Source organism: Onychomys torridus, chromosome 9 (assembly GCF_903995425.1).
Source record: "Onychomys torridus chromosome 9, mOncTor1.1, whole genome shotgun sequence".
NCBI lineage: Eukaryota > Metazoa > Chordata > Mammalia > Rodentia > Cricetidae > Onychomys > Onychomys torridus.
In genome coordinates this window covers 66619585-66691673 of record NC_050451.1, presented here as the reverse complement: position 1 = coordinate 66691673, position 72089 = coordinate 66619585, and the positions used below count along the sequence as shown (strand labels likewise).

At 42.9% G+C, this 72089-nt stretch overlaps 1 protein-coding gene across 1 annotated transcript; it reads left to right on the top strand.

Annotated features, from left to right (window-relative positions):
- Positions 1–17839: 17839 nt before the first annotated feature.
- Positions 17840–47753, top strand: Tnfsf11 (TNF superfamily member 11). Its single transcript, XM_036198665.1, has 5 exons — positions 17840–18061; positions 25713–25880; positions 41979–42024; positions 42104–42202; positions 47332–47753. The coding sequence occupies exons 1-5, from the start codon at positions 17840–17842 to the stop codon at positions 47751–47753; spliced, it is 957 nt and encodes a 318-aa protein (XP_036054558.1).
- The last annotated feature ends 24336 nt before the right edge of the window (positions 47754–72089 follow it).

The window sequence follows — 72089 nt, the reverse complement described above, 5'->3', positions numbered from 1 at the left end:
CTAGGTGCTTATCTTGGTGAAGGTAGTGACTTGGGTGATATGTGGATTCTTTTGTCTTCCTCATCTTCTGGCCACCAAACCCAGTGAATTCTCTTTCTAAATGGCTCTGAGGCTCCTCATACTTCTGCCTTCCTCTCTGGTCCTTGCCTGGATTCAGCAGTGGCCATACAACTGACTTCTGTTTCATACTTGCTCTGTCCATCACCTATGATCTTCCTCCCCAAGCCTGTCCTCCATACTGCAGCCTGAACACCTTTTGAGTCACACAATGAAGCACAAAGAAGGAGCATTTGATGACTCCACATTGCCTCGGAAGAAAATTCAACTTTGTATCTGAAGAGACCAAGGCTCGTTTCCCCAGTGTCCTATGTTCTCACTCCATCCTCACACTCTGCTACAGCAACCCTAAACTTTCAATTCCTTGAATACATCCTGTTTTGTTTCCTGACCCCTCTATTTTCCCACTTTGCTTAAATAATCATTACTCATCCCACAAGTCTTGTTTAAATATGGCTTCCTCCAACAAGTCTTTTATGGTCAAGGTTAAAAACTCCTCTTATGTGCTCCCAAGACATTTTACTAATTATACTATATGGTAAGTGCTTATTTGCTTCTGTGTGTGACAGTATGTTAAAGTAGGAGGAGAGAGAGAGAGAGAGAGAGAGAGAGAGAGAGAGAGAGAGAGAGAGATTGTATTCCAAAGAACTGTATTAGCCAAAAGGGCACCAGGTAAGCAAAGCAAGCCTGACATAATTGGAAACAGCTTGAGAGGTGTTTTCAGAGAAACAGTTGTGGAGTGTGGGATTTGCTGTGATGACAAAGGGACTTGAATTTTGTGCCTTTTCTAAGAAGTCTAAAAGTTAGAAGCCATGGCCGTGGCTGTCTATCCGGTGGCAGAGCTGAGACAAAGTGGCACATTGTGAAAACACAGTTTGTTTTCACTGACAACAGGACCAAATCTATTCCAGGGACTAGATGTGGGTGACCAGAGAGGAGACAGTCTGAGGACAAACATCAAAAGGACCTGGTCCAAGAAGGCGCCTCATGAGGCAGGCTGGCTAGAAGAAAGAGATAACTGCAGAAACTAGTGGGTAGGGAGCCCTTTAAGTGCTCAGCTGGGGAAAGCATCTTCAGTGAGAAATTCCTAGAGGGAAGCCATCAAGGAGTCATGAACATGCCCCATGAAAGTGTTAGCACTGAACATTTTTACCAAACCCAGACAGCATCCACTCAGACCTTCACTTCAGCAGTCAAACAAGATCCCCTCCTATCCTCCATCCCTCCTCACTTAAATCATCCCTTCATCACTTCCTCTCATCATTCTGCCTCATGACATAACATTTCTAGACTGATGGCTCTAGACAAGGAAGGAAAAATATAAATTTATAAAAAATGTATATGTATATATATATATATATGTATATATATATATATATAAATTGCTTGTTTATTTTTGAGACAGCGGGCATATATTATGTAGTGTACATCATCCTTGAACTCATAGTTTTACCTCAGATTTCTGAGACCTGGGATTATGGGGATGTGCCACTATAAAAAGCTCTAGTTATTATTATTATTATTATTATTATTATTATTATTATTAAATATAATTTCTTCTATTAAGTATTGAACTATAAGTGTTCTCAGTACTAAAGTGACCTTGTCACTTAAATGTAAGCAAAGAAATTAGGAGAGAAACCTGCCTGACATTTCTAGCAATAAAGAAAAGAAAAAAACAGATAGTCACCCAGTGGTTTCAAGGTCTTCTTTTTTGTATTTTGGCAACTAAATTGTGATGTGGGTAAGTGTGGAATATGCTTGAAATTTTCTGACCTTTGAATCTATGAGTCAAAGTCTTCAACTGGTTTGGAAATTTCTCACGGTGAGTTCAGATGATTCTTATCCAGCCCCAGGCCTTCTGGAGCCCCAATTATACATACATTAGACTGTAGTTAGAGTTTTCCTGCCTGGCCCAGTCAGGACAAATCTCTCTTACCCGCCAGTCCCACAGTCGCTCAGACCCAACCAAGAAAGCACACAGAAACTTATATTGCTTACAAACTGTATGGCCTTGGCAGGCTGCTTGTTATCTGCCTTTTCTATCTTAAATTAACCCATTTCTGTTAGTCTATACTTTGCCACATGGCTTGTGGCTTACCGGTGTCTTTACATGTTGCTTTTCATGGCAGCGGCTGGCGGTATCTCCCCCCAGCCTTCTACTTCCCAGAATTCTCTTCTCTATTGTCCCGCCTATACTTCCTTGCCTGGCCACTGGCCAATCAGAACTTTATTTACACAGAGCAATATCCACAGCACTTCCCCTTTTCTTTTTTGTTAAAGGAAGGTTTTAACTTTTACATAGTAAAATTACATATAACAAAACAATTATCAAGCAAGACTTACAGTTACAATATTAAAGAAGATATCCTATCTATCTTATATAAAGTTTTATATCTAACTTATCTTTTATCATAACTAAGGAAATTATGACTATCTAGTCTTCAACCACATCAAAGACCTCAGAAGGATATAATATTACCTGAGAACTGGGAGAAGGATGCAAGCATTTTTCGGGAGTCTTGCAGGTAGACAGAGACAGCTGGCAGCCTGGACAGTCACCTAATGCTCCTTTGTAAAGTTGGGGCATTTGTCTTCAGCCCACAGGGCTAGAGTCTTTTGGTCACTTTTTTTAGTGTCCTGTAGAATGTCTGGCAGTTTTCTCTGCGAAGCAGGAACCTGAAGGACCATTTTGTCAAGCAATGTTCAGTGGTCACCTTTCTATGGGTCCTGTATGTCCAGTCGATCAAGCAGTCCCAGCAAGAACAGTTTCTTGCCCAAATGGCTATTTTTGTCAAGGTGAAGATAAATTCCATATGAAGTGTCTTCAATGCCCATCCTCCTCTCTGAAGTAAATCAGTGCTGCCAGGAGCATACATGTCTCACTGTCCAGAAAGTCTAAATTTTAAAAGTATTTTAAATTCCATATTCTGTAGGTCTTTGAAGTATTTGAAGATTACCTATCTATCTGAAATATCTCTATGTATATCTAGAAGACTTAACTAACATGGCTATGAGTATGATTATCATAGATGACTAATTATTAATCTATTTTTAATTATCCATTTCAATTTAAAATGAGCTATACAAACATAATACCTTAAACACAATTAGAAATATACACACAGTATAACAAAATTAACTAAGTTTGTATCAATAGACTAAAATCTAAACCAATGTAAAACATTTTAAACAAGTTGTTGCTCTTTAGAAGTAAGTTCCCTAATCTACCCTTTCATCCTATTATATCTATATCGTATTCCCCTTTCTTCTTTAGAAAGAGATCTCATTCATAATCAACTTGCTTTAAAGAAAAATATTGGTTTTTCTCTGTCCCACACCAGAGGGCTCTTCTGATTTGGGACACAAGAATCTCTTAACCTTTTCTTTTAGCAATATGTCTGGGTTTAGAGAAGGAGTGAGCCAATTCCATTTCCAAAGCCAGCTTGATAATTTTGGGAATGTGGGTGTAGTTTTTCTTACTACTTCCTGCTGGAGGGGGGCACTGTATCTTATGGGGACACAAAGAAAATTTTAGGATTATGGAGTAGTCTGTGAGGGTGAACCTCTGAGCCAGTTGCCTTGAAACCATTCTGGATGTTGGATCATCTGGGCCATGGTGTCATCAGAGACCTTTCAGGTGGTCTTGGATGATCAAACCTGATGTATCTTAATCTGGAACAAATCCACAGCCTCTGGCTTTCTGTGGAAACAAAAGCAGAGACTCTTTTCCAAAGCAACATATCCTTATATCCAAATTTTGAAGTCAAGGTACCTTTAAAATTTACATATTTATTTAACTCAACAGCCTTTACGATCAAATCTTTTTCTGCAGTTAAAAGTCCCAAAGACAAGACAAACCAGATTCTCTGTATAATATCCATCTTTGTAAGACTGAAATGCCACTGTGGCTGCTGGCTCCACCCACCTCAGTTTCCCAACATGGCGGTGGTACAGTTTACCGACAGCTCTGGGTCTGGAGCCATGTGTACCATCAACTATCAGAAGCAGTTCTATCAAAGCAGCGCATAGCCCAGAAACCTTTTTTCTTTCTTTCTTTTTTTTTTTTTTAAACTAGCAAAGGCTAAATCCACCACGCAGCAGAGTAAAGTGCCGCTTGTAGACTCCTCATTCCTGCCTCACTGCAGGTCAGACACACACACCAGGAACCCGCCATAGTAGCTCAAACCGGCAGGCTGTCGCTAACTTGAGAGAAACAATTAGGAAGCTGTTTTTAGCTCTGTTTTAGAATCTTTTTTCTCAGGTTTTAGGTGGAAATTCTTGCCAACACGTTGGGCACCATTTGTAGTTAGAGTTTTCCTGCCTGGCCCAGTCAGGACAAATCTCTCTTACCCGCCAGTCCCACAGTCACTCAGACCCAACCAAGAAAGCACACAGAAACTTATATTGCTTACAAACTGTATGGCCTTGGCAGGCTGCTTGTTATCTGCCTTTTCTCTTTTAAATTAACCCATTTCTGTTAGTCTATACTTTGCCACATGGCTTGTGGCTTACCGGTGTCTTTACATGTTGCTTTTCATGGCGGCGGCTGGCGGTGTCTCCCCCCAGCCTTCTACTTCCCAGAATTCTCTTCTCTCTTGTCCCGCCTATACTTCCTTGCCTGGCCACTGGCCAATCAGAACTTTATTTACACAGAGCGATATCCACAGCGTTAGACTATTTGCTTGTGTTCCATACATTGTTCTGTTTTTATTTCCTCTTCATCTGGTTCTATTTTCAAATCATATTTCTTCTATGTTTCTCACTCTTGAAGTTTTCTATTGAATTGGTTTTAGGTTAACAGAACCAGAACTTGTAGTTGTGCCCAGTAAATGCTTGTTGAATAAGCAAAGGTCAGAAGAACAAAGACATAGAGGTTTGACAAAAAAAAAGCATGGAGTATGAAGACATTACAAATTATTCTTTATGTTCTCAATCTAGAATTTTAAATGCAAGTTATGCAGTGGTAGAAGGTGAGACGAAGACACACTAATGACACTAGAGATGAAGGAGCAAGGAGCCGGGCCTCAAATATTAGTAACAGAGCCAGTTGCACATGATCAGTAGATGGACCCGGAAGATGGGTTCAGTGCGGGGAAAGCTGATAGAAGCAGAGCAACAAAGAAATTATTTTTGCACTACAGAGAGGAAAGGGCAAGAGGATTTAGAGGAAGAGAAAGGGGAGTCGGGGTTCTGGGAAAGTGTCATCACAGGTAATTTCTTTTCACATCTTTGTACTTGTGTCTTAAGTAACAGAAAATATGTGGTGATGGGACGCTTACCTACAGCTTCAGCATCTGATGAGACAGCATGGAAGAAGAAGAGCACAGACTATCTCCTAGACAAAACAGTCTGCAGCCATGAGGGGTCCTATCTATTAATAGTCTATGTAGGACCAGGAAGATGGCTGGCTCAGCAGGTGAAGACACTTGCCACCAAGCCTGACAACATGATGGATGTCCAGAACTCATGTGGTAGAAGTGATTCCTGCAAAGCTGTCCTCTGAGCTGCACACACGCATGTGTGTGCCTACATACGAACACACATATAAGGTAAAAAATAGACTGTATGAAGTCTGAAAAGGGAAGCAATCCATGTTTTGCTGAGAGCTGGCTCCATGTATCTTGAGAGATATGAGGAATCTACTGATTTCCCGGCACTGACAGAACCTCATTGGCTTATCTTAAGTTACTTTCTTTTTGAGGAAGCACCTTCTTTACCTTATTCATAACTGCCCACCATTGCCCAAGACGCTTCCAGTCACCCAACATAATCATTGCAATGGGCATTCACACCAGTGAACACTGGTAGAAAAGTCAAGTGTCCTTTAGCTGCTTCCCAGTTGCCATGAGGTGAACAGCCTCCCACACTATACTCTCCTATCACCATGGTTCTGAAAGCACGAATCATCATAAACATTCCTTTTAAGTTGTTTTTCTCAGAAAGTTGGTTCTGAGAAGTGGAGTCACGATCATGACTGAACTGGACCATGTAGTTCAAGTCTTCAGAACTAGTGTTTGGCAAATTTTGGAGATTGTGATCATGATGTTTCAGATGGGAATGAAGCTGTTATTGTGTATTGGATTCATGGACGTTCATGGTGTTTTCTGACAAATATCTCCTCTATAGTGTATCTGTTCACCGAGATTCTGTGGTAGAATCAGTTTCAAGAGGATGGATTAGCTACTTGAAAATTCCAAGGCAGCCCAAGATGGAGCACTGGGTATTGCTGGCTTCTTTTAGCCATGCTTCCAGTGAAGACGAGGAACAAAAAGTAGAGAGCAAACATTTGAAACCACTGTGAAGATTGATAGGAAAAGAAGCATGTGAAAGCTGTAGACAAGAGTAGTGTAATTATTAAGGAGATGACTCAATTAAAAAGAAATGTAATACAATTCACTGGGGCAACAGAAAAGAAATCTCAGGAATTCCCAAGACCCTACCCTTCCACATTGTAAAAGTGTAAACTCATTTGAAAGTTTTTCTCCCTTGAGAAGAGAGTCCAGTTGGGGCTGGGAGGCTGGGAGAGACCTGTGTTCTATAGGTCCAACTAACAAGTTATTTTCAGGGCTTTGTTTCACTTGGCTCAGTGACTGCAGCTGTAGAACCAGGGCCCTGTGTTTGCATCAGATGGCAGCAGATCTTTGCACCACCATCATCATCATCATCATCATCATCATCACCATCATCACCATCATCATTGTGCTAGTTGAACAAGCATATGGAATGTAAGAAATTACAGAGTCATAGAAACTTAAAGAACTCAAAGGAAAGTTTGGGGTATTAGAGCTTTATGCATTGCCCCCTTGATCTTCTTACAAGGAATTAGGCCCTGCTACATATAGTCTAAGAGTGAAGTTAAACATGCAATGTAGATGTGGGAGTCAGAGATGCTAGAAACAGAAATAAAGCCATAGGTGATAAGTACACCAAGACTTAGGAGAGAGGCTATATGGGCTGAAGTCAAGAAGGTGGTGGATTCAGAGCTGTCCCAGTCCTTTGAAGCTTATATCACACCAAGATGTGCCCTAGATGCCAGGCATGAGCTGCAGGAGTTTATGTTTGCCCTTCTGTGGTTTGGTCTTGCTGTGTTCCATGCCTTTTTTCTGTGTCCTCATCCTCCCTTCCAGAATGGGAAGGTGTACCATGTCTCACTACCACGTGCTAGAAGTATAAGTTTCATGTTTGCTTTTATAGAGGCTCATAGCTAAAAGTCTTGCTTGAGTCTCAGAGAGACTTCAAACTTGGAATTTTGAGAAATGCTAGAACTATTGACGCTTTGGGGATTCTTAGATAGGGACTAAATAAGATTTGCATTGTGGGATAAACATGAACCTAGAGAGATGTATTGGGGTTCTCTAGAGAAGCAGAATGGATAGCATGAATATATACTAAATGGGGATTTATCATTTAATATATGTATATGGTACACTTTGCATAATCCAACAATGGCTGTATTTACACTGGAGAAGCCAAGAAACCTATAGCTTTTGGGTCCACACAGCTGGATGCCTCAGAAGTCTGAGTGCAGGCTCCAGGATTCCTGGGGAGCCACTGGCCTTCAGTTTACTTGGAAGCCCGAAGAAACCAGCTTCTGCTATCAGTGAAGAAATGATTGGAAAAAGCATAGGGACAAATAGCCAAACTAGTGGAAACACATGAACTATGAACCAATAGCTGAGGGGCCCCCAACTGGGTCAGGCCCTCTGGATAAGTGAGACAATTGATTAGCTTGAACTGTTTAGGAGGCACCCAGGCAGTGGGACTAGGACCTGTTCTTACTGCATGAGCTGGCTGTTGCTCAGCATGGGAGGAGGAGACTGGACCTGCCTGGACTGAATCCACCAGGTTGAGCTGAATCCCCAGGGGATTCCTTCACCTGGAGGAGATGGGAATGGGGGGTGAGCTGGGGAGAGAGTGGAGGGGGCAGGAGGAGGGAGGACAGGGGAATCCATGGCTGATATGTACAATTAAATTAAATTATAAAATTAAAAAAAATAAAAGTAGTCAAGAAACTAAGGTCATCTATACTATGAATAATTCTAAAAAAATAATAAATTCAATAGAAAAAAAAAAGAAAGAAATGAAGCGGCAGTATGATGAACGAACCCTACAGCGAAAGGTGAAGGTATGAGGGCAAAGTGAGCCTTTCTCTCAGACCTCCTTGGGTCTGGGCTGCCCACCCACATTTTGGATGGACCTTCCACTTCAAATAACCTGATCAAGAAAACCCCTTGTAGGTGTGCCCAGCAGCTTATTTCAGCCCAGTCAAAGATGACAGTTAAGATCAACTGTCATCGGAGTCAGAGGCAGAATGTCTGGTTGGATCTGACATGCCCTCCCAAAGGTCCTGTGTGAAAGCCTCAGCTGTCAGCGGACAGGGCTTTGGGGAATCAACTGGATCATGAAAATTCTGACTTAACTGATGAATAGATTATCATTTGAGAGCACTGTTTGGTTGAGACTTAGGGGGTTGTGGCTAATAGGAGGAGGTGGGTCACCTGAGAGGTGCTTTTGAAGGGCACATTTTATCTCTGGACCCCTTTGTATTTGTTTGCTTCCTGGCTAATGTGAGGTGAGTAGCGTCCACATGTGTGTTCTTGCCCCCATGTTGTTCAGCCTCCCTCAGTGTTGGAGCCAAGGGACGGTGGATTAAAGCTCCTGATACTAGGAATCAAAGCAAGACTCCCCCATGCAAAATGGCCTTTAAAAGTATGAAGGGCCCCAAAGAAGAACCCAAGAAAACAAACAGAGCGATATCTACAGGAGAGGACAATCTACAATAATCAGGAAAATTCTTGAGATACAGGAAAGCATCACAAAAGACTGGAGAGACAGATGTGAAGAGAAACTCAGGTCTACATTTTCAAAACCAGCAGATGACTCAAGTAACGAAAAGGCAACAGCTGGGAACTTAAACCAAGATCTATTATAGAAGATCAAATGAAGGATGTACTCATGCAGGTATGGGCAATGATAAAGAAACGTTCTAACAATAAGAAGGGAAGGCTTGCTGTGACTCACAATGGGAGTTTCAGAGAACAGGACCGAGGAAATATCAACAAGCTAGGTTTTCATGAGGAAAACTGGACTGCACAGATTCAGAAATGACTAGGGAATAAAATACGAGATACTTCAACATCATCTGATTATTTTCAGAAAGAGCAATAATCTTTCTGATTTCAATATTCCTCAAACGTTTGTTTCCAAGGTCCAATACTTAAGATAGTATTGTTATGTCAACATAAAATGGAATTAATAGTAACTTAAAAGCTATCATGCAAGGTTGCTTGCTGCAGACCTAGTGGTGACATCATTATGGAGATTTCCATCACTGAGCATGGCTGTGCTTGATAGGTATTCTGTCACAGTGTGAGCAAAGGAACTAGTGCACCCTGTGTTTGATAACTTGCTATTACAAGCACATTCCTCTATGGACCGTCAACCTAAAACATTGTTTGGTTTCCCATTGACATAAATCAACATTACCTTGTCATATCATATTAATTTAGTTGTTGATTGAAGAAAATGTGATGAGAACAAGTTGTTTGTAAAGGGCAACGGGAATGCTGGGTAGACTATGTGGAAGGCTAGATATAAATGAGGGATTTGGGGCTGGAGAGATAGCTCAGGAGTTAAGAGCATCCACTGCTCTTCCAGAGGTCCTGAGTTCAATTCTCAGCAACCATATGGTGGCTCAGAACCTTCTTTAATGAGATCTGATGCCCTCTTCTGGTGTGTAGGCAAACATGCAGACAGACACTATATACATAGTAGATAGATAGATAGATAGATAGATAGATAGATAGATAGATAGATAGATAAAGATTTCTTGAGGTCTTCAGTGAGCAAAACCAGCCTGGGCCTGAGACTAGAAGGGGCAGAAATGCTCAGAGAGGGAACAAAGTGCCCAAGATGTGAAGGGTGAGGACACAGGAAAGGTGAGGTAAAGTAAGGACTAGTTTGCTTGGGCTGAACCAGCCTCAAGGGTAAGATACTTATTGTTTATCCTAGTACAGTACTTTAAAATTATTATTAGCATGAAAGATACATATTTATATGTATGTGTGTGTGTTGCAATACCCAAGATCATAAATCAGATGTACTTTGTTTCTAATTTAGCAAGTGCTGTCATTCCTTACTCTCTGGACATGTTCAGTCCCTTATAGAAGATGGAATAGTAGAATATACACTCTCTGTATACCTTCCTATAGTCTTTAAGTCACCTCTAGATCACTTATAGCATCACTTACATTACAATGCTCATACAGCACTTAACATAACTTTGCAAATGTTCATCATAGTACTTAAGGTGAAAAATCCAAGGTTTTCTTTTTGAACTTTCTAGATTTTTTTTCTTTGAACATTTTCCATTCATGATTGGTTGAAGGTAATGGTGTGAAACTCATGGTTACAGAAAGCCAACTGCATATCGCACCAAGTCCTATCAAGAAAAGCATGGTAAACCTGAGAGATATAACTGAAGACTTTAAAGAACTTTGGTAAGGGTTAAGCAAGTTAATAAGAAATAATAATGAAACCAGAAACAAGCAAAAATGAATCTTTCTTACACTGCAGGTGACAGATTAATGCTTTCCATGAAATGGCCATACCCTAAATCCTAAATTAACTAGTGAAGACTCTAGAGGGCAAAGGGGAATTATATATATACATATATATATATATATACATATATATATATATATATATATGTATATATATAATTTAGTTATATACAATTATATATAACTTTATATGTAATATAAATATATATATATAATACATATAATTATATATACTAAAGCTAAGGGTCTTGAGATCAGGGTACAAACCATATTGTCTGAGTGGATGCAGAGTTAGCAAGGAGCTTCTTATAAGAAGGGGACTGGTGGGTGGAAATCAGAGAGAATATGTCAGGACAGAAACAGAGGTCAGATATTGGACTGATGGGTTTTGAAGATGAAGAAGGGACCTGTGTGCTGAGAATGTAGCTGAAGGCTAGAAGCTAGAAAAACAAGAGGAAGGACTCTCCTCCAAAGACTCCAGCAAAACAAAACAAACAACCCTCAAAACCCCTGCAGGGACATTTTAGACTTTTGATCTCCGGAGCTGCAAGATAACACATTTCTTCATTATTTTTAAATATACTTCTCCATTATTTTACTGCCTCCACTGGGTGATGTTGGCCAGCCCTTGTGGAGCAGAGTCAGGTAGCACAGGCAATGGGAATCAGCATCCTGGGTGCAGAGAAGAGGAGAGAGGGAGAGAGGATGCATCTGCTGTGGAGAGAAGAGCGGAACAAATGAAAGAAAAGGAAAGAGCAATATTAGTGAATTATTATAATTATCCTTTTTAGACACAATTTCATATAGAAAAGGGTTGTGTTTTAATACATCTTAATCCACTTACTAGAGTTTAGGGAATTTTAATTTCTCTTTTTCAGTCGGAATTTACTATTTCATCATGAACAAACAAATAAACAGATGAATAGATACATAGGGCATTATGGAATGAGTTCCATGGTGTGATCTCATTATTATTGGTAGAGTAGCAAACAGACCACACAGTCTGTCATCTGGAGCCATCCAGCAAGACCTTAGTCATCAACAGAGTTCTAAGTCTCATTCTTTCTAATAATAATGTGAGTAAACTGAAAAATTTGATGCTCTGACTACAATTTCTTACTGACCTTGTCAAATATGAAGATGTACCATCATCTTTGAAAGCATTCAACTAAAGCCTTCTCTAGAGAGACACACCTCACAGGAGCATTCATGATTAATGACTCTCACATTCAGAGTCTGGAAAAGAAGTTTAATATTGGTATCGAAGTGAAGATCAGAGGAAAAATTGCAGTTTCCCTCCTTAATGTATTTAGGGGGAAATAAAGCGGGAAGGAAGAGAGGTGATTTTTGGATTTTCTAATCAGATGCAATTAGCAGGAGAACCCTTGCAATGCAGCCAAAATGCTCCATCTCTGAAGGAAAGAGCCAGCTTGGGTAGCAATTGAGTAGACAGAAGTATAGAAAAGGAAGACCAGTATCCCTGACTAACCAGTTCAGGGATATTTTGCTTCAACTGTACCGCGGGAGAACATTGGGGATAATCGTTTCTTTCAATACCACCAACTTTAGACTATAAAATACTCTTTTCTGAACAGAATGGATGCTGGTTAATTTTATGTGTCAATGTGGTGGGGCTTCAGGATGCTAAGACATATGGCTGCACAGATCTACGGATCGATGAGTGTGTTTCTGGAAGGAAGGAACACATGAATCGGGAGACTTTGTAAAGTGGATCATCCTTTACAAATAGACCATCCAATCTATTGGGAGCCCAAATAGACCAAAAGGGTGGTCTCCTTGCTTGGTCATGGTTGTTAGGGAAACAACCTTCTCCAGCCTTTGGTAGCACTAGTTCCTAGATTTTTAGGTTGGAATTTCTTATGTCTCTCTGCCTCTTAGACCTTAGAACTATACCATTGGCTATGAAGGCTGCTGTAAGCAATAAGTCAATGAAGAAAAATAAAAGGATAGATTGCACCTCAAAATGGCAAAAGCAGACTATATTGGTCTGAGAGGCTGGCAACCCCAAGCCCTGTGGCTCAATATCCAAAGGTACAGGAGAATATGCTAGGTCTGAAATAATAATAATAATAATAATAATAATAATAATAATAATGTTATTGTCATTATTATTATTATTTTATTTGCATGGAGAGTAAGGAGGGAAAAGGGCTTGGCTTCTCCTCCTCTTCCCCCTCCCCCTACTTCATTTTTTTGATAAACTGCAGAGTGGGGTATGAGTCAGATTGTTTGTATTTGCATCTCAGGCTCCAGGGTGTGTGAAGTGGGTGGCTGCTTTCTGGAATTCCATTGGTGGCAGGTTGGTTTCTTGAAGCCTTGGGCTTGTGGCTCTGGTTTTGAAGTGGGGGATTTCCTTTACTCCTGACCTTTTACAGATAAAGGATAGGAACCATCATTTTCTGTCTGGCTACTTCTTGCTGTCAGAGGGGGGTGTCATTTAGAAGTTTGGGGGTCTGGAGTGGCTCTGAGTATCCTTCCTGAAGGAAGGCACAAGTTTCTCTTTTGGCAATAGTTAGGAGGTCTATGGAACTAGATCAAAAGACCCTCTCAGCCTCCATGATCATTTCAATCATTGCCTTACAATAGCAAATTCTCCACCCCCTCTCAAAATTTTTAATGCAGAGATAATATATACAGATTAAAATTATCCAAACAGTGTGATGAAAAGATAGCTCAAAAGCTAGTGAATGTGGAGAAATCTATGAATTCTATGTGTAGAATGTGGATAAGAGATTATTTGAAATGATAACCTTTCTATGGCTGAACTCTATAGCATCACTAAGCCTTTCTGTCATCTTTGATTTATGGCCTCACCCGATCACCAGGGCCAGAAGCCTGCTAGCCTCTCACCTGTCACCTGATGCTCTTCTTTTATACACATCAAGTGATGTCTATCACCAAATAACAATAACCAGCATAGTACACGCTGTCTAGATCAACTATGTTAGGTCTCTCCATAATTCTATGGTGCTGATAATCCAACCTCCAAGCCTATCTTAACAACTAGTGTTCAAAAAGCTTAAGTGAATTACCCGTGTTGGATAGATAGAAAGGTTGGGAGCTGGACAAGCTATATCCAATCAGTGTGTTTAATGGTGCTTTTGAATGCCTTTTCTTGGACTACATGAACCTTTTCAGAGTTGTTTAACTCTCTGCTCTTCCCTTGATGGTTAGGGCCGTGTACTGTGTATAAAAGAGAAATCCAGATGAGCATCAGCATTCATTTCTCTCACTGCATCTTGACTATGGAGACAATGAACCCGGCTGCCTTGGATTCCCCTGTGTCTTCCCTGCCACAATGGACTGCATCTTCACACTGAGAGCTATACCTTAGACAGGTGCCTGTGCATCCTGCTAGTGCTCCTACAGTTTGTCATCTCTCAAATCCAACCTCAAATCAGTCCTGGAGTCATAGATTGAGATTCCAATCTGGTTCTCATATTTAAAACCAAGTGTTTCCTTACTTTAAACTGGTCACGTTTGGTGTTGCTGAAAATAGCACCCACTTTTGAGTACTTACTGACTTTGGTCACAGAAACTTTTCTTTAGTTGAAAACTGAATAGGGAGTGTGGTATATAAAAGATGGAACCTGGCTGTTTCAGACCGTAGCAGGCTTGTGAAAAATTAGCCTCTATGTTTGTGGTGGTCTGATGATGAACTTTGTCGTGTTGACTTGAAAGCAGGGTAGAAAATGCTTACGAAAGCTGGGTCCCTATCCCAGTTAACTAGGAGAAGCAGTCACCAGGGCCTAAGGGGAGTGACTGACAATCCTCGTTGTTAAAGAATGTGGAGGTGGGCTAGCCAGGGATTCCCAACAGTGGCCTATGGCTCAGTGTTTCTCAATTCTAACCTCCCCACTTGCTTGTGACTCATTTCCTTTTCCTGGATGACAGGTCTTTCTCTCCTGCTTTATAACCCTTGAATTTTAATACCTTCAAAAACTTCTTTTGGTTAAGTATTTATCATATTTACTGAAGCTAGCTGTACTGTGCATGGCTTTCCCAAAAGAAGTTTTCATCTAAGAGAGCAATGTTTCTCTAAGGGTAGTCTTCACATTTTGACAGGATCACATCTGTCTTTATGGTAATGCTATGACTGTGGTTTTTATTTATTTATGTGTTTGTTCAGTTTTTCCTATGGAGACATTAACACTGATGGACAAAATGGTCCGGCCTTATCACAAAGCCAGGAAAGCCAGCATGAAAGCTGTAAAGAAAAACAAAAGAACATACAAAAGAACATCCTTGACAGAGGCTGCAGGGATGGCTTACTATGGACACTTGCTGCTCTTGCAGAGGACCTGGGTTCAGTTCCCAGGTCCCAAATGGTGGTTCACTAGCATCAGCAACTCCACTTCCAGGGGATCTCATGCCCATTTCTGACTAGAGGGCACCAGGCATGCACACGGTACACATACATACATGCAGGTGAAAATCCATACACACAAATGGAATGAGTAAGTCTAAAATCAAAAGAATGTCCTTGGTAGGCCAGTAAAAACTGTGTTATAGCCTGAAACTTGGATGCAGAGTTTTAAAAATTATATCCTGTGGGCAAAATGGGAAGTATGCATTGGAGCCCTTCTGCTATAGAATGAGGTGGTTGACTTGCTGAAGTGCTGATGCCTGGGTTGCAAGCCAATCACAATATAGGTAAACTTGGCTGTTCTAGAAAATGCACAAGATGTGCTTATCAATTTGAGAACAATTGTCAGCATTTGTTGCTAATTGATACAACTCAAGCTCTCAAGAGAACAAAAGATAGAGCTTCGAGAAACTTCTGCCACAATGATCTACTTTTCCAACCACTAAAGATATTCGTGATTAAATAAAAAAAAGTGATGTAAACAATTTAGGCTTTTGTTACTGTGTAGTGTATTGGTATTTTGTGTAGTGTATTGGCATTGTGTAGTGTATTGGTATGTGGTAGTGTATTGGTATTGTGTAGAGTATTGGTATTTTGTGTAGTATATTGGTATTGTGTAGTGTATTGGTATTATGTAGTGTATTGGTATTTTGTGTAGTGTATTGGTATTGTGTAGTGTATTGTTATGTGGTATTGGTATTGGTATGTAGAGTGTCAACACTGGAAGCTCTATGGAGTCCAGTGAATCAATATTTTCCAAAAGACCAATGCCTCCTCGTGTTCACAATTGTCCCTGGATAAGAGAATCATTAAAAGAGTAAGAGGAACACGGATATTATTGTTGTCATGTGGGCAAGCATCACTAACTCAGAGACAGGTCACCAGTGACCCATGATCTCTGTGGAAGTGTCCATCAGAGAACTAGGAGAGAGAAATGCATCACAAAAGTGCTACTTAAGAAGATGGGCATACCCCAGGTTTTATAGGTACTACAAGGGGCAGCACCTCACCTTTGAACACAGATCAGACTCTTTGAACTTGTATCAGAATTTGTGAGCAAGCTAATACTTCTTCCCAAGGGACATAATTCTGAATCAAGACATTGAAAAAGAGATCCTTAAAAACACACATGGATTCTAGCGGTGCACGTGGTACATGGCTTTGTGGTGGTATTGTGTTCCCCGAAATATTGTGTGTTGCCCGAAATAAATTTATCTGGGGTCAGAGAGCAGGACAACCACAATATTAAATATGAGGCTAGGCAGTGGTAGCACACACCTTTAATCCTTGCATTTCAGAGACAGAAATACCTCTGGATCTCTGAGTTCAGGGCCACATTAGAAACAGCCAGGCTTGGTGACACATGCCTTTAATCCCAGAAATCCAGCCTTTAATCCCACGGAGTGTCAGCAGAAAGAGAAAGATTCTGTAAGGCGTGAGGACCAGAAACTAGAAGTATTTGGCTGGTTAAGCATTTGGCTGGTTAAGCTTTTAGGCTTTGGAGCAGCAGTTCAGCTGAGAGTCATTGGGATGAGGACACAGAAGCTTGCAGTCTGAGGAAACAAGACCAGCTGAGGAACTGGCGAGGTGAGGAAACTGTGGCTTGTTCTGCTTCTCTGATCTTCCAGCATCACCCCAATACCTGCCTCAGGTTTGCTCTTATTAATAAGACCTGTTAAGATTCATGCTACATGCCCTTAATCCCAGCACTTGGGAGGTAGAGGCAGAGGCAGAGGCAGAAGTGGAGGCAGGACGATCTTTATGAGTTTGAGGTTGGTTTGGTCCATATAGCAAGCTTCAGGTCTGCCAAATCTACATAGAACTTATCTCAAAGAAATAAACACAGTAACACAACAACAACAAATTTATTTTATTTGTGTGTGTGTGTGTGTGTGTGTGTGTGTGTGTGTGTGTGTGTGTGTAGGTGAGAGGACATCTTTCAGAAGTAGGTGGTTCTCTCCTTCCACAATGAGGATTCTAGGGGTCAAATTGAGGTCATCGAGATTTGCTGCACGTGCCTTCACCTACTGAGCTGTCTCATTGGCCCTCAACATTAGGGCTTCTTAAGCACGGAAGCTTAACTTTGCTGCTTTCCAGGGAAGCCTGCTTGCAACTCTGCACCCCTTTACCCTTCCGTGTTGGTCTAGCTCTTCCCCTCTCCCCTGCTCTCCCCTCCCCTCCCTTGTCCCACTTCCCTCCCTTATAGGAGCCCATAGACTCATGGCAGCATCATTCAAAATCTGCCTCGTGTAAAGGCACTTTTAAGAGAGAGGGAGGGACTTCGGAGGGAGTTCTAGAATTTCCCCAAGTCTTCCCAATATCCCGGGAGGCTATATTTGGAAGCACAGCAGAGGCCAAACCTCAGGATCCCCAGGATGTTCTCATCTGAAATGTTGAGAGCGGTGGACAGGAAAGGGCTTCGGAGTCCACTGAAGCTAACTCTCTAAATCTTACAGAGGAAACTGAGGCCCAGTGATGCAAACCGAGGATGGGCAAGCCGAGGGAGCCAGGAACCACCAGACCCACCCACGGCCTCCATCTCAGAGGGCCCTGCTGGGGAGGGAGGAGGCCGGGTGGTGAGAGTGAGGAAGAGGGGGAGGGCTGAAGTGGGAGTGGAAGACGCAGCCTCCCTGGGGCTGATTGGCTCCCGAGGCCAGTCCTCTCCACGAGGTTTATAAGAGTTAGGGCTGCCTTTGGTACCCAGCCCTCTCTCCCGCGCCTGGGAGAGTCACTGTCAGGACCTTGGTGAACCGGTGCTTAGCGGGACAGGAGACCGAGGAGGGGACAGAGCGATCGCGGAGCAGGGCGCCCGAGGAAGGGGCGCCGCGCCATGCGCCGGGCCAGCCGAGATTACGGCAAGTACCTGCGAGGCTCGGAGGAGATGGGCGGCGGCCCCGGCGCCCCGCACGAGGGTCCGCTGCACCCCGCGGCTGCGGCACCCGCCGCGCCGCCGCCCCCCGCGGCCTCTCGCTCCATGTTCCTGGCCCTCCTGGGGCTGGGGCTGGGCCAGGTGGTCTGCAGTGTCGCTCTGTTCCTGTACTTCCGAGCGCAGGTGAGTGGCTGCCTTCCCCCGTCCCGTTCTCTGCCGGGGAAACTGAGTCTGGCCCTCGGGCTGGACTCCTGGGATCTTGCCTAGTCTGGAAGTGACCCTCCAAGGAAGAGAACTTGGGGTCCTCCAGCTAGGTTCACCCGCGCCTTCTCCCCGCAGCGCGGTGCACAGATACTCTGGTTCTGGTAGAGGTTGGGTTTGAATTTCCCCCCCAGAAGCAGCATTGGTGGATCCCCTCTTGTGCAAGTGATCTCACACTTTCTCCCCCACCTTGCGTTTCCCACTTGCAGTTAAGAACCAACTTTAACCCATTTAGGGGAAAAGTGAGAGCTTTTCCAATGTCGTCAACTAACCTGTGGCTGCCTGGCTTTTCTGGCACGCTGGGACCACAGTGATAGAGTGTCAGTAGTCCTTGGAGCAGCTGGGGGTGACACTCTTGTCTCTAGATTCACAGAGTGACAGAGCTGCCAAATATTCTGGGTCCCAGGGCTGGGGCTCTGTGGCTTTTCTGGAGCTCAGGTTCTGAGGGGTGAAGGGACAGCCCCACTGTGCCTGCCTGTGAGGTGCACAGAGGAAGGAAGGTGAGTGTGTGTGTGTGTGTGTGTGTGTGTGAGTGTGTGTGTGTGTGTGTACAGCCTGACTACAATCTAGCCACTAACCAATCTTTGAAGAGAGGAAGAAGCTCCACGCTAAAGACTCAGAACCGCGGGGGAGATGGAAGAGAGGAAGGGGTAAATTTGTAATATTATGCTTTCTGGTGGTTTGCGCTCTTGTGTTTTCTTGGAAATTGCAGTGCACTTGGTTGGATTCATTCAAATACTCTTGTCTGCTGCTATGAACTCTTTCTCAGAGGAAGTGGGGGGCTGACTGTGCATATTTTTTATGGGAAAAGAAAGTAGGGTTTGGGCTTCGTTTGTTTCCAGAATCAAAGGTGATTACTAATCCAAACTGGATGCATTAAAATGTGCCGTTGTTTGGACTGCATGGGTTTTTGACATGTGCCAAAGTCTTGAACTGCCCTTTGGATCATAGGCTTTGTTAAATACTCAGATCTACTGGTTTGCAGTTTATACCACTGCTGTGGTTACCCACTAATGCAAAAATAGAAAGACCATAAACCAGTACTTCTGCAAACCCGTGTTAATAATCATACTTGTTACCAGTTGAGATTTTCTTCCTCAGACAAGGTTTGGGTGGTTTGATTGTGATATGAATCACACAAATCCTTATGAAAGTGAGTAAACAAACATTTCCTCCCCCTTCGTTGGGGTTCAAGGATCAATGAAGAGTGACTTATCTGTTGTTTTCTACCATCTAGCACATGTATGCTGAGCCGGCATAGTGTGTGGCACTATTAAATGCTATGGGATTGACTTAAGATCACTGTATATGCAGTCCCTATGACCCTATGTGTGTGGTGCCAAGGGATAGCGCATGCTTCCAATAAGCATATTATAATGGCTATTATAATTCTTTGCAAAGTGATTTTAGGCCTGAAGATGCAGTAGTTCCCAATGCCATTTTTTTCCCCCCAGAAAGAAGTGTGGAGTGAACATGTTCTAAGGGACGCTTAGTTTGCCAGGAACCTTGGGACTTGGCATGGCTGTGGAGGAGGGAATTCTATGGCAGTGAGGTGGCCTAAGATGTCTGTCACTCTAGTGGTGTGGTCACCTTCCATCACACAATAGTGTCGATGGCACAAGAAGAATAATGAAACAACCTTTTCCAGAGTAAACATGTAAGATAGCAAGCTAAGCCAGATGATTTTCCTTAGGAGAATTTAAGAGTATCAGATTTCTGGGTACAATTTTTCCCCTGTTTTTTTTTTTTTTCTTCCATCTCTCTTTCTCCTCTTTCCCTCCCTCCCTCTTCCTTCCCTCCCTCCCTTGCTAGCTAGGATCCCATGTAGGACCTCAAGCTTGTCATGTAGCCAAGGACATCACACCTCCCAAGAGCTAGGGTTGCAGGTGTGCACCCACTATGCCCTGTTTATGCGGTGTGGTGCCAGGGATGAAAGGCACAGAGCTTCCTGTGCATTAGCCAAACGCTCCACTAAGTGCACCATACCTCTAGTCCCCAATCGCTACAAAGATCCAGTCTCTAAGACTTACTTAAAATATTTTAGTCATTTTTCTGAGCCCAGGTCTATAACTACATTTTAAAAAGGTTGTCTCTGTCACTAGAGTATTAGGGAAAACATTTTTATTTGAGTATTCTGATTGCATCTCACTGAGTGTGGTATCCACACTTGATACTCAAGGAAATCCTACTCACTTAAGAGATACATTCAGAAACTCTTACACATTGATGTGAAATGCTGTGATGTCTGGAAATGTTTCAAATTAGTTGATGATAGAAAAATTGATAGAATAATTGATAGAAATCTGTGCAGGTGTAGAGCGCTCACAGCTTATATCTGAGGCATGGTTTCTAGCCATTTGTGAGTAATTGTTGAAGGTGGGTACCCAAGGGTTCAATCTACAATTCTTTTCACTTTTATTTATTTTGAAAACCTTCTATACTCTTAAGTATTGATGTCAAATAGTGGATAGTTTTATTTTTTTTAAGTTGTATTAAGTTCTGGATGAAATATTTGAAATTTCTGAATGCATTTGGATGAAAATGACATCATCTGGTATCAGAGAACACCTTTACAATTTAAGATAAAACAAGCCAGATTTATTATAGTTTAAAGACAGCGATCAGAAACAATATAAATTCTCTTCAGTGGGAGGATTGCAAGCTCAAGGCCAGCCTAGACTCAAAACAAAACAAAACAAAATTAAAAATAAAACCCAAACCAAATCTACTCATGTGTAAATGCTTAGCAGTGAAAGGGCACCCTGTGTTTTTCTGATTGCCTGTGCCTGTGCCTACATTTTGAAAAGACCTAGATCCAGGGTAGGCCGCTTTTCTCCCACCAGGCCTGCCAAAGGGAAGAGGGTATGTGGCTTGTGCTATGTCTTTACCACATACTTTGGTTTGCAAAGAAAAAAAAGCCTTTCTAAAATGCTACTTGTAAAGTTGTGTGCGTATATGTGTGGTGTGTGTACTGTGTGAGTAGTGTGTATATTGTGTGTGTGTGTGTGTTTTATGTGTGTGATGTGCATATGTGGTGTGTGTGTAGTATGTGTGTGTATAGTATGTGGTATGTGTATATATGGTATGTGTGTGTAGTGTGTGTGCGTGTTTGTATGGTGTGTGTGTGTGTGTGTGTGTGTGTGTGGTGTGTGTGTATGTGGTATGTGTGTGTGCTGTGTGTGTATGGTATATGTGTGGTGTGTATGTGGTGTGTGTGTGTGTATGTGGTATATGTGGTATATGTGTAGCTTGTGTGTGGTGTATGTATGTGTTTGGTGTGGGGTGTATATTTGTGGTGTGTGTGTGTGTGTGTGTGTGTGTGTGTGTGTTATATGTGTTTGTGGTATGTGTGTGTTCTGTGTGTATATGGTATATGTGTGGTGTGTATGTGGTATATGTGCTGTGTGTGTAGTGTGTGTGTGTGTGTGTGTGTGTGGTGTATGTGTGTATATGTGTGGCGTGTGTGTGGTGTATGTATATGTTTGGTGTGGTGTGTGTATGTGCCATATGTGTGTAGTGTGTACGTGTGTATATGTGTGGTGTGTGTGTGGCCATACTAATGCTAAGAGTTTAGCTGAAAGGGAAGCCTTCAGAAGGCTGGAGCTGTTTTTGTTTTTACACTCCGCTCTCACTTTCCCTGTCCACACAGCAGCTTTCCTGGCTGCTCTTCACCCAGGACAGCAGTCAGGACTGCACATCTGTTGTGAGGTGGGCAGGCAGCTTGTCTGAAAAACTGATAAGGAAGCAGCCCAAATGTCAAGCATCCTGCCTCATTTAACCCTATGAAAAGATGATCGGTTTCAAGGAAGTTCACCAAGAAAAAAAAAGTTCATTTCCTCACCACGGCACATCTGATCATCTGATAGGTGCATTTTCAAAGTGCCCTCCGTGTGTGTGTGTGTGTGTGTGTGTGTGTGTGTGTGTGTGTGTGTGTGTTACTGGGGATGGAACCCAGGGCCTCCAGTATATGCTTCCTTTCCCATTTAAAATCAGGTAGGTGTTAGTGTTTGCAGGCACACATGTAGGTGTGACTCACTGTGACTCAGTTTGCTGGGCTCTTTTGTGGAATGTCAGCTGATATGCCTTCATGTCATGAAGATGGGGTGCTTGCTTGTTCAGAATCCCACCCCTACCCCCACCCCCTCAGCATCTAGCTTGGAATCTGACATACTCAATTGACTGAAAGGTCCTTTCAAATCATTGGCTACCCTACACATCTTTCCATTTCTAATTTACTATTATGCAAAATATCTAGTAGTTAAAATGGTATTTTCACCCATGCAAATCCAGACTGCTGTACACCCCAAAATACACTGTTGGGTGGGAGTTACATATATTTGGTCACTCTAAGCACTCTTGTGTTTTCCCCTAACAACCTCACTCTGGACCTGCTTTCCTTGACCCTCACTCACCTGTGCGTGGTCCAGTTCCTCTTAAGCTTCTTCCCTTCCTGTTGCCTGGGCACCTGAAGGAGAGGGCACGTCTGGTTACAGTTATAAAGTGGATTTCTAACTTGTCATCCTTAAGGAAGCAAATAAGCAGAAAATTAAAAGTTAACTTTGCCATGTAATCCTGATTTTTTTTTTTTTTTTTGTCACAGTAATTGATAAGGTTTGGAGATGTGAGTAGTGGTTCTCAAGTGCATTTCTGAAGTATTTGAAGAAAGATTCAACAACTGAATTTAACTTAGGCATGTGATAAAATTGGCTGAGAGGTCCAAGTGAGGTCGGGCCACTGGCACTTTTTCCTTTCCTTTCCTTTTCCTTTCCTTTCTTTTTTAAAGAGAGAAAGGACAGACTTTACATGCCACTTTTTTTTTTTTTAAATTTGTACCAAGTCATGAACTGTTATTAAGTGGTGCAATATTGTGTTAATTACTGAATCTTGGCCAGGGGCATTTTAATAGCAGAAGAGCTGTATGAATTTGTGTATTTTAAAGCATCACTTGTTGGAGTTGAATATGGAGAAGATGACCTTGGATTCAGTTAAAAGGCAGCTCCCTGTGAGTCCAAACTGGTAATTAGCCGCAGCCTGAGTATTGACAGTGCTGGGCCTGCAGCTTCTGTAGGAAGGCCTTTGGCTGGTTTGTAGGATGCAAGCTTAATGAACTTTGCTTAGGGTATCCAGGCATTTCCTAATGCCACATGGTCCCTTCAGTTCAGCCCTTGTGTGCTAGTAAGCCATTGCAGAATTCTGCTTCCCTGAGGTCTGAATTTGGTGGTCCTTCATATCAAGTTCCCACACATGTCTGGTTTTATAGGATACTATTGACTTAAATGAGCCTTTTTCAAAAGTACAATTGAGCCGGGTACTGTGGTACACCCCTTTAATCTCGGGACTAGGGAAGCAGAGACAAGCTAGTCTTTGAGAGTTCCAGGCCAGTCTGGTTGCCATAGGGAGTTCCACATCTGCCAGGGCTATATAATGAGGCTCTTGTGTAAAATAAAAATAATAATAATAATAATAATAAAAATAATAATAATAATAATAAAAGAAGATTGGCAGCTTCCCTTCAGTGAACACTCACATTCCCAGATTTGTACTAATTATTTCAAAGAAAATAAATGGAATAAATATGCATTGCAAATAATTTTGTTTCATGGTAGGACCTCACCCACGTTTACAGATTATCCTTATATATCTCAGAACTTTAATATTTATTTTTACTTATGTGTGTGTATGTGTCCATGTGAGTATGCCACATGTGTGCTGGCACTTTCAGAGAGCAGAACGGGGGTCAGATTTCTCAGAGTTGGAGTCACAGGCAGCTATGAGCTGCCAAACTTCGGTGCTGGGAACCAAACTCTGATCCTCTGGAAGAGCAACAAGTACTCTTAGCTGCTGAGACATCTCTCCAGCCCCAGACCATGTTTATATCTGTATGACTAGAATAATAAAGCATACATCCATGTGCGTGTGTTTGGTAAAAGACTGTTTCTAGGAGTTTTGGGTATAGAGAGGATGGATACCTTTTAGTTCCTGAGGTTTGGTTAATAAGGGCAAACATCTTTCAGATTACTTTTATCTAATTAAATTGGAGAGAGAAGGTGTTATTTCTGGCTGCACTTTGGTTGTTATAAACTTATGTATTTTCCCTTTGCGTTTAGTTTAGTCTATTTTTTTTAACTACTGATAAGTAGATGTTCATGAAGTACTTTGACTTTTGGAAGAAAGAGGGCAAGTTAAGCTGTTGTTAAAACAATGAAACTCAGCTGGGTGGTGGTGGCACATAACTTTAATTCCAGCACTCGGGAGACAGAGGCAGGTGGATCTCTACGAGTTCAAGGCCAGCCTGGTCTACAGAGCAAGTTCCAGGACAGCCAGGGCTACACAGAGAGATCCTGTCTCAAACATCAAAACAAAACAGAACTGAAGAAACAAACAACAAAAGACAAAGGAAAAGAACAACCACAACAATAACAAACTCCATTTTCTATGGTGGTTGATGCCACTGCAAAGCCTTATGGGAGCTTGGGAAGTAGAAGACAGGCTTCTTGAACAGCACCCAGAGAGATGCTTGGCTGGAAACTTTTTTTCAATGTGATGTTCAGTTAGAAACTCCATGGGGATGTTTTGGGCAAGATGAACCTTATATTTTAGCATTTCCTAGCACTTGCCCATATGGTGTGCACAAGTACCCTCTCCAACCCTGATGTGAAGACAGACAGCACATTTACATGTTTGTAGGATCCAGGTTCAGAAGTACCGGTTAAACAGATATTCATCTGAAAGAGAAGCCACACTCCTGGCTTTGTTTTGTCTTATTTATGTAGGTGCCATGCTTCAGATCTCCAACTGGCTTCATCTCCAGGTAGTTTATTCTAATATGCTGTATGTGCCCTGTCTTTCTTGTTTATGAGCTAGGGTCTTTCACTGTAGCCCAGGCTGTCCTCAGACTCACACTGATCCTTCTGCTTCAGCTTCTCAAGTCCTGAGATTATAATTGTGAACTAGCAGTCTAGCTTGATGAGTCTTTCCTTGCCTGCTTGCATCACATACGCTAGCCTTCATACCTCTCTGTCCGTGAAATTCATCCCCCATGAACCAGACAAACACATTTCTGTTAAGAATCTACAACATTGTATAGAGTGGATGATTGTCAGCTACTCATCAGAATGAATTAGAAGTCAGTGTGTTTGGGACAATGGAGATGGATCTCTCAATAAAGGACTTGCCACCCAAATTGTGGTGATGGGAAACAGAGACAAGAGGAACCTGAGGTCTTGCTGGCTAGCCAGTCTAGCCAATGGGCGAGCCGCAGGTTCAATGAAACACTCCATCCCAAAAAACTAAAATGGAGTGTCCTGGAGGAAGATATCCAGTATCAACCCCTGGCTTCCACACGTGCATGTATAGGTGCTCACACCCACACATGCATGCATATACACTTACACAAAACAACAACAACAACAACAACAACAACAACAACAACAACGAGATGTTTTCGTCAACTGGAGGGTAATGTTTTTTAATTACCTCCCACTAAGGGATATAAAGCGCTAAGCATCACCCTTTTATTTTTGAGTCACGTTTCATTAACTATAATCCCTTTAATATCCTTTCCCCCTCTCAGATGGATCCGAACAGAGTGTCAGAAGACAACACTCGCTGCATTTATAGAATTCTGAGACTCCATGAGAACCCAGGTTTACAGGACTCGACTATGGAGAGTGAGGACACAGACGCACTACCTGACTCATGCAGGAGGATGAAACAGGCCTTTCACGGGGCTGTGCAAAAGGTAAGTTCACCCTGAACTGGTTAAGGCTAGGGTTCTCGCTAGAACCGTTGACTCTGTTCTTTTGTTTTAATAAGTTGTGAAGGAGCTGATGAGGCTTCTTAAAGAGAATTCTCTTGAAGTTGGTGGTGGTCAGTTTCTTTCCTTTCTTCTTTGTTTTTTGCTCCTTGTTTTCCAAGATAGGGTTTCACTGTGCAGCCCTGGCTGTCCTGGAACTCACTCCATAGACCAGGCTGGCCTTGAACTCACAGAAATCTGCCTGCCTCTGGCCTCCGGAGTATGCCACCACGCCCTGGCTGTTTCCTTTCTTTTTAAGAGGAGGGATTTGAATGTGTTTCTACCAAGAGAATCGAAGTGACTACAGTTTGTAGACAACCACTTTGTTAGTTTGAATCTTTGATCTAAAAAACCACATTCCAGGTTTTCGGACCTTCTAGTGGCTCTTTCCCCATTTGCTTCTGAAGGATTCCCTGTTGCACACCTGTGGCCTGAGCTCCCAGGAGGATCCCTGTAACTGGCCCTCTGCTGTCAGGTGTGGTGAGAGGCAGGTGTGGTGATAGGTGAGGTGGAAATCACCTGCCTCCTTTCTCATTTGCTGGGAGAGCTGGGTAATAAGAGAGATGAGACTGGAGAAGCCGGGTGACACCAGGGTATCAGCCTTAGATTCCTGAGTAAAGCCACCTGGGAATTCTGCTGCCTCCGAATTACCGTACTTACTGACTCCACCAAAAACTGGGTAGAAGTCCAGTGCTACATGCTGTATGTCTGCATGTGAACCCCCACCCACCAGCCCTCCCGGCTTGCAGTTCACTACTTCTCCTGTTGTCTCATTATCTCAGAGTAACCCGGGCACTCTCAAAGCTGTTGGACCTCAGATTTGTTAAACTTTACAGTTCTAGCTTAGTTCACCAGAGAGGGAGCAGAGATCTAAAAATCTACAAGTACAGGAGGAAAGAGTAAGTTGTAAAACTAATTAAGGTAAATATAATGCTTTCAAGGGGAGGCTTGCTGCATTTTATTCCATTTAAGGGACCGCTGATTATCAGCTCCCATCACTGCGTCACATCACTAAGACATTATGCTGACTAACGTGGCCATCACCGATTCGATCCTACTTGAACCTTCATTTCAGAGATGATCCACCAAAGCTGAGTGTCACAGAGTCAGGGAAATAGATGATGACTCCATGGAGCAAGCCTGCAAAGGCGTGTTGCTTGCAACAGCTATGATCTGTCTTTGTGAAATATATGTCTATATAATTTAATACAGGATGAAATTACTTTAAATAAGTGAGCAGGGTTGGATTAGGGATTAAAGAATTTCACCATTGTTAAAAAGTGATGGCCTTTCTTGGTCGGGGGATGGAGCTTCATGGTGGGATGATGCATGCTTAGTGTGGCTGAGGCTCTGGGTTCAAGTTCAGAATATGGTAAACTAGGACGGAGACCAGACGAGAAGAACCAGCTGCTTGTATTAAAGGTTACCAGGTACGGTGGCTCACGTCTGTAATTCCAAACTGAGGTTGGGGGATTGTGAGTTTGAGGTTAGCGTGAGCTACATAGTGAGACACTCCCTCGGAGGGGAAGGAGGGAGGGAGAGAGAGCCTAGTTTTTTTCTATTAACAGATAATTATGGGTTCTCAAGAGGAGTGGGACTTTATTTCATTAATTTTGTGCTTTACTTGTTATGCTATAGGAGTTTACATGTTAGAAAACATGGGCAATTTATAAAAAGCCTTTTAAAAGCTCAGTGAAGTATTACAATAAGCCAGTGTACATCGGTAAAATATACACATTATTGTAACACCCAATGTGTGCTAGAGGGGGAAGATTCTAGCTCTTCCTAGGCCTGATCTTTAGGCAGGAGATGAATGTTACCCAAACCTTATCATTACAGCTAACCAGCATCCATATGGGGTAACTGTGGACCTAGGCCTTTCGCCATACCTTTTTTGCTTAGACCCAATAATTTGCTCTTTTATCCCAGTCAAATGAATGGTCTACCAGATGAATTATCCTTTGATGGAAATCATTGGTTAAGGTGACGTCTGTGATATTTTCCAGAGTAGTCAGGTTTCTAATTCGTCCTGGTGTTGATAAAAATAGGACGGTAGAGTAGGCATCCTGGAAGTAGATTTACATCTTAACTTGAGTTCTAACAGATATTGAGCGAACCCATACAACAGTTCATGTGCAGCTGCACCAGTATTGAGAGATCAGCTCCCGCAGTGGTAGCACATACCAGACATGAGTGCAATATCACATTATAGGCGTGCAGAAAGTGGTGTTTACCCAGCTCATTGTGGTCAGACAAGTAATCTTGTTTTTCCCTCCTTTTTTGTTTGTGGCTAGGGTTTCTTGGCTTCCCCCCTCCCCGCTTTAGCACAGAACTCTGAAAGCCTCCTACTGGTCCAGTTCTACCAACCGCAGTTTATAAAGTCTATCATAACAGTCTATGACAATAAAAAAGAAAAACGCTGGTACAGATGTGGTGTCTGACTTGTAAAAGGATGCCTGTTTTCAATTTTGGCAGCCGTGCTGGGCTCTGCCTAGCCAGCCAGGCTTGGGCAAAGTGGTGAGTTCAGGGCTTACCCAGGACTGCTCTGCGTGGCAGGCAGGGCACTCGCCCTAGACCTTCTGTCTGGACTCCGTGGATAGACACGCATCAAGCAAATAGTGTGAGCCCACAGGGCTGTGACTCTACCTGCCTTCAGTGTGCCGGCTTGTTGATTTCACTCTGGGGCCTTTTTTATAGAAAAAAAAATTGTCCAAAATTTGTCTGTCCAAGTATTTAGATGAGTGATATAAAAGGAAGAAATCGATAGATGTCACCTTGTTGTCCGTCTGCAAGGAGGTACTCTGTGCCTTGAAGGGGGTTTAAAGAAGCAAGAGGGTGTATGGGTTGCCTTATTTATTTGCTTATTTATTTATTTATTTATTTATTTATTTATTTATTTATTTATTTAATCTATATAGGTCTTTTGCCTTTATGTACATACCTCTGTGTACCACATGTGTGCCTAGTACTCTCAGAGGCCAGAGAAAGGAGCCAGATCCTTTGGAACTGAAATTATGAGCAGGCATGTGGGTGCTGGGAACTGAACTCAGGTCCTCTGGGAGGGCAATCAGTGTTCTTAACCACTGAGCCATCTCTCTAGTCCCTGTACTTGTTTTTCATATTAGCTTTTAAAAGCTAGACTTTAGATTATGAATTGTGTTTCTGTGTGTATGCCTGTGCGCATGCATATGTGTGTGTGTGTGTGTGTGTGTGTGTGTGTGTGTGTGTGTAAGCACACTCACCCCTGCTTGTGTATAGAGAGGCTATAGAGACTGACATCAGGTGTCTTCCTCTATTGAGCTCCACCTTGTTTTTATTTTGAGACGGAGTATCTCATATAATGTGGAGCCTGCTCGTTTGGTGAGACTGGTTGGTCAGTGAGCCCCCAGGGTCTGCCTGGCCTTTCTCCCAAGCCCTGGGGTTGTAGATGGGCATTGCCATGCCTGGCTTTCATGTGGGCTCCAGGGCTCCTAACTCAGGGCTTCATGCTTGTTCATCAAATAATTCTCCCCTGAGCCATCTCTACAGACCTGAATTATAAATGTTTTTTAATGCATATGATACATAAGACTGCTTTTATTTAATATTTATGTAAAAACTGTCTTATTGGAGAACATTAATATTTTTCCCTTGGTAGGGCTTGAGAGAAGGCTGTGTTGGTAAAGTGTTTGGAAGACCCGAGTTCAAATTTTCAAAAGCCAGGAGGGACTGGAGAGATGGCTCAGCGCTTAAAAATACTTGCTACTCTTCCCGAGGACCCAGGTTCGATTCGCTGCTGTCTGTAATTCTAGTTTCAGGTGATCTGACAACTTCTTCTGGCTTCCCTTACCACCAGGCATGCATGTGGCGTATATACAGATGCAGGCAAAACCCCTATCCATATGAAATAAAAGAAAAATCCAGGAATAGGTTCTTCTGTTTCCTATACCATGGAAGAAGAGATAAGCAGATCCCGGAAGCTCGCTGGAGAGTCAGCCTGGCATTTGTGACCGATACCAGGCCAGTGAGAGACCTGTCTTAAACAAAAAAGTGAATAACAAAAACATAAAGTCATGTGGTACTTGTGTGTCACACACTCACACTCACACTCACACTTGTAATTTACCTGATAATGTCTGGGGCTGAGGTAGCTCAGTGTCCCCTAGCATAAGACCTCCTGCATGGGAGGCTCCACTAGCCTCCAGGTGAGCTGCCATTTACCCATAAAGCTTGAGGAAGGGGCTGCCTAGAACCAACAGGGAAAAAGATCGTTATGAATATGCCATGAGCAGTCTTCAACATTCGCTCAAACAAAAAAGCAAACAACAAACAGAAAAAGTGCTCATAATGCTGAATAATAATAAAAAAAAATGTCCATAGACTGTGGAACAAAGCTGTAAGTTTCCCTAGGCTGAGGACTCTAGTCAGCTCTTGAATGTATCTCACACCTATCTTATTTTTGGGATTGTCTGAAAAAAAAAAAAAAGAACCAATGAATGATGGGCCACTTACTGAACTCTGTAGACTAAGATTCTTGAGTGAAGTGGAGTATCATCGACCAATTTCTAAGCCATTCAGCAATGTTATAAGGGTGGTTCTTTCTCATCCGGTATGGCAGATACATGCTTGGTGGTCATGAATGGCCGCTGTGGACAATACGCCCCACTTCCAGAACAATCGGGTGCATTTTGTGAGGTGGCATCTCTGGCTAGACACTCCTGTCCCATGTCCTGTGGAAATGTTTGCTTCTCCACAGCCTGGTCTCTCTGTAGATGGAGACCCAGAATGTGTACTGGGGTCTTGACTCTGGTTTCTTCTATAAGTGCAGTTGTGTAAAACTCTCCAATTCCATTACCAAATATGAAAATCCAACAATAAGAACTAGGGCAATAGCTCAGTGGTTAAGAGCATTTCTGCTCTTGCAGAGGATCTGGGTTCAGTTCCCAGCACTCATATTTTGGTTCCCAACCACCTGATGTCCTCTTCTGACCTTTGTGGGTGCTGTACACATGTGGTGCACATACATTCATGCAAGCAAAATGTTCACACAATCAAATAAATAAATCTAGAAACAAACAAACACCAACCAACCCAATGATGTCAATGACAATCAAGTTGTCTTCTTTACAGACATCTGATCCTCTAATGCAGTGGTTCTCAACCTGTGGGCCATGAGCCCCTGGGGGGGATCACATATCAAATATCTTACATACCAGATATTTACATTATAATTCATAACAGTAGTAAACTTACAGTAATGAAGTAGCAACAAAATAATTTTATGATTGGGGTCCCCACAACATGAGGAATTATATTAAAGGTTCACAGCATTAGGAAGGTTGAGAAACCCTGCTCTAATGCCTTACTGGAGAAGTAGGGTAAGAAAATCATCATTGGAGCACCATTGTTATCCTGAGGTAGTCAGTATACATTTAGCATCATTGCCTTTATAATTTATAATGTACATGCTCACTGTACCCTCATTGTAAGACTAGTGAACTCGGCACTTCTGATACTTTGCTCTGCAATGAAATAGTCATTGCTACTTGACATCTTCTCAATTGGAAGAATCTTATAAAGGGAAATGGCTGGGTAGGTTTCTTCTCTATTATACTCCTAAGATGAGCCATCCAGGGCTGAATTCTCTTTCTTCAACATGTCTGTATCTTCTTTGTGTCCAGGGTGGCCTCTTGGACTGCCATGTTTAGATAGGAAAAGGGTAACAGACAAAGTGAAGGCCCCACGTGCAAGTGATACCTCTGGACTAATACATCCTGCTGGCTAGACATCTAGCTTCCAGCTGAGTTCCCATTGCCATATCATGCTTGAGGAGGAGGCTGCCTAGAAGCAACAAGGAGGAGAGAGAGAGGTGCCATGGGCAGTCTCTGGCATACATTAGCTCTGGATAAGTAGGAAAGTGGACTCACTATACACAACATGCATATACTCTCCCATATATACCCGCATAGATGTTCATATATATATGGATCAAGAGTTAACACAAATCTGAATAGCTTTGGTGGTCAGGATTTTATTTTCTAAAGTTTACATTTAGGTAACTAGAGAGATCAAGAGAGAGCATGGAAGAGAGATTGAAAAACAGATTTAACAGCATTCACCCATTTAAGAAAGTGTCACAGGCCCATCTAGACATATACATCCATAATGTTGATTGCCATTTGCCATTTTTGGCTAGATTTTATGAATTCAGAAATGTTTACTCAAAACCAGAATGTTCATCATGTAGAGCGATTGTTTTCTTTTTTCCTAGTGGAACTCTGATTTTTTAAAATTCCAATGTTGATTATTAGAAAAAGCCCAGCCAAGATTGTGTGCACGCTTTTAATCCCAGCACTTAGGAGGCCGAGGCAGGTGGATCTCTGTGAGTTGGAGAACAGCCTGATCTATAGCTTGGTAAATTCCAGGATAGTAAGAGAAAAAAAAAAAAAAAAAAAAAAAAAAGCCTTTCCCCAGATTTCAACTGAAGTAATTTAGAAATCAATGAAAATTTAATAGGTTATGTCTGCCTGGAGACTCTCGAGTTGTTATGTAGACATTATTTCTCATAGGCTTTCTAATCTCAAAAGAAAGATCAAGGGGGGGGGATTCAAATCCCATTTACTGTCTTTTTGCTTTTGTGTTCAAGAATATGTATCCTAAGAGAGTTTCTTATAAACACAGAAGGAAACTTGAGTTTGGGTCACTGGTGTTCCCAAGTCGAGATGTTAGTCATATAGTGGTTTTCCAGCAGGATTCCGTCTTCCCTTGCCATAATAGTTTTGGGAATTGCAATCAACCTCAATCATATTTAGTGTGTATGAAAGCTATCTTTATGGGAAATCTGAAGTACAATCCACAGAGATTTCCTACAGAGCCAAAGCCATCTGTATTAGTGACTTTTCTGTTGATGTGATAAAACACCATGACCAAGGCAACTTACAGAAGAGAGGGTCTGTTTGGGCTTATGGGTCTAGAGAGAGAAGAGCCCCTCATGGCAGAGAAGTGTAGCAGCACACAAAAGCATGGTAGCTGGGGTTGGATGCTAAGAGCTCAAATTGTGAATAATAAGCACAACAGAGAGAGACACAGAGAGAGAGACACAGACACAGACACACAGACACACAGACACACACACACACAGAACATTGGGATTGGCAGCAGACTTTGAAAGCTTAAAGTCCATCTCCAGTGACATACTTTCTCTAGCAGAGCTGTACCTTCTAAACCCCCACAAACAGTGCCATCAAGTGTAACGATGTCCTGTGGAGGACATCGTTATTTAAACCGCAATACCATCTACTGCCATTTGCTCAACAAAAGACCGTTGGCAGCATCCTTAATCTCAGGAGAGCCCAAGAGAAGTAGGCAAAAGCCGGGAGTATTGCAAACTACCCAGCAAGTGATGTCAGAGGTGAGCATCCCAAGTTATCTGTGCTATGAATACCCCAGGATGGAAGAAAAGCTCTTTTGAATGGGCACCTTGAAAGAGACAACGTTAGAAGGATCTACCTGAGAGAGGGCTTCCATGATGGGCCGACTTCAGACACTTAGTGGAGCTTGTGTTCTAAGGGGTGGGTTGTGCACACATGAGAGTGGCAGCCTGTGGAGCGGAGGGAAGGAAAAGTCCCAGGGCAGTGTTTTTCAATCTAGCTCCATCTTCAATGAACTTGGAGCCCTTGCTTGTTTGTTTTTTTTAAGAGCTCCCAGATCCTTGGCCAGAGGTTCTGACTAGGGGGCCACAAGAGTGGACCCTGTGATGCCTCCAAACCATCCTAAGTGCTAAGAGCCATGGGAGGACAGAACAGCCATTTTTTACACTTCTTCTTAATGAACTGAATATGCAAAAGAGAATGAAGACTATTGTCTAGAAAAGGTGGGGTTAGAAGCTGGAGAGAGTTGTCTATATCAGAGATGATCTGACGCCCAGTGCCTGTTGATCCTGAAGTTCAGGGTCGGGAGGAGGTCCATTCTAAGGAACTTCCTGGTCACTAAGATGCTGCTCCAGTCCTTGATCTTGGCCTTTTGTGATTGCTGTGGCGATCACAGCAGTAGCTGGGGTGAAATTACTGATTCAAAATGCTAAGGGTCCAAGTCTTCCAGAACATGGACCGCTCCTTGTGCTCATTGAGGCTACTCTTCGGGTCTGCTCTCCTGGGTGAGTGGCAGCTCTGTCACCTCCACCACACAGAGCCAGTAGCCTGAGAATGGTCTTCAGCTTCTACCCCCAGCTCTTCCCCGCCCTTCATGCTGTGAATTCTGCCTCCTCACAAAACGTTCGAGCAGGACTCTACTTGAAGGATGAATGAATTGTGCTCTTGTGTGTGCCCTTTGGACATTTCAGGTCATTTTTTGTCTGGTTGCTTTTCTAATTGTCTCTCAAATTGTAGGGCAGGCATTTCCCAAAAGAGGCTCCCACTAGTGCTTGCCCACCTGCTTGTGGAATTAGGAGGCCCTCTTGAGGACACAGGGAGCTTATTATCTGAGCACTAGCTACACGCACCCAGGCTGGATCTGGCTTACCCTAGGTGAACTTTTCAAGGTCCCGTGACTTTCATTTCTGTCCCCCAGTGACAGGCACACAGTAATACAACTTAAAAGCACAAATTTAACGAGTGAACAGCCCGTAATCATCCCTGTGTTCTATGTTATGTGTGGTGTCTTGTTAGCATTGCTATTGCTGTGTGAAACACCATGACCTAAAGTTGGGGAGGAAAGGGTTTATTTGGCTTACACTTCCACGGCACAGCTCATCATCTAAGGGAATCAGGACAAACACTCAGACTGAGCCCTCCCCCATCAATCACCAATTAAGACAATGCCTTACAGGCTTGCCAGCATGGTCTTATGAAGACATTTTCTCCATTGAGGCTCCCGCCTTTCAACTGACTCGAGCCTGTGCCAAGCTGACATAAAACTAGTCAGTACACGTGACTAGTTACCCTTGTCAGAAGCAAGCCATGTTGCAAACCCATAAGATTTGTCAGAGTTGCAGGTCTCAAGTGTGTTTTGCTTCCAGAAGGCAGTTTCCTCTCTCTGGTCATGAGCCTCTTAAGGGCCCTCCTCTGGTGGCTTGCATCTTTTCCTTGCCGTCCTGTCTACAGTGGCTGTCCTGACACCTTGGCTGTCCTTATTCCTAGGGCATCGGGAACACTTCTGAGAGACTGTGAAAGCCATCTTTTTCTGAGGAGGTGGGGCTTAGTGCAGTGTAAGGCTAGCTTTCCTGTTGCAGTGGGCAGAGCAGTCACAATGCGCTCCTCTGCTGAGCCCCTGCGTACATAATTTTTTTTTTTTAATGAGTCGCATAGTAGAAGACACTTTAAAGTTGGGCTTTTCATGAAGACTAATGCTGCTGTCATAAGGCTTCTGCATCAAAGCCCAAGGGGACCTTTAACTGTAGTCAAAGCCTCTTCTTCTAAACCATGAAGGTTAAACAATAAAAACTAATTTTCGATTCCCAGAATACCCATTGCCCTTCCAGGGAAAGCATCACTCTGCTTTATGAAAACAAGGGCACGGAGCTCCTCGGCCTCTTGGTGTGGAGAGTACATTAGCAGTTGGAGACGTGTCTCTTCCACTCCTGGAAGAAATGGTACCCAAGTGGCCATCATGGCCAAGGGCTTCACTGGGAACTTTCAAAGACTTTCATGACAATTGCTCAGTGAGCAGGGGGAGGTCCAACCCTTGGGATCAGTGGGGTTAGACACCCTTCTGCCTTTGCCCTCCCCTTTTCTTGCTGGACCCCTTTTGGACTTCCATCCTCCATGGGGATGGTGAGGAGTTGCCTCCATTCTGAGTGCTTCCCCAGTGCTTTTGAGGTGGGGCAGGGCTTTGCCTAAGGAAGCTGGGGTAAGAGACACGTCCCATTGTGTATCTGTTCAGACAGAAAGTCTGCTCTAAAGTTCTCGGCTTGGGAGGTGTCTTTGAGCTGTCACCACTAACTCCTCCTAAAGACCCTGTGCTGTCATCAGGACATCTAATAATATCTCTCTCTGGGAGGTGGGGTGGGGTGGAGTGGGGATGGGGAAGCTAAAATAAGGAATCTAAGTCCTGCCTCAGTAGGGTTGTACAGCACAGTGGTAGTTACTCTCTCTGTGCCTGGAGGTAAGCTGTGCCTAGCTTTGTGGCTAGAGATGAGCTACTGCAAGATTCTGGCTAAGGAGCAGCAGGTATCAAAGGTGCCCGTGAATGTGATGCCAGGTTCTGGCACATAGCACCGTCTGAAGAAGCTCCATATAACCCAGCTCCCTGCACTGCCAGCATCCTTGTGGGAGGAGGTGGTACACAGATGCAGCAGAGGAAGAGCTGCAAAGCCAGACAGGCAGTTCAGTGCCTAGCTACTGTTTTCTCTCCACCTGAAAGACTTGTGATAGCCAGTGTTCTAGTTCCCCTCACCTTAGCAGTTTCTAAGTCTTAAGATGTGGAAGGACAACTGGATGCCTTACAAAACCACAATCTCCTAATCATCTACTTGGTTGCTCTGGCAACCGGCTCCCATCCTCTGAGTTATCTCGTTGGTATAAATAGGCCCCGGGTTGAGAAAGGTTTATGAATAACAAAAGATGTTTCCATCATTTTTGTCATTAAAGAAATCCTAGGTATTTGAGAAGTGTGCCAGGGAATTTTGAACGCAGACCTAACTATTTATTTCTTTACATCTTGCAATATCACAGAGGACCAGTCATGTTGAGCCTCATCAAATGTAGGTCTGTCTTGTTCGTGAAGTCGCCAAGTGATTTCAGGAAGAGGAAGGACATACAAGCTCCCCTTGTATTTAAGATGCCCATTCTAGCAGCCATCAGTTTGAGGCACAAAGACAGGGAGAGGAGGTAGGAAGCAATTGGTGTCTTCCCAAGAAGGAGTATGGTAGCTTAAAGGCAGTAATACCGGGCTGCTGAGGAGGAGATGGGATTTCTGAGGTATTTACCATGTATAGGTCCCCAGGACTTCCCTGCAGGAATGGGAAATGGGCTATTAGTTTTCAGAAACAACCTGAGTGTGGCATTCATGTACTAACCGGCTGATGAATGCACTATTCTTGTAACTAGGTCGGAGAAGAATTACATGAAGGGTATCATTAAGATGTTAAAATGAGTGCATTACATATGTTAACAAGTGTATGAACCCTGTATTATATCTGGCAAGCGGGGTGTTAAATCCTTGTTCAACCAGCCAGATGTCCCCGCAGCTGCTGTGGTATTGCGGAGGGAGGCAGCCACCTGAGGCCCTTGCTACAGACTGGTGCCAAAAGTGTCTGGAGCATCTGGCTGTACAAATTGCTTCTTCTGTGATTTGATTGACAGGTACCCTATGGATCACATGATTAATATCACAGCATGGGTAGGATTTCAGACTGATAGATCCAGACTCTAGCAACTTGACCCATGGAACCTATTCAGCTGGGAATGCCCTCAGTTGGAATATATACATAAAATTTAGAAGGATAAAACACAATTGAAGTTAGACAAATTAAGACCAATTTAATCACATATACCCAGGGTCTTGTTTCTAAAAGTTATTCAGCACAGTTTGCAAAGGTGGGCTTAGAAGTTGGATAAATTATGTGGAGCAAAAATCCAATATCCAGTTAAGCACTTTAAAATACAACTCAGAATTTGTATTTATTCTTACACAGTGTAGCCTCCCCTAAGTGGGCCTGACCTCTCAAAATGAGCAGCTTTTCTTTGAGGTTGGCAGGAAAAAAAAAAAATTCCTAAATCATTTAAGAGGCCACGTGGGGGTCTGAAGGGAGCTGGGTCCTAGTAGACTGGATGGTCCCCCATCACACTCCTGGGACCCGCACTTCTTGGACGTCCCATTTAAGAGAAGTTGAATGGAGGCCAGAGTGGAGACCACAGTTACACAATTGATCTTTTGTACGCTTTGTTCCTCCGAGAACAGATTGTGAAATCTAAACATTGTTTCCTATGGCTTAAACTCAGTTGAGATTCAGAGAAAAAAATCAAATCAGTTGTTTCCTGTCTCTGCAAATGCACTCTGACAGAAAAGATGAAAAATTAATGCAATCTATTTCGAAAGATAGCACTCAATGTGAAACTTCGTCATTTCCAGTTTGAAAACCTGAAAGCCTGCCTGTGGCATCCAGGGGGCGTCAATTTGGGAAGTGTCCACTAGGTGGCACTGTGTCAGAAGGTTTCTTTCATTCCCTCACTTGGCTGCAATTTCTTTGGCTGACTCAGTTTTCTCTTTTCTTTCTGTTTTGTTTCCCTTTCTTGTTCTGTTAAAGGAAGTTATTATAATTTATGCCCAAAGTATGTCTATCTAAAAATGGATACATTTTTTGAAAAGACTACTTGTGACCGTAAATAAGTTCATTCAGTCATGAAGTTTCTTATTAACTATAATAGGTAGAGATTCTTGTTGTCCTGGGTCATTTATAGGAACCAAGGGTTTTGTGTGTGTGTGTGTGTGTGTGTGTGTGTGTGTGTGTGTGTGTGTGTGTGTGTGTATGTATGAGTGTGTATGTTTGTGTTTGAATGTGTGTGTGTATGAGTGTTTGTGTGTGTATGAGTATGTCTTTGTATATGTGTGTGTCTGTGTGTGTGTGTATCTATTTGTGTGTCTGTGTGTGTCTCAGGTAGCTATATTCTGGGAAGGCAAGTTGCTGATCTTCTAAGTAAGGGAGTCAGGTAGAAAATTAGGTTCTCTTGAAGATAACTTCGTAGTGGCTCCTTGTCAAGGGAGGGCTTTGCTCAGCTCCACACTCTAGAAACTGTTGAGGCTTCCACTCTAGGACGTTTATTATATGATTATCATACAATTCAAAATGATAATGCAGGGGAAAACTTGGTTGGCTGAAAATGTAAGAAGCTATTTATGTTTTATTTGTGGGATAGAAACATAATTTGTGAGATTATACCTTTGAGTGAACATGTTTCCAAACCACAATTCATGGGGATGTCAGCAATCACATTTCTCAACACCTGCTGGATATCAGAATCTACCGTGGAGTGTCTTTTGAAAAACATCAAGTTGATACGAGACCAGTGGCTCTGAATCGGGCCAGGGCAACCCCAAAGTTTCCATTGCAGCTGCATCCCCCAATGGGATACATCACGTTCTACCTACAAGAAATTTGTGTGAGCACACACACACACACACACACACACACACACACACGCACGCACGCACACTCACACATGCATATGTGAGGGTGCACTTGTGTGTGGGTACGTGTGTACATGTGTGCAGTAGTCAGAGGCCATTGGTGGGTTTTGTTTTTCAGAAGCACCCACCTTGGTTTATTAGTACAGGGTCCCTCATTGGCCTGGAGAATGATGGTCAGGGGAGGTTGGCTGACCACAGAGTTCTGAGAACCTGCTGGTGTGTGCTGGCATTGCCTACTTAGTGCTGGGATTTCAACAGTGCACCAGGATCTAGTATTCCTGGTTCTTTTGTGTCACACACACACACACACACACACACACACACACACACTCATGCACGCACGCGCACACACACACACTGGTTCTGGGGGTCTAACTCAGACCTTCATGGTTGCATGGCAGGCACTGTGCTGTTTGTATCCTTCAGCTAAGAATGTGTTTGTTTGTTTGTTTGTCTTTTTGCAGTCTCAAAGACAACTTAAAATTCTAGACTTAGTGGAATGGTATGTTTATGACTGCCCATAAATAGCAGTTACTTTCGGGCTCAAAAGTTCGGGGTGGAGACATACATGTTACAGTGTTTTGTGTGTGTGACCTGAGGTCACAGATTCATCATATGATCCATTTTGGGGATTGAAACTTCCTTACTGAATTTCTGAGAGAAATTGCAATTCTTGGATACTCTAGCGAAATAACACAAAAGCATTACCTCCTGGGTCTCTAATGAGAGGTCTAATTCATCCTGGGACACGGGCCCTTTTTTCCCCTGACAGCAGGCATTGAAAGTGCTTCTGAGAGGTGCTATTTATTGAATTTTCTTGTAACTAAATGGGTCTGTGGCAGCTCTGACCCAGAAGCCACTGATTAAGCAGACAGGGAAAGTACATTCCCAGTGGAGAGGGAAAAAAAAAAACAAACCGTCCCTGCCCACGTAATCAGGGGCTTCAGTCTGCCGCTTTGGGCCAGGTCTCAACCTCCGAAATAATTCCTCATTTGCTCATGTAGAAATCCTTGCAGAGGGGATTTGTCAGTACCACCCGAGGCTATAGCAGCTGCTTGTCTGTTAGAAATTCAAATGTGAGACTCCAGCACGGGACTCCTGTATCTCGGACTCACTGCAGGATCTTGCAGTTGGTACCTGCCCGTCCTCCTGGAGGTCGGCTCACACCACTCAGTTTTGAGAGTCACTGTGGCCACAATGACATTTTTCTTCACGATGAGGCTGAGTGTGTAGAAAATCAGGGAAGAGATCTGCTCTCCTGACAGTGGAGCAGGTCAGAGCTAGGGGAAAATGAGGGTGTGGCTTTAAGCCGCAGAATGTAACTCTATCTCCAAGATGTCTCTTCTAATCAGGTAAAGATGCAGTATGTATATGTGATATCTATGTGTAAATGTACACAATGAATATAGACACTGTATATATAAATGTATAAAGTTACACACAATGTAAAATGATGTGCCGTGTGTATGTGTGTGTGTGTGTGTGTAGTTATTAAACTATACTATGTATGATTATGTACATATGATTCCATAAAATATACATAGTATATTTTAATTACTACAGATATGCTTATGCATTTATGTATAATTAAATATGCATATAATTCCATATATACATAATCATATATATATGTAGATACACACGTCATCTGCAGTGTGAATGTCAAGTGAACCAAACCAGGAGATTCCACAAATTGGACCATTGAGAATCCTGACACAAGCCTGTGAGACTGGAGGTCAGAAGTGGAGAGGGAAGGAAAGACATCCAAGAGTCACTGCATTGTCCAATGCAAGGCGCCACCACCTGCTTCAGATTCCCTGCAGTGGGCTTCAGGCTTATAGGGGTGTAGGCCAGGACAGAGGCTGACCTGATGTGATTTCTGTGGGTTCCCCAAGAGTTATGAAAAACAGCATAGATTCTTGTCTCCTTTTGGGGGTACTGAGGGTGGAGAGAAGACTAAAGAGGAATCAATGTTATCTCCAGGTAGCTTCTCACTGACAAGAATTGAACTTGGGTTATTTCATCTACTCATTTAATGGTCCATTGTATGGCTGAAAGCCTTCCTGTCCGGATAGGGAAAGCTTTCATGACACTGTTCTGTAAACATCGTGGAGTGGTGGGTGGCCAGCAGGAGTGTTTATCCTAGTAAGGGAAACAGGACACTGTCCCATGTTGATAGCATCCAGGGGTCTGACTTCACTGGGCACTCAGCTAGGTGCTCACCTGCATTATCTCATCCCACCTTCCCAGCCTGCTGCTCTTTAAGCACTGAGATTTGAACCAAGGCAAGGGCTAGAGCTTTGACCTGCTCTACCTTATGGGACATTTCATGTTAGCTAATGTCTGAGTCGGGAGACCATGTAGTCACCTCATAGAGACTTCATTCTGGGGGGCTCAAGTTAAATATGCAATTACCAACACCAATCTACTTGTGATCATTTTCTTCTTGGCCTATGCATCTAGGCTTATTTGCAACAGTATTTTAAATTAAATATTGGCATTCTAAAAGCTCTTAGGCCTTCATATAGTACTTTAAACACACTGTGACTTAAAAAAAAAAATAACCACTGGGATCCAGGCATCATTCTCTTTCTTGTGGATAGAGCCTCTGCTTTATAATAGGAATTCACTACTGAGCTCCATAAAAAGAGGCCCACTGAAAACCAAAGAGAGTCATTCATTTTGTGTATTTGGGACTTTTCTGGCTTACTTTCTTTCCATCTGTGTACCTGCTACAGATTTTTAATTATGCTCAATTATTATGTTTTATAAGTTAATTTGTCTCTCTTGCTTTCTTTTATTGCCCCAAAGGTTTGTGTGGCGGTATATGTGTGCATGTGTGTGTGTGTGTGTGTGTGTGTGTGTGTGTGTGTGTGTGTGCGCGCGCAAGCTGGACTTTTAAAGCATTTCAGGCGTGAATAAAATTCTCTTTTATTTCAGGAATTACAACATATTGTCGGGCCACAGCGATTCACAGGAGTTCCAGGTAATTATGAGTTTGTGTGAGTGTTTGGAGCCCCATACAGTCTGTAGTCTTTAAGCTCACCTGGTTCTCTCATCCCCAGCCATGATGGAAGGTTCATGGTCTGATCTGGTCCAGCGGGGCAAGTCTGAGATTCAGCCTTTTGCTCATCTCACTATTAATGCTGCCAACATCCCATCAGGTAAGTTATATTAACACTCTGCCTAAAAACATATTTCAATTTTTCATTCGTCAGCCTGTGGACATACTCAAGCCTATTCTTAGCCTGTTACTAAAACTTCTGAGTCTTGGACTTCTAAACCAAAAGAAAGAGGCAAACCCTTCAGTTGACCCTTACCTTGTCAATCATGTCATAGTCACATCATCCCTGTATTCATTTTCAGATCATGGAAGTGGGTGTTTATTTTAGGTACCAGTGCCAGTTGGGAACACACATGTCATTATTCACAGTGGCCATCTGTTTTTATTCATGAAGTAGATTAGTTTAGTATCAAACGCATCCCCATTACTGACCTCCTTGGTGGATGATTTCATTCAGGAAGCTAGGGATGTTTCCTTCTGGGAGGACTGTGTGGAGGTTAGCAGATGATAGGAGTCCTCAGGAAGCCAAGATATTCTGTGCCTTCTCCCCATGCTCATCCTCCTACTCCCTGGTAAATATTTGGTTTAATGGGCCAGAGACCTGATTACTTTTGAAAATGAGGACCCAGAGCTCTGTGCCTGAAGCTACCTCAATGCACTAGGTAGGTAGTTATCACATAGTTCCACCGGCTACTCATCACAGGCTAGGCAAAGATTACAAGGATTCCAGTGGACAGTACAGTAGAGTGAGGATTGAATTGTTAACACTACTGTGTCCTACATACTGAATGCCTCCTATGCTTAGGGAGTTCACTGTGCATTCAGGATCTCTCATCCTCCTACAAGGTCGCAATTATCATTTGGATTGTACAGACGGTGAGACTGGGCTTCCCATAGTTTGTCCCTTGCTTAAGGTCACAGTGGTAACAGGATTAGAAGCTGACTTTCCACTCTACTTAATTCCCAGTCCCTGCTCTACACTATCCCAGAGGCAGCCTGCAAGGTACCTGTGGTGGGTTGGCTTTGACAGAAGGAAGTAATACAAGGGTTGTATATATTTTTGTCGGAAGTGGATCAGTTTGGTATCTAATGACAAAGGCCCTAATGTCTGCTTGGGCCTGTGACCTTGTATCCAGTAGTGGGATCTGTGGCTCAGCTACAATAATCATAGAAGTAATGTCCACCTTGTGGGGAAGTGATACATACTATATTTTTGGTAGAAGGGGGCATATTACACTCGGCAGATGTAGTTCACAATTATTATCTGAGCTTGATTAAGTCATTATGTAAATTCCATTTTGTTTTATAAATGACCTAAGGCAGGATTTTTTTTTTTTTAGTTTAAACTTTTTTTGAGTCGTTTAAATAATAAAAGTCCATCTTTTTAATAAATAATTTTGAGTCATTATCCTAGCAGAGACCATAGAGAGAATTGTTTTCTGATTGAAGATATGAAAGGCTTGAAGCCAACCCTAGAGCCGTTAGGAGATTCTCTAGGCTGCCTGTTCTGATCCCCATAGTTCTCTGTCTGTTTGTGCCTGGTGATGGAGCTATGCTAATTTTCTGAGTGGGGAAACTAGTTTGCATGTTCGCAAAAGCAATCAAATTAATACCAATGCATGGGCTGAGTGTGCTGTGAATGTACCCTACATTTATCTTTTCAGTTCACTTTAAATGGCATAGGATAAATATTGCCTGAGACCGTGTGCCAGAGTCAGCTTGGCAACAGCAAGCATGTTTTAGTTATAAAGCTTCCTCTGCAGGCACCTAGAATCTAACCAGTGCCAAAAATCCAGGCAAAATTCCTGCTTATGTGCCGACAGCTATTTGGCTTAGGACGCAGGGAAATGGGCCACTCTATGACTCTGTTTAAGAGAACAGAGTTAGTAGCTCTGGTTGGGCCAACAGCCCCTCTAACCCATTGTTCTCCCAATGCTGGCCAGTATTGAATGATTCAGAGGAAGTTGGCTTTTACTTGCTGTTTTTATTTTGGAGCGCTGTTATGTATTTATTTATACAGAATCTGCTGTATGTGGACTGTTCTGCAGTTTCAAAGTTTCTTGAGTAAAATGTGTTAGGAAATACTTGGGGACGGGGTCAGAATATGGGATTTTCCTTAGGAATCTGTGTAAGTAAAATGTTTGCTGAGGTCCCTGTCCAAGATCTAGCAGCTGGGAGCCCAGCGGAGTGTTGGAGGGGTCAGCCAGGCAGAGTAAGAGGTCCTCAGCATGCCTCATTAGCAATAGAAATCCTGACTGCCAGGGCAGACCTCCACCCTGCCATTTCCCCATCTTTCCCCCACTGTTATCTTTTGGTGAGTCCTTTATTCACACTGGCTTTCTAGTCTTTCTCCTGTGGGCTTCATGAACATCCCACTGAGCTTCAATAACTTTTTTTTCTCACCAACTGTATGCTCCCCTTTCCTCAACTCGTTTTTGACTTGAACCTCCCTAGTTTTTCTGGCTCTTCTGTCTCATCAAGCTGACATCATGGATCTCTGCAGCTTCTGTCGGGCAGTCTCTTGTCACCAATATCAAACCCTACTCTTCACAGCAGGCAGTAACAGAAAGATCCTATTTTATATGCTCACTTCTTATTTTCCGCACCATCAGTGGTAAGCATCCCAAGGGCCCACTACTTGGTAAATGCCTTCATTATGGACAGAGCGAGTCATTCTTCATTTTAGGCAGAGTGAATGTCCACAGGAAGCACCATGTTGGGTCTCTTCCAGTCAGATCACCAGGAAGAATCTGTACTTGAGAACAGGAATGTAGTAAAGCAGAGAATACATTAGAATATAGAAGATGCTTCTCTCACAATGCACTGAACTATGGGAATGGTACTCGATCAGGGTTCATATCTGTTGTCACCACTGTATTGTATTACTTTCTTGCCATCCCTGGCCATATCTCACTCCAAAATGAGTCGGCCCATTCCATAGGAAGAAGAGTCTTCACTTCAGTAATTTAACTTGTCTCTGTTAAGAAAGACGTACATGACAATTGAATAAAATGTAGCACAGGAATTGGGTAAGAAGCTGGGCAATATAGAGTAACTTGAGTTGGGAATATTTTGAATTTCATAAGCTCTGCCCATGGATTAGGTGGCTATCTACCTTCCTGGAGGAGTTCCATGCCAGTGTTTATGATGATGTAGTGAGCAGGCTTTTATAGTCTCATGTTGATCCACTTGAGACTCTAGGGTGGTTTGTATTTGGGACACTTGACTCCAGGCAGAGCTGAGTGGGGGAAAGGATGATTGCTGTCCAGTGCCTGGAGGCTGGTGACTGGCTGTCGCAGCCCTGCTGTGAAGTATGAGAACCCTCTTGTCCTCTGTGGAAACTGGAACCTTGTTTTCTTGATCATTTAGTGATGGGTTGTCCCACTCATGATTGACTACTGCCTCATCCCACCCCCAACCCCACTTTTCCCATCTCCTGTGTGATTTCTGCAGTAGCTTGATTTGGAGGTCCTAAGATCACATCCGAGATACCACAGGCCTTTCTTTGGTTTGTCCTCTGACTCTCTAGGGAAGGATACAGGTGTTCAAGTCTGTCCAGGACTCAGGCTACTGTAGGAAGATAGATAATGTAGGTGGTCTTATTGTTATTGTTATTATTTATACAAAGATCTCCTTGGACCTACCAAACCAGAGAGTTATCAACTTTCATGACATGGAGTCTAGTTCCTGGGGTGGTGGCTTGAGTGTTAGTCCCTGTGCTTATTTCTTTTATTCTTAAAAAATTATTTATGTATATTGTTGTATACCACAATGACATTTTCATTAACGTATATCATGTATATTTGACATTATTCACTTTCCACCACAATCCCAAATAGCACCCCTTCTATTTGCATGGTTGGTGTGTGTGTGTGTATGTGTGTGTGTGTGTGTGTGTGTGTGTGTGTGTGTGTGTGTGTGTGTGTGTGTGTGTGTATGTGTGTGTGTGTATGTGTATGTGTTCTAACTTCCACACACAAGCAAGAACTTGTAATACTTATCTTTTCTGGGTCTCCCTGACTAATTTCCATCATTTACCATCTCAGTACTAGCCAGTTGTAGGCAGCGTGGCACCTAACACATTTTTTTATGCTGTAGAAACAAATTGTTCCCTGCTCCTGTAGTCTGAGACCAGCTATGCCTTGTCTTCCTGACTCCAGAGAGATGGCACTGTGAGTTTGGTGCAACTCTACAAAATCCTTGGAGGAAAGATGTGTTCTTGGGCCTTTCCATGCTTCTGTAAACTCCTACCCTCTGAGTTATCACTTTTTCCAGTAGAATAATTAGGGTCCACATAAGTACACATATTGAGTAATTTGATTTATTATAGAGGAATCCCCAATTTTTAAAGAGCCGGTAATATACATCAAAGACCTGGACTATGAAAAACATTGGGCACATGGCTGATTTACAATGTTCTTTACAACTTCGCCAGAAACAAAAGCATGGAGGTCCCTTGTCACCTCATTTCTTGGACCAGAAAGGGCTGTAGGGGAACTTGGAACTGGGAAGTGATTTTACAGTAATATATGTGAGTGATTACATGAAGTTGAGGAGCCAGGATTTTTTTTTTTTTTTTTGAGCTTCTCTGGGGATAGACACTCAACTATGAGACTCTGGCTAAGGCAGGCATGATAGACAGCGACACAGGTAGAATTGGCCACAGCTTCTGTGACCCAGACTCTCACATCCTTCCATGAACAGAGAGTAAGTTATGTGACAGATGAGTGCTCTTCCTGTGCAAGCTGATTTCTTTCCTATCTGAAGTGACTCTGGCTGAGTCTCCTCTTCAACCTGGCAGGAACTGCTCTCAGTCTTCTCCCTTCTATGTTTCTGGCAAGGTAGCGCCTTCATGGAGTCAGTTTTGATCCCTCTGTGTGGAAATAACTTATTCCCCCCTCCTCTCTCATCCCCATCACAAGTGTATGCACTTCCTCCATGCTTTGCTTCTTTTCTGGACCATGTTGCATTATTGCTTACGTCCTATAGCCTCCTTAAGGGCAGGAATAGAGGACTTTTGCTTTTGTGCCCCCTGTGGTCAAGATAGAAAGCACCAAGTTCTGTTGAATTCACCTATCCCCATACAGAAACTGCATGTCATGGTAAGTTACTGTGTTGGAATAAGGACTATGGTGTTGGCATATAATACCACTTACCAGCCCATGGAAATAACAAGAAGTTTTCTCATCCAAGAAGTGGATTCTAAATCTGTTCCTCTGTCCTCTGTAGGTTCCCATAAAGTCAGTCTGTCCTCTTGGTACCATGATCGGGGCTGGGCCAAGATCTCCAACATGACTTTAAGCAACGGAAAACTAAGGGTGAACCAAGACGGCTTCTATTACCTGTATGCCAACGTTTGCTTTCGGCATCATGAGACATCAGGAGACCTAGCAACAGAGTATCTTCAGCTGATGGTGTACGTCGTTAAAACCAGCATCAAAATCCCAAGTTCTCATAACCTGATGAAAGGAGGAAGCACCAAATACTGGTCAGGGAATTCTGAATTCCACTTTTATTCCATAAGTGTTGGAGGGTTTTTTAAGCTCCGAGCTGGTGAAGAAATCAGCATTCAGGTGTCTAACCCCTCCCTGCTGGATCCAGATCAAGATGCGACCTACTTCGGGGCTTTCAAAGTTCAAGACATAGACTGAAACTCAGTTTGTGGAGCATTAGCATGTATATCCTAGATGTTTGGAAGCATTTTAAACAATGGAAGATGTATATAGGTGTGTAAGACTACTAAGAGGCGTGGCCCACATTGTACAAAATTTACGATCTTCTCTCTTGACCCTGTACAGGTCATGCATATGTAAAGTCAATAGGAGATGTTAGATTCCTGGTGATTATACAAAAGTTGTATAATTTTATAATGAAATCCTAGAATTCAATCAGACTGGAAGAAGTATGGGGATGCTTATGAAAAATGGAAGGGGTCATAGTCTCTGGGTCTAACTCCTGGCTATGTGCCATTAAGAATCTCAAAGTTAAGAGGGTGCCGTTTCATTGCAGACAAATGATAGTTTGAAGGGTTAAGTTCTTTTGAATTGCTGCATCATGCTGGAACCTGCAAATAGGTACTTTTTCTCTAATGAGGAGAGAAACTGTATGTATTTTTATATAATATCTAAAGTTATATTTCAGGTGTAATGTTTTCTGTGCAAAATATTGTAAATTATATTTGTGCTATAGTATTTGATTCAAAAATATTTAAAAATGTCTCACTGTTGGCATATTTAATGTTTTAAATGTACAGACGTATTTAACTGGTGCACTTTGTAATTCCCCTTAGGGAACTTGTGGTTAAGGGGAAGGATACTGTTTCTGGCGACCACACCAAAGTTTATTTCTTCATTCTTTGTAATTTAATAGAGTTTTCAGACTTGTCAAGCCTATGCAAACAAAAAATTAAAATGGATACCTTGAATAATAAGCAGCATGTTGGTCGTCACCAGGTGCCTTTCAAATTTCCAAGCTAATTGACTTTAGGAGCTGACATAGCCAAAAAGGATACATAACAGGCTACTGAAAACTGTTGGGAGTAATTTATGTAATTATTGAACAGGTATCTTTTTCTACAAGAGCTACAAATTGTAAATTTTGTTTCTTTTTTTTTTTAAATAGAAAAAGTATTATTGTTTATCAACAAGAAACAATCCATTTTTTAATTTAGTGAAAGTTATTTTATTATACTGTACAATAAAAGCATTGTCTCTGAATGTTAATTTTTTGGTACAAAAATAAATTTATATGAAACCTGCCTACTCATTTCTGTTCCTCACTTCCATGTGTGTCTTTCTCTGTGACCCCGTTCTTTCCAATGTGATAATGTAGTTCCTATCTTTCTCCAAAGGTTACTGGGAGAAGCGCAGATTTAATTAAAACCTAGGAACAGATTCAATTAAATTAATGAACCTTGGAATTTGAAAAATAATTTTCAAGGGATTTATATTCAAGGATGTAGGCAGAGGAAAAACAGGCTCCTCACTTAAAAAAGAAAAGTCTGTTCTGCCTGTATCATGAGAAAAATGTGGTGTTTTGACTTGGGGGAACACCAGGGCATGCTTTCCCTTACCGCAGTGAAGGGGAACTCACTTTGGCCTGGACACATTTCCTCATGAAATCTATGTGGATGAGCTGTCTAAACCACACTGGTTACTCATGCAGACAGAGAAAAGAAAACAGCCAACTTGGGAAGGCACAGGAAGTCATTATTTGCACTTGTCATTTGCAGATAAATGTTTTTTGATGATTGAGACAGCATAGAAAGGAACAGCAGATGTTACTGAGAAGAAATCATACATTTTAAACAGCAGAGCTATAATGGTGGGACTCGATGGTGTTGGCCAAAATATACCTACTGTTTTATATCTGTCAGTAAATCTGAGTTTGAATAGTTCGAAACATGACTTGGGTGTTGTGTATCCTGAGGGCTGCTGCTTGTCTTAGGGAAGAATTTCGATAAGTAGTCACATTCCTGCAGCTCCACAGACCCAGAATCTCATCACAGTCTCATTAACTAGCCAGCCCATAGCCTGGTCCTGCAGTTTCTACTTGTTTATTTCCTATTTGTTGAGCACTGGTGATATGCTGAGGACAGTACCAGACGATGATATGCTGAGGACAGTACCAGGCATTGACCTTAGTTACTATGGCAGGTCTCCCAGCCCTGGGCTTCCATTCTAGTGGGCTATCAGCTTATGTGGGGATGTGGGAAGAAGTGTGTCCTGCTTAATGCAAATCTTGAGATTCATAGAAAGTCTAAGACAGACTACCAGATAGAAAGTGGAGCAAAAGCCTCCGATGTGGACACAAAATGTCCACTATTAATTTTCACTTGGGGGTAGCATGTTAGTTACTTTTAAACTGTTGTGATAAATACATGAGAACACCTTAGGCCTGTGGTTCTCAACCTTCCTGATGCTGCCACCTTTTAACACGGTTCCCCATTTCCTCCTGCTTTGCGTTCTCATGCATCTCTTCCTCTATTTCCTCTCTCTGCTTTAATCCCCCCACCCCTACCTACCCACCTGCCCACCCACTGCCCTCTATCAGACTTACCCAGAGGACAGTCTGATGGAAATAATTTCTCAGTTGTGGTTCCCTCTTCCCAGGTATGTCTAGGTTTGTGTTGAGTTGACATAAGCTAACCAGCACACTCGTGGTCCCTGGGGAATAAGGAGGCTGTTGTGTCCAGTTGAGAGGAGACAAGATCACGTCCCCACCCTGCTACAACTGAGTAAATGGGAGGTGTGACCACACAGTGTCAGGAAACCTGTGTATATCGGATGGAGTACATCTCAGCTGTTGGCTCACTCTACCTACTGCCTTTCAGTCTTCTGTACCTGCCAAATCTGGGGAAGGAGAGCATGCCAAGTCTCAAGTTATCTGTCTTCCTGAATCAATTTTTACAACCACACCAGGCCCATGCATCCAAGCCTCTTTCCAAAACACGACATGAAATGATTCTTACTTAGTGTGCTCGCTTTCCCCAGGTTCTCTTGATCTTTGATTTCATTCATTTACAATTAATTTTTTTATTTTATTTTTTTACGCACACTGGTGTTTTGTCTGTGTTACTGTCTGGGTACCGTGTGTGTGCCTGGTGCCTTCAAAGGCCAGAAGAGATGCCCTGGAATTGGAGTTACAGACTGTTGTGAGCTACCATGATGGTGGTGAGAGTTGAACTCGGGTCCTCTGGAAGAGAAGTCAGTTTTCTTAACTGCCAGGCCATCTCTCCAGCCCCATCTCTTCATTTCTATTGGACTGCCTTGAAGAGTTCCCAAGGGAGATAACCTATTTCCTCTATGACTTTGGTGGGAAGTTGAGAGCTCTGGTCCCATCCTTTCTGAGTGTTCTTACCAGATTAGCTTGACATAGCAACACCACTATACTCTATGCTTTGGGGACACAGGACTTAAACTCACTTTGTGATCTTACCTTTGGCCTCAGGGTCACAGTGGGCACACCACATGTACAGCCCCTTCAGTTTGTCTTTGTTAATTGATTCTTCTGCTTCTTTGCTATGAAATTGAAACATGTTCTCAGTAACTGCAGTTATAAATGCTAATGAGCTATTGACTCACATTATTATGATTCAGCCTCCTGTCACTTCTTATAATAAAAATGTGTACACGTGTTATATTTCAGCTATAAAACAAGTACCCTTTCGATTAATAATATGCTTGTGACAATTCTCTTTTGCCTTTTTTAACTTTAAAGAGGTGTGTGTGTATGTCACATTTGTGCTAGGGCCAAAAGAGGCCTTCAGCTCCCCTAGAACTAGAGTTATAGGCCACTATGAGCAGCTTGACATGGGTGCTAGGAACCAAATTCAGACCCTCTGCAAGGTCAGCGTGCACTCTCAACTGCTGAGTCACCACTCCAGCCCCTCTTTCATTTTGGTAACTTGAAATTCTCTCTCTCTCTCTCTCTCTCTCTCTCTCTCTCTATCTATATATATATATATATATATATATATATATATATGTATATCTTAGTCACTTGCCCTCTTTTTTTGTTGACAAGTTTACTTTAAGGGTTTGGTACTATGGCATCTTAACCAGCACTCCAGCAATTTTGTTTTTATTAGACATGGCCTGAGCCAGGAGGACTGGCGTCTGGGGACAGAAGATGGATGCCCCAGACCAAGCAAAGAGCACAAATGGCCCCTCACCATCTTCTGGCTTTCCTCGGACCTTGAGAGCATCAGATGGTGCCCATCCATGCTGGGGAAGATAGTCGTGACTCAGCTACTCGACTCCAGGAGCACCCTCACAGACACACCCAGAAATAGTGTTTTACTGTCTGTCTGGACATGCTATAGTAGCCCAGTGGATTTACCTCATAAAATTAACCAGCAGGCTACACTGAGGACACTGAGCCACCTATCAAATAGCTTAGAAGAGGTAGTTATTTTGAGAAGCCCAAATGCACTTGGTCAATGACAATATCACTTTCTAACTTGATGGGATTACCATGGAAACGAATCTCTGATCATGCCTGTGAGAGAGGATCTAGATTAGCTTGGCTGAAGTAAGAATACTAGCCTTGAATAGTATTGATAGTACCATTTCCGGAGTTGGGGTCCCCAAATGATAATGAAGGGTTTGGGAGGCAAGCACAAGCATTCACCCTCTTTGCTTCCTGGATGTGATGGCCAGCTTCCTCCTGCTCTTTCCCTGTGACTTTCCTATCATGATGGACTGTACTGATGCTGGGAGCCCAAACCCTTCCTTCCTGAAGATGCTTCAATCAGATACTTTGCTCAGGAGTGGAGAAAGTAATGAACACACTGTGTGGCATCCCTTCCTTAGCATCTCTCTCCTCCTTGATTCCTGTGGTTACTCTTCTACTAAAACTGTTTATTAATAAACTCCAGTACTGCCAGTGAGAAAGGGAATTTAAGATAAAAAAATATCTCAATCCAAATAGGTGAAAAGAGAAAAGTTCCCAGACAACGCTAGAGGAAACACAAATAACAAACACATTTTATTGATAAAACCTAAATGAGGAATTGTCATGAAACAGAGTAGGAACTTGGTTGAGTTTGTCTAAACTACCGTGGTTCAAAGAGACACTCTGTATAATTCAGGGTAAGAGAGCTCCCCATCCCCAGCACAGGAAACCTACCAACACCAATCCTGGACTCCCATTCTCTCTCTATTCCACTAGCTTACAAATGCAGTGATGGTTACCCCAAAGGTAAGTCCTGAGTTGATGCCCAGGTTGGTGTTACAGGAGTTATTAGGAGCATCCGACCATGGGGATGAGGTAGGACAGTAACTTGGGGGTGGGTCTCCATGTAAAGGCAGGCTTGATGGCTGTCAGCACTTGGCAATGCTGGAATGCCAGAAATCATCCAGACCTGAGTGGCTGCCCAGACGCCAGAGGATGCCATGTGGAAAGAAACTCAAGGTGCCTGTGAGCCCTGGGTAAATGTACAAACAACCTTCTTTGTGGGGTGGATTCCCAATGCTTCAATGAAATCCTGTCCTAGAAACTATGAAAAGCTGTTGACTTCTGAATTAGCTTGGAATGGCTGCCATAACAAATTACCACAAACTTGGTGGCTCAGAACTACAGAAATACAGGCTCTTTACTTCTGGAGTAGGAGGCTGAAATGCAGGAGCTGGCAAGGGCCACAGCCTTCCAGAGACTCAGGGCAAATCCTTCACCTCTCGAATTCCCAGGGGTTCAAGGAGTTCCTTGTATCTTCTCAGTTCCAGTTTCTGCTCTAGCCCCTCCTCACACTTGCCCATACCTTTCCTTCTTCTGTTTCTCCTCTTCCTTTCACACACTTTATTTAATTCTGTGTGTGAAGATGTTCATATCACAGCTGGAGTACAGAGGTCATAGGACAACTTCCAGGAGGTTTTTTCTTTCTTTCCTTTCTTTTTTTTTTTCCACAGCAGGTTACCTCCACCTGGTGACCCCTCTTTTCTTTCTTACAAAGGTACAAGAGATTAGATTTAGGGTCTCAGCATGACCTCATCATTACATACTTTTCTGCAATGGCCCTTCATCTAAGGAAGCCCACATTTCCAGGATTTAGGACATAGATGCATCCTAGTGGGGGTCACCATTCCACCTCTAAGCCTACTAGACTCTCTAAGCCTTGCATATGAAACTCAGTTGCCAGTCACCCTGCTCTCTTCCCTTTTAGGGCCTTGGTTTCCAGGAAGGGCCAGGGCATGGAGAGACTACAATTACAAAAATAACAAGCAAAAGACAGAGGGATACACATTCCTAAATCTGCAAATTTCTAAAAATGTGGAGACAAATCTCAGGGGAGATATATAAACACCAGCATGTTACTATTGGGGTATGGATATTTCTTTTTCTTTTCAAAATTTCCCTATAGATACTACACTGCTATTGAAGTCAACAATGGAGAGCATTAAAACAGATCTTTTCAAGAGAAGAAAAGACGGTAGCTTTTGGAACAATCTCGGTTCTAAGCTGTGGGCCTGTGTGTTTTTGAAATGGAATACTCCAGAGGCTTGGGTAGAGCCCTGGAGAGCTGGAGTCTGAAGAAGCCAACTTTAACAAAGGAAAAAGGGACTTCTCCCATCTACAGAATCTGACACTAGTCACAGCCTTGGACTTGGATTACATTCAGGATTAAGGGCTAATGATACCTGTGGGAATCATGCTCAGTCTCCATCACTCCCACCACATTCCCTGATTCTAGTGAAGAGACTTGGAAGCAGGATGCACACTCAGCTTATTCATATCTTTCAGATTATAACATGAGCCATCTTGTGATATGTCTTGTTTTTATCGGGGACTTGGAGAGGGTTTTGTGGTCATTGGAGTCCCTATAAGATTGACTCATTCAGTGTTCTGGCCCCACGGAATGCAGATCCCGAGTTATCTGGGGCTGACTGGTTTATTTTATTTTAAACTCATATTTTGAAGTATCCGTTTAATATTTTTGAGAGGAGAGGAGAGTGGTATGAATGAAGGGACAGAGATGGGGGCTGTTGGTGGTAGTATTCGTTTGGCTGACATGATCAGTTCAGATATGGCTCAAACGTGGGTTCATTGGGAGCCGCCCAGAGAGATTAACAGCTGCTTTGTGTCTGAGAAAAATACTGCAAAGGACTGGCACGTGCCTCCTCAAACATGAAGGGTTGTTGCAGAGGGGGGAGCGGTTAAGGAGAAGCAGATGTATACTCACTGTCCTGATTTGCTACAAGCAGAACATAGATGTGCTTAAAAAGACAAAAGCTGTCCCAGCCTTATTCCATGGAGAACAAAGGCTGATCAACAAACACGACTTTAGACCCTCACTAGCCAGGAGAGGTCAAGGGCGGCATCTTCGTTCACCAGCTTTAGCCTTTATCTTCCACTCACTTGTCTTCCCTTAAGCTGCTGACAGACCCAAAGTCTCTTTTCTCCATCTTCTTACTCCTCTGAAAATGTGCTATTTGTCATTGAAGATGCTTATGTAAGCTGGAATTCAAAACTACCTTGTTGGAAACTACTTATTCAGTATATCTTCCACATGTATATGAAATATACGCCAGCCAACCTCCATTTTTCTTTTGCTAGCCTGTTTTTCGTAGCAGAGGTCCATTCTGTCTGTACCTGTGAGGGTTGCTATTTCTCCCAGAGTTCCTCTTGGGTAGCTGACTTTATGGGTATAAAAATGTTTCCAGTGTACATAGAGTACAAATATTCCCTCCATTTCCATCTTGTTTCCAGCCCATGTCAGCTTTGTTAAGTACTGCTGATACCAGATTTCAAAGGAAAATCCTTTCCTTATTACTAACAAGGTACTGTGTTACATCCAGTTGTCAAAAATACCAAGAATCCAGTAAAAGACATTGTCTCATACCTAGAAGACTCACCTCACCTTATGTCAGCAGTTAAAGATGGTGAGCTGAGCCAGGCAGTGGTGATGCACACCTTTAATCCCAGCACTAAGGAGCCAGAGTAGAACTCACAGAGTGAGTTCGAGGCCATCTTGGTCTACAGAGCAAGTTCTAGGACAGCCAAGGCTACACAGAGAAACCCTGTTTAGGAAAACCTAACCCAAAACAAAACAAAACAAAACAGAATTTAAAAAAAAAAAAAAGTAGATTTGGGAAGTATCAGGTGGATGAAAGGGTTGGGTCTCTTGTGTACTGAGCATTACTTTCCAGCTGATCTCCTACATAATCTCTTTTAGCTACCATCACTGTTCTTCCTAGTGGCTGTCAGAATTCCTCCTTGCAAACTTAGAAACTAAAATAGAATTTGCAGTGTGTGTGTGTGTGTGTGTGTGTGTGTGTGTGTGTGTGTGTGAACAGAATGTAAACGTGGGGTTTTCTCCTGCATGCCTGCTGCTGCAGACAGGGGACTGATGTGGGTCCTACCTTAAATGTCCTCTCCCTTTGCCCTGCAGGCTTCCCCATCCTTCAGTTCCCTGCTAGACCCTCCTCCTCCTGATTTTACTACTGATTTTTCCTTCTGTGATCTTCTGCTGTTGTTTATGTTTTAATCATACTGTCGAAGGTGCCATTGATTATGTGTTTCCTCCTGCCTTCTGATTGTTTCCCGGGTCCTGCCTTTCTTTTGATGAAGAACACAAGCTGCTTTGGTACAGGAATGTCTGTTCTTCGTGTTTTTCTTACATTCCCACAGGCACTGAGTGCACAATAGGGCAGGGAAGAACCCATTAGAGGGTGATGGGGGATGGATGAGTTCATGTGTGTCCTCTGTCAGTCATCAGCATCCACAGCACTTAAGGGTCTTTGGAATCCTCTCCTCAGTCTGTTGCTAGGACTACAGAGTGTGGAGTGAGTGAAATGTGGGAAGTTTTACACTGAGAGCTTTTTCAGGTGCAGGGAGGCTACATGTGCCCCAGTGGCAGGGAAGTGGGATGTGGGGAGAGAGAACAGTGACTGTGATGCTGGGAGATCAGGGCTCTAGACCCAGTTTTCAAGATCATTTCCTAATTTGGCAGAAAAACTTAACTTTTCTCTAGCTCCACTTCTTTATTCATAAAACGGAAATAATAATAGCCAGGTAGCCTATCCTAATAATAACCAAGTAACTTATCTTCTGAGTTTTTGAGAGTTCATGTAAACAACACATGTGCAAACATCAGGAGTAAAATGTAAGAGGGAAGGTGTAGGCCCTGGTGTGTGAGGTTGGGGAGAGCTCAGAGGTCTCCTGAGGCTTTTTCTACGCTTGCTCATTCTGTCTCGGGTGTGGCGCCACCTCCTGTAACACTGGGCATTTCTAGGGGTGACCCGAGGGGTCACTGTGGTCAGTTCTTGTGCTGGTCTCTGACTCCAATTTTGTTCAGATTACAACATTGATGCAAAGATAGAAAGCAGATAGGAAGAGCAAGTTACGGATCTATTGGCAGCATAATAATGGTAGTTCATGACAGTAAAGTGTGTTCTTGGAAAATACTAAGTAAGATGCTATGAGTTCTCACCACAAAAAGATAACTATGCAAAATCACACACTTATATCTTAGCTAGATTTAACCTTTCCACAATGTATGTATATGTCAAAGCTTCATGAGGTATAGGACAAATGCATATAATTTTTGCCAATTTAGAAACTACAGAGTAAAAAAATATTTCTGTTTAGATTTGGCACTTCAAATAGCTTTCCCTTTGTTGAGCTCTGTTTTACCTTCCTGAGAACGAGTCTATTTCTTTCAAGCTTCTCCTTTCTAAAGTGGAAGAGAGAGGGGAGGGTGGAGAGCAGGTTCTCCCGGATCTCAGTTGCAATAGATCCCTTTCTCCTTCCCAACAGTAACATCCAGTGTCCTCTACGCAGTGGAGAAGCAGAGGCACAGGGCCAATTCTATCTCCCTCTGCTGAGCACGTCTGTATACAGTCTCCACTTGAGGGAGCTGACTCAAACCTCATGGTGAAAATCAGGGAGGCCAAGCAGATAGCAGTCTAATGAATTATTCCTCACTAAAATAAATCAATATTTGAGAACCATCCACATCTGTTGATCTTCCTAGCCTCTACCTTCCTAGCCCTGAGTACCCAACAATTGGTAAAGACTGAATAAACTACTGAACAAATTTAAGTAGTTTCTTCTCCTCCTCTTCTTGGCTTGCTTTGTTTCTCCTTCTCCAGAAATACATGCATTATGTATTATGTAGAAATAAAAATTCTGAATGAAAGGAATGATTCATTAAAGGGTAGTATTTCAGGTGGCAAGGATGGGTCAAAGAAGGTTTATCTGGGGCATTTGTTCTTGTGTTTGGGTATATTGGGGTGGCACAACTCGGGTGGTTTTGATCTGTAATGACAGGCACCTCCAAGTCAATGTGGCTTCAATAATGAGAGATTTAAAAATTTGTTTTCTAACGGAATTAGAAACCCGGAAGTAGGTCAGGCTACTGGTGTGCCATGCCTAGACTTCAGACCAGCTGTTTCATGTGTTGGCTTCACCCTCAAGATGGCAGCAAACTGATCACACAAGCTTTCAAGCCCAGATTGAGTACTGTTTACAGGAAGAAAGAATCACTATTTCATACAGCTTAATGAGGAGAGGGAAACATTCCCCTCAGCATCCCATGTGCTACCTTCCAGAGGTTCCCTAAGAGTTCATTTCTAAATGCCAAATAGTGACAGCTATCAAAATGCTCCACCTTAATAATAATTCTTCTTCTCCTTTATCATCAACATCATCATTATCATTATTATCATCATGTTTTTCAGTATGACAGATGGACCCTGTGACCCAGCACATGCTGGACAAGTGTACATCTCTGAGTTGTGTCCCCAGTGCCCCTCATTTTATTTTGAGACATTTTATTTTATTCTAATAAACCTACCAAGGTATGCCTTAACTTTATGATCTTCCTACATAGCCTGGATTATAGGCATGGTCTATCAGTCTGAGCTTGTATAACTTATTCTTTTTTGTTTTTAATTTTAACCAGAGTTAGAAAGAGCTTTATTAGAAAGAAACCAGGCCTGGAAAGACAGAAAGATGCGGGAGCAGAGCAGAGAGGAAACAGGAAAGAGAAGCGCAGAGAGAGGTATAACTTGTTCCTACAAAGAATTCTAGTACAGTGTGTTCCACATTTAGAGATTCTTGAACTCTGTTACTAAGTCACTTGGAAACTAAGAGCTTTGGGGAGGGCTGCACTTTCTATTTTCCTCAGTTGACTCAGGCTCCCTGCCCATCACTAGTGGGTGTTTCTTCTCTGTTATGGTTTAGATATGGACAATCATATGTTGAAGACTTGGTGTCCTAAGTATCAATGTTCAGTGTGTGGATTTTAGGAAGTGATTGGACCTTGAGAGCTCTCTTCATCATGATGACATTTTTAGCAAATAAGGAAACGAGGGGAGTAGCCTGGACAGATGATTTTACCCCAGCCCTCCTCCAAGGCCTCCATCTTCGTTTCCTGATTGCTACAAGGTGAGCAGCTTTGCTCCACTATACCCTCATCCCAAGATCTTCCTGAGCCAGTGTCTCATGATTGAAATGCGAAACTGTGAGCCAAACTGTGTTCTTTTAAATGGGTTCCCTCTGGAATTTGCCACAGTGATGAAGAATCTCTCTAACAAGTTATTTCTGGGGTTGTTGCTGGTGTGAGGTGTGTGTGTGTGTGTGTGTGTGTGTTTAATCCCCTTTGGGCTGATCAGCTAACCATATTAGATAGTGAAGACAATCTCCCACAAATAGGATGAGATGAAGTCTCATCAGGTAAAAGCCAGCAGACACATTGACCCTGGTGTTGTTGCTACCCCAGTAGTTGGGTTCTAGCATATCCATCCCCCACTTTCCCAAAAAGAAATACCTTGCTGGGCTACTTTCATTTTGTTTGTTCGTTCCTTTGGTGAAACTGAGATTATTCATTGTTTGTTTCCAACACTGGTTCCTGTACTAAAGACTGTATTTCCTAATTTCCATGTCATGGGGCCATGTGACAACTTCTCACCAGTTCAATGTCAGTAGAAATAAAATGTCATCTACAGGCTCTATAAGAAGTGATCTTTCCTTTCTATGCTGGCTGGAGGCAGAATATTCTGATATCTAAGAATCCCAGCCCAACATGATGCAAGAAATCAGGACCCCGACCTTCTCATGGATGAAAGCCACACCCATGTGGCTACAGCAACACCTGCCATGTAAGTGAGAAATAGACTTCTGTCGTGTTAGACCACAGGAAATTTGAGATTATTTGGTATTGAAGCTAGTATTGCTCTGCTAATATATGATGTTTCAAAGCAAAAATACAGAGCTATTAAGCCCGTCTTAAAGGTCTTACATGAAGATCACAAACTCCTAATGTTACTTCTCTGTCCTCTGCACCTCTCAGCATCACAGTTCCTAATTCTAGCCTTTATGTATGAAATACTTACCTAACAGAAAACTGCAGCCTCTCACTTCAGCATCATGCTCACAAGTGCAATGGTTTCTCTGCTTTGACAGATGCCCAGCAAAGGCCTGAGTTCCTGATACTGCAAATCTTTCAACTAAGTCTGAGTCTATTGGTAGAGACAGGAACCATTTTGTATTCTGAGACCCATGGAGGGGTCCCCAAGAAAGAACTCTGGACCCCTTCAAGATCTCCTTGCAGAAGGACTTGTAGGCAGCCTTTGTATTCAATTAGCTTTTCAGTGAGTAACTGTCAGCTGGAACACACACACACACACACACACACACACACACACACACACACTAAGCAATTGGGTTATAAAGTTAAAGTTCATTATCAAGAAGGGAAGTACAATGCTAGATGTCTGGATAACTTGAAAGACTTTCATTCCATAGATTAGGAAAGATTATGGCCTTCAGAGTAGCTAATGCATATCCTATTTTGCAGAACTGAATTAGCTCATGTTCTTCACATCCTGCTTATTTCAAATAGGAGCATCTTTGGTGGGTCATGAAGAGTAAACTGGCCTATTGATAACTTACAACTTAACTAATAAAAGAAACTATGGAAGCTATGATAAGTAGAGACTGGTTCAGTTTGCACTGGGATAAATGTCATTTTGGATTGTGTACCGTGGGAGTTGGATTGAGTAGGGCCTCTGCCTGGTTTCAGGCTTCCAACAAGAGCTGTCTGCCTTAAACTGGGACAGACCATCTCTTGTGATATCTGACACTTTCTCACACCCTGTGCACAGACAGAGCTGATGTGAGCCCACAGTAGTCAAAGATCTCTCTTGGCAGTGGTTCTAGGCAACCCAGGCTCCCATCTCATATTATGACCGGTACCAGAACAAGGGTCTGGGTGGAATAATAAATGTGGATAATGCTTAGAAATCTTCCAACTGCTATGAAGGAATCTGTCTTGAGTTCAAGAGGAAAGCAGCAGGAAAGGCCTCTGCAGGAGATTTGTGGGCACCATCTGGGTCAAGAGACTTAGTGGCAATTTAGTACTCCATTTTTCAGAGGGCCTATCAACGCCAGATAAGTAGCTAGAATTAGGACTGATGACAACATTCCCCACTTCCATGACATTGTGAAGGGGTCTATAAATGTGCACATAAGGTGAGAAGTGTTACAAATACATGCCTCGAGGTTTTGGGAGCACAGAAGAGGGTCCCAGTGTCCCACCCAGCAATCTAGAGAGAGCTTCTAGAAGACGACAGCGGAGTCCGGCTTAGAATGTAGGTAGCTAAGCAGGTAAGGGACGAGGGAGGGAAGGGGTGATGAGTTGATCTTAAACTGCCAAGAAGAAAGTTAGCAGACTACAAATAACAAAACAAAACAAACCCAGGAGCAGCTGAGGAGAGGAAAGCGGCCCCCATAGAGGTGGGCCTTAGAAGGAGGACTGCATGTTTGACAACCAATGGTAGATCTACAGCACCTCCCCGATCCTTCCACGCTGGGGACCACCTTCTATCCCATTTAATAGTTGAAAGTGGGGCCCACAGAAACATCTCCACAGAATGGCTTTCTCTGAGTTTCAGTAGTACAACTTGTCACATTGCTTCAGTCAGTGAGGGCACACACTGTGAGGTCCAGGGAGGCTAGGTCACTAAGTAGCCCTGCCACACTAACGGTCTTTGAAACCAGCCCCCTCTTGGCCCGTTTTGTCACCCAAGACATAGTGAGATGTTTTAAGGTGTTTTAAGATGTTAGCCTAGCAGATGTTTGCATCTGCTTAAATAGTTCTGGTAGCGGACATCAATCTTCATGTCTGTTCACTTCCTTTCTCCTTTCCCATCGTGGGCAGTTCACACAGCTCCACTATCTTCTGTGGTGATACTTTATTTGTAAAATGTGATTTTATTTGTATATTAATAAAGTTGCCTTGGGCTCAGAGCAAACCATAGCAGAAGCTGGGCGGTGGTGGTGCACACCTTTAATCCCAGCACTTGGGAGGCAGAGCCAGGCAGATCTCTGTGAGTTCAAGGACACAGCCAGCATGGCAACACACGCCTTTAATCTCAATACCAACCATAGAAGACCTGGAGGTCTGTACAGACAGGCAGTGACGAGGAGGTCATATGGTTGGGTTTACAACCAATGAGAAAGCAGAACAGAAAGTCTAGAAAAAAGAAAAAAACACACAGAAGTAGGTCTCTACAAAACACAGCAGAAGCAGTGAAGGGTAAGGTTTTCAGCTCTCAGCTATTGCTCTGACCTCTTGGCTATAAACTCTGTATTTGGCTCTGTGTTTCTTATTTAACAAGACGGTTACATCTACCGTCTTCTATGGCCATATGTGGACAGGAAAACTGAAGTCATGGTGCAGGAGCCTCCCATGGCCTCTCTCCTTTGGTCGCCCTATCAGTAGCTTCCAACACCTTGGGACCGTAAGTGGAGCTAGAGAAGCTTGAACAACCTCCTTGTTTAGCTTGTTGTTAGTTATTTGCTCTTTATCACGAGTTCTAAGGACCGTGCCACTTGGCAGTATTCTCCCATTAGCTTTGCTATCTGTAGCACTTCTGCTGTGAGGTAACCATGGTGACAGCTGTTAAGTAGTGTTCTAGGAGCTCTGAAACTTCTGCAGCCTATCTCAAACTGGTCGAAACCACTCACCTTCCAGTGAGACTTGCACAGTTATCTGCCTTCAATTCTACGTCCTATCTCTGCACATCACCGGGTTTTGAAGACATGTACTATGAAGAACCATGGCTTGTTCACATATGCATAGACCGCTGGTTACCTGCCTTTCCCCTCATATCAGAACATGGTGTGTTCCTACTTCCATAAACTCTTCTAAATTGTATTGCCAGGAATTCGGAGATAGGTTTGGGGCTCCCCTTCCTCAAACTAGGTTGCCTCATAAATAAAAGTCTTCATAGCCAAATTGGTCATCTCAGGGACTCAACTGCAGCATGCTAAGTGAGCCTGGCTTGTCTGGCTCTGTGTCATAGGTGTAACGTGAGGCAGACTCCCACCATTGCCCACTATACAGGTGGGTTAAGCAGGAATAAATTACATCTGAATTTGGAGTGGCCAATTGTCTTATGACAAAGCATTTTTTGGGGAGATGCAAAGCACCCATCTATCCACTCCAGATAGGGAACTCATGACACACCAAAGTACAGATACTATCAAGGATCAGTTTGGTGAACCAATGAGTCTTAATGGGGTTACTTACAGGAATATGGGTGAAGGGTTACCTATAGGAGCAGAGATGACTCAGAAACAACTGTATTTACAAAGCCCACCCCAGCTTGGGTGACAGCTCACAAAGCTGGAACCTGGAGCACACTGCACAGCCTGCAAGCATCTCAATAGGTTGGAGAGTGTCATTTCCAGGTACCCCAGTTGTTCTAAACCTCTTACAGGCAGCTCTGCTTTTCTCTGATTTTTTCCAGGTAGCTATTCTGGTCTCAGAGTCTTCTTTGCAACATAGTTTCCTTCCATCTGAGAGGGACTCTCAGTTTCTATTGCTTACTCTGGCTGGGAGGGGCCTAGTGAATCTGTTCAGTTTCAGGGACTTCCTGAAGCTATTTTGAATGGTTTACCTTCCTGCTAAGGGTGGAAAGTTTCTCTCTGGGAGGAAACTGTTAAGGAACACTACTGCAGTGTACCTGAGTCCCTGTAGGAAGTTACAGAAGGGCTGCCTGTTTTGGAAAGTTGCTGCTCTGCGTGGCTGTTCATCACCAATAAGTCCAAATGGACCCAGCTCTGCCTGTGCCCTGGAGGTGCTCCTAGAGGGAAGGAGTTGTGTTGCAATCCCCAACAACCCACCTCTAGCCAGAAGTCAGAGGAGAGCAGAGGGAGCTATATTCCTAGTGTATAGATTCCCCACACTGATGAGGACTTTTATGGCACTTTTGTGATCAGAACACAAATTGGAAGGCTTTTTTGTCGAAAAGACCCCAAGTACTCAGAGGTGTGTGACCGTCTCCTGAACCCTTCCTTCTGCCACCTGCCTTCACCAGTAATGCTTTGGGGCTTAATTTCTAGACACGAACATTTTTCTAAAAATCAAGAATTCTCTGAAAGTGTTCTGCTCCAGTTAGTGCTCTGAGGACCTGGGTAGAAAACTTTCTTCTCTTTTAAGCATTCTTGGGTTTGACTGAGCCTATTCAAGGCTTGTTTTTTCCAAACTTGTTTGAGTGCTCACAAGGAGATCAATAATCATTTTAGGTTCCTCAATGATTTAACAACTGCCTTGGGCCAACTGTGCGACCAGTTCAAATGACTGTAGAGATTGCCCATTAAGATGAAGGAGAAATGTATTTCCACAAGAACGGTCAGTTTCGTGTTGGCTAGGTGTTGTGGTCAAGCCCTAGCCATTCTTCCTACCCATTCCCACTTCTCTGAGGCGCACAGTCAGTCTGCTTTGTGTTCAACAGGACAACTTTCTAAAACAGGGCTGTGGTCCCATCACTCCATTTCTGGAGAGCCTCACATCGTTTCTACACGCTGACAGACTGAGTGCCGAGCTTCAGCTAATGTGGGCCTCTTTCTGCAAGTTTTTTCCTGAAGTCTCTGCTCTCTGGAAGAGTCTTCCTTTGTATTCCCCAGTCACATACAGCACCACCTGCTGCTTCCAGGACCCCACACATGTTTCCACACCTCTGTGAAGTGCATATGGGTCCCAACAGCCTTTCTCTTTCTCTGCCGCATGACTTGAGGCACACTCACCTAGCTCCTCCCTTCTTTATCCCTGTAGGTCATCAGGAAGGCAGTCCCTACTCTGAGCTCATGCAGAACTTTGGTTTTGAAGGGACTCCAGCCTGCTGGAGGACAGCAAACACGGCTCTGGCAGGCCTTGTTTCTCCCCCATTACCTCTGCTTTGCTGAAAACCATTAGATTACATCCTTAAAGCTAGTCACCAATGTCTGTTCTCCCTCCAGAGGCTGGCTACCGAGGTCCAGCTATAAAAGTATTGAAGTCCAGAAATCAAAAGCCCCCTTTGGCTACCTCAATGAACATGCCCAATTAAAACTAAACACCTCACCTTAACACAGGGTTTCCCCTTTTACCTTTATAAACTGTCATTTGCTTATGGGCCAGTCTGCCTCCTTTCTACCCAGAGGCAGTTCATCTGTTCCCCTCTGGGACAAATGCCCTTCCCTTCTCCCTTCCACTCCTGTGTTCCCTTTCCCTTCTCCCTTGTCCTCTATCTACTGTCATTGTCTCTTATTCCCTGCTGATATGTTTCTGCTGACACAAAAGGCCAGATCAGACCAGATTAAAAGCAGATAAATGCAGGTTTATTGGGTGTTGCTCCTTGGTGGGTTTGACAGTCCCAAGGAATGGGGCCAGAGAGGTCTCACGCCCAAGGCTAAGTCAGGGAGGTTTTATAGACCTTAAACGAGGGGTGATGATGTGCTACCCAGGAACTGCAACTGTGCCCAAGCACAATAAGAAGCTAAGCCCCTGGGCAGGCACTTGGGTGAGCTGGTCATGTCAGAAAGGCAGCATTGGCTACTACAACTGCAGAAATGGGCTTTTGGCACCATTCCTTTGTCCAGAGTTTTCTCAGTGTGGGCAGGGTTGGGGGAAGTAGGGCAGATGGGTTTCCTAGCTTGTGCTGGGGCGAGCAGGGGTTCCAACCAAACACCCGTCCTTTGTCCCTCTGGGGCAAATAAATCTCCTTGTGCTGAGAATTTGGTCTTGGGGGTCCTGAGCTGATACTGATCCTTTCAGGTTTAGCTTCACAGGTTGGATGGTAACTATTCACTTATCCGTTTGTTCCTTTCCTAGTGTTGGGACAGTAAATCACCCTATGAGTGTACCTAGTGCAGTGACCAGTCATTAGGAGTGGCCTGAGGAATATTTCAAACAGGAAGGAGAGAGGGTGGAAGGGAGGGAGGGAGGGAGGGAGGGAGGAGAATTGGGAAGGAATGAGAGAGCAAGGCAAGGAAGGAGAGGAAAGTCCATTTTGTCATGTCCCAAGTCTCCTTCACTGGCTCACATGAGAACAGGTCCTGAGGCTCCTTCACTGGCTCACAAACAGGCAGCTCCTAGTCCATCCCCTCACTTAGATGCTCATTTGTGTTCTGTCCACAGCTGGATGAACCCAAGCTGGGAATGCAGAGCTAATTGTAAGGATAAGAGTAGGCACAAGAGCCAATCAACCAGGTCCTGGCTAAAAACTACCTCCCACAAGACCTGAGACAAGTTGGTCTTCTCACATAATATGTGAACTAGCAATTATTAAATAAAGGTTACTCCGAAACTCAGTGGGTTAAAACACTAATCATTAACGCTCATACCTTACGCATGTGCAGATTGGCTGTGGGTTGGGCAACTTTATTTCTCTCTACAGAGACACTGTGTACGCTGCTCCACATGGAGTCCAGCTTCCCTAGAGTGGGTGGAGCATATTCTTCACATGCTGATAGAAGAACCACAGAGTGAAAAGTGATGATATGTAAGAATATCCCATTGAAATTCCCCTCCTTGTTTTAATGGTAAACAAGTTAACAGTCAACTTGTAAGATAAAGGAGAAGGGACACATATACGTGCACACACACACACACACACACACACACACACACACACACACACACACACAGAGAGAGAGAGAGAGAGAGAGAGAGAGAGAGAGAGAGAGAGAGAACAAACAAACAACCTAATCCCACAGTAAGTAAATGGCTTTCTCCTTTGACAGTATTCACCTTGCAGCTGGATAACTTTTTGTTCCAGGGGACTGTCCTGGGCATGTCAGGTGATCAATAACAGTAACATTCCTGGGTTCTTCTACACACCAAAGTCCAGGAGCAACCTTGCAGCTTGACAACTAAAAGTATCTCCATACAATGTTTCTTGAGGATTATACGCTTGGCCTCTGTTGCACAGTGTGGGAACAATAATGCAATCTTCAATGGTTGTTGCTAAATTGTTATTGACCTTATATTGTGTTTCAAATGGCTAAATTCTATTGCTGCTATTAAGCAGTCAATAGAAGCGAGTGTCTATTATGTTACATATATTACTATGACCATGTAATGTAATTACTAAAACCTAGATTTGGGGGAAAGGATTTGTAACATTTTTGAAAAATATATAACCTTATTTTTAATTAAAGAAGGATTTGGAATGCTATGATCATGCAGAAAATAAGTTTGTAAAATATATAAATGTAAACATACATGTTTAGGAAGAAGACTGGGTGGGTAACTGTAAAATGTTTAGTGATGATTTTCTACTCTGGCATAGTTTGGGGGGATTCTGATTTTCCTTAGATTATTCTGTTCTTTTTTAAATTCTCATGAGACAGTGTTTATGTTTTATATTAGTAAAGCAGATTTACACACTCACACAGTTTAAAATTTATCTAAAGAGCTCAAGCCTGACACTCCTCCCCAACCTTTACCCTTCAAATATTTTCTTACAAGAAGAGCCCTTTAAAAATCTTTCTATTTACCTTGGTCTTTTAGAGGGAGTATTATTGTTGGTGGTCAATAAATATTTGTGGTTGATGATTTCATTTCATAGAGTAAAGGATATCTCCAGAAGCAAGTTTGTGTTAAATAAAGCCAAATTTTAAAGTATAAGAATGTTAGAATCCTAGAGATTATTTGGGAAGGAAGCATGTTTATATACTGCAGCTGGAATTATAAATTGTTGACATTTCTAAAAGACAATTAGGCAGTCTTCGAAATGTTCAGGAGGCTAGAGAGTCAGCTCAGCCATGAAGAGCACTTGCTGCTCTTCTAGAGTACCTGAGTTCAGTACCCAGCACCCACACTGGGGGGCTCACAACCACCTGTAACCCAAAGTCCAGGGGAACTAATGCCTCTGGCCTTGGAAGACACCTGCACTCATGTGTACAGACTCATACGCAGACATACACATTTACACATTTAATTAAAAAATAACTATTTTAAAGTATTTGTAGATAGAGTATTTTTTTTCTTTTACATGATGTGTGTATAAAAACTGCTAAATGGCCAGTGAGATGCTTCAGTGGTTAAGAACCTTTCCAGAGGAGCCTAGTCAAGTTCCCAGTGCCCATATTAGATATCTGTAACTACAGATATAAAGTATAAGATGACCTCTTAGGACCTCTTCTGGCTTCCTCAGGAAACTGCACTCACATGCACATACCACTATACAAACACACATGTATATAAACAATTAAAAAGAAAAAAATAAATCTTAGAAAAGACGGCTAAAGATATTCAATATTGAATAGCTTGAACTGTTTGGGAGGCACCCAGGCAGTGGGACCCAGACCTGTCCTTAGTGCATGAGCTGGCTGTTTGGAACCTTGGGCTTACACAGGGACACTTTGCTCAACCTGGAAGGAGGGGATTGGACCTGCCTGTACTGAATCCACCAGGTTGAATTGAATCCCCAGAGGAGTCTTGGCCCTGGAGGAGATGGGAATGGAGGGGAGGGGATGGGGGAAGGTGGGGGGGGGGGCAGGAGGACAGGGGAACCCATGGCTGATGTGTAAAATTAAAACACAAATATAATAAATAAAAAAGAAACAAAAAAAGCATTTATATTATAGCTCAAATAAGGAAATGATTTCCATTGAAAGAAGAAAGTGATAGAATATTCTATAGGAAATAAAGGTTCTATTTGCAAAATTACAGGATGGTATTAGTAAATGCTCATGACTCATTGGTGTGGAAAGACTCTGACTGTCTCTAGCATCCATCCCTGTAGTCTCTTCCATTTAGTAACAGATGGCTGTCCCACACAACTCTGTGAAGACACATAGTCTTCCCTCTGCCTCAAAATGAGGATGTGACCAACCTGAGATTAACATCCATCTAAAGAAAGGAACTGCTTTGCCTGCCCACTTCCTGCTACTTGCCTTGGAGTTGGAAACTTTCAGTATTTGTGAATCAACTCAGCTCATTCATTTAGAATGGAACCTTAGCAAGCTCAGAAGTGAGACTAAGGAGACTTGAGGTCCTGTACAATCTCATAAACAGAGATCCTCAATTTCAATTTCTACTTAAGGCACAAAAGTCCTTAGTTTGGGAGAGACAAACCTGGTACAACACTGTAGTTTGAGGTCTTTGATAACAGTATCTCAGTGTGAGCTATGTCTAAACATGAACCCATGCCACTCATATCCTGAAGGAACAACAGAGACATTGGATTGTCCTTCTCTTATTTTAACAATTATGATGCAAGGAGCAAGGAAACATGTTGTAGGCTGGGGTCTGGTCACCTTTCTCAAGCAATGGCAGTACACTGGGAAAAACTGGTTCTGGGGTAACTCTGAAGGTGGCATACCAGCTTACCACACTTGGAACTCTGGAGTAAATAGAGAGATAAAAATCAAAATGCTGGTTTCTGATGGCTGTTCCTTGAGGCTTTTGGTAGGGAAGATGACTTTTTGGCAGGAATTTACCAGTGTGCAAGCAGAAAGAGCAGGAAATGCACTGTGGTAGGGACCTCCCTTGTGTTTGGGACTTCAACCTGGACAGACCATCAATCCAGTAAGTCAGTCATCACAGAACTGTTGCCCCACCATAAAGAGAAAGAGATAATACATTATCTATGGAGCCAATTGGATAGCAAATACAAAATTAAACATATTGTCTCATGCAAGCCTGTTATTTCACATTGCCTCAAAGTTGCTACTGGAGAGAGAATAATCCAAATGCAGACTTGAGTAAATATAGGAGTATCCAGAGGCTGACGATTTGTGTAGACAAGGTTTTGGCTGTCCTTACATGTTCATGGAAATGACTAGAAGCAAGTAAGCCAAAAACTGCTAAGAATTTTGAGAGCAGAGAGTATATGATCAAAGAAACCACAAACCTGGCCTGCAAAAGCTATAATTTTCTATCAATAACGAAGGCCCCAGGAAGGCTGGGCAGCCTCAAGGAGGGCATGTGCCCCCACACTCACTGTCATTGTGGCCACAGAAGTTTATGGCAAGCAGAGTCTCCAAGAGGTCAGTGTATGAAGGAATTTCTCTTAGAGATCAGAATCACCATCTACAGCCCACGGAATTTTCTAAATTGACTGAGATGGGTCTCAAGTCTTTCCCAGGAATATTTCAACATTTGTAGGAAATGTAATGATTGTTTCTTATTCACTCTGGTCACAAATGGTGTTTTGTGGCAGCTCTCCTTTGTGACTTCTCTACCGTGCTCTAAGCATTGGGGAGGTGGCAGGAAATGTGCCCATTGGTTTGGACACTCTGGGATCCCTGGTTCACCAGCCTTGAAAACAAGACTTCAGATCATCCAAAAACCTTGGAGTTTCTGTGAAAGCCACATCTACAAGGCTCTTCAGTCTCTCCCTTAGGAACAGAATAAACACATTCTTTGTAATTATGAGTGGCCTCACAGGGAGTTGGTGACTTCAAACAGAGATTGATTATCATTTCCAGTACCCATTTTTCTTGTGCCTTAGAAATAACTCTTTTATGGTAGGCTTTCCCCAGGGATTCTCCTGAATCCACCTCCCCAGTGCTGAGATTACAAGCATGCACCTTTACAATTGGCATTTTAGATAGCCTTTGGGGATGGAGCTCGGGTTCTGAGGCTGGCAGGACCAGAGTTTGACTAAGTTATTCTTCCAGTCCCTAGGGAACATTTTTATTTATTTATTTATTTTACAGAGATGGTAGATTGCTTGCTTTCTGTTTTCTCCATGCCTCCTCTCTCATGTGAATAGCATGGGGCATGAGGGATCTGCTTTAAACACATGAACTAAAGCAACCCTAGGGGAACATTTTCAGCAACACGTTGGTGCAATCATTTCTCAGCATCTGGAGGACATTGGCTCCCAGGTCCCTGTGCAGATACCAACATCTGCAGATGTTCAAGTGCATATAAAGTGACATGATAGTGACAGATTGCCTGTGCACATCCTTGGGTACACTTTAGATCATCTTTAGGAAACTGCAATATGTATCTAGTACAATTTAAATAGCAGATTAACTATATTGCTTGGGGAATAATGACAAGAAAAATGTCTTCACATGTTCAAGGTAGATAATTCTTTCTTTTTCTTTTTGAGACAGGATCCAGATCCCACTATATAACTTTGGCTAGCCTTCAACACAGAGATCTGCCTGCCCCTGCCTCCTAAGTGGACTAATGACAGGTACCATATGCACCACATGTCCAGCCTAGGATAGACATTGCTTTTTACTAATCTCTTTATGTTATCTGTAGTAGTTTGAATCCACAGATGTGGAATCTGAGGATAATGGGGTTTTCACTGTGATGGTTAGGGTGGTCAACTTGACAGAATCCAGAGTCACCTGGGAGAAGGGCCTCAGGGCATGCCTGTGGGAGATTACTCAGATTACATAAATTAGTGAGGGGAGGCCTGTATTAGGCTTTTTCTTTTGGGCCACCAAGCAATTCCCACATCATGCCACAGAGACTTCTTATTAGTTTTGAATATTCAGCCTAGCTTAGGCTTGTTTCTGGCTAGCTCTTTTAACTTAAATTGACCTTTCTTCCCCCTTCTATACACCGCTTTCACCGCTTCTCATGTCTGTCTGGCAGCTGCCTGGTGCCTAGCCCCGGGCATCTCCCTCTCTTTCTCCCTTCTTCTCTTCTCTCATTCTTCTCAAGCCTAGATTTCTCCTCCTACTTATTCCCTCTGCCCGCCAGCCCTACCTACCCATCCACCCCTGCCACCCAGCTATTGGCCATTCAGCTCTTTATTAGACCAATCAGGTGCCTTAGGCAGGCAAGCTGAAACAAATGCAACATCTTTTCATAATTAAACAAATGCAGAAGAAACACATGTAACACAGCTTTACATTGTTAACAAAGGCGGCAGGAACAAATGCAACACACCTTCACACAGTTAAAGTAATATTCTGCAGCATAAACAAATGTAACACATCTTTCCCCTGTTGAAAGACTATCCCACAACAAAGGCCCATCTTCAATTTGTGGGTGGGATCATTCCATAGGGAGTGGATTCTAAACTCTATAAAGTAGAGAAAGCAAGCTGGGCACTAGTGTGACTAGCATGTATGGCTTCACCTCTGTCTTTCCATTGCAGTCATCATGTGACCAGCTCCTTCATGTACCTGTGGCCTTGGCTTCCCCAACTGGGATGGACTGTGCCTTGTGCTATGAGCTTAAGAAAGCCACTTTCCCCTTCATCTGCTTTTGTCAGAGTATTTTATCACAGCAACAGGAAAGAAGC

Coding starts and splice junctions, on each gene's coding strand:
- Tnfsf11 (XM_036198665.1), top strand. CDS start 17,840: ATGCGCCGGGCCAGCCGAGATTACGGCAAGTACCTGCGAGGCTCGGAG. Junction 42,025..42,103: donor GCGATTCACAGGAGTTCCAG/GTAATTATGAGT, acceptor TCTCATCCCCAG/CCATGATGGAAGGTTCATGG. Junction 42,203..47,331: donor TGCTGCCAACATCCCATCAG/GTAAGTTATATT, acceptor TGTCCTCTGTAG/GTTCCCATAAAGTCAGTCTG.